General features: G+C 41.2%; 1 protein-coding gene across 1 annotated transcript; it reads left to right on the top strand.

The window, feature by feature from the left end:
• Nucleotides 1-1,550: 1,550 nt before the first annotated feature.
• On the top strand, nt 1,551-46,535 carry LOC113409524 (T-box transcription factor TBX20). The gene is made up of 8 exons (XM_026663546.1): nt 1,551-1,677; nt 5,153-5,387; nt 8,074-8,238; nt 15,091-15,199; nt 21,862-22,020; nt 26,428-26,504; nt 40,649-40,761; nt 45,932-46,535. Exons 1-8 carry the CDS (start codon nt 1,551-1,553, stop codon nt 46,270-46,272), a joined length of 1,326 nt encoding a protein of 441 aa, XP_026519331.1. The 3' UTR covers nt 46,273-46,535.
• The last annotated feature ends 14,441 nt before the right edge of the window (nt 46,536-60,976 follow it).

The raw sequence follows: 60,976 nt of genomic DNA, 5'->3' as shown, positions 1-60,976 counted from the left end.
AAAAAATAAAGCAAAAGAATGTACTAATTTGTGAAACATGTAGTATTTATGGAAACCACTATTCCAGTCTTTAAATACCCATTTAAAACGCATTACAAACCAAGACATCTAGGGAACCATTTTTCATGGTATTTAGGAAATGTTTAAAAGTATTATACATGCACACTAAATCAAAAAGGCTCTTTTGAAACTTTTCAATAGGGTAAATATGTGCATACACACTACAGTGTATTTGCAGTAGCCTAGCACTCATTTTTGTTCTCTTATGATCTGCCGTGTAAAACATATATTTAATCTTTGTATCACAACACTATATAGAAAATATCTTATAAATAAGAATATTATGAAAAGTAAATGTTGAGTGAGAAGAGCAACCTTTATTTTTATCACCTTTATTTCCAAAATGAAAAAAAAAAGGTATGGATTAGATCCTCTCCAAATTAATGAATTAATTTTCAGGTAGGTGGATTTGTCAGCTGTTGGAAATGGTTGTGTATTGTATCTATCATTTTGAAACAACCAAGCTCCTTGTCTATTTGTATCTGGTACAGAAAAGTGTGTATTGCATTGAAATTGGGCATGACAAATTTCAGGTTGGAATCTGTTTCCCCAGTAATTAATAAATCCCATCCGGGTATTAGAACGCCTCTTACGTTTTCGGCTGGAGAGTGCAATGTAGCGAAAGTAAAACTAGGCCAGTAAGGCCACTACAACATATGCAGGGGCAGATTCGTGCTTCTGTAACATACAGTCTTCCACACACTAGTGAGCGACCATCCCAGCTGTGGAAAATGCATGTCTGCCCATGGGCAAAGGCTGGGTTGGAACGCGCAGCGGTCCCCTAAAATCCAACCTCTCTGACAGACAGTCCTTCCAAGCAGCGATTGCTCTGAATAGCTCGTGTGTGACCCGCTGCAGTCTATCGGCTCTTCCTGCTCCGCTCCTTCCTTTCCTCTTGGCTAGAGACATAGGAAGGCAGGGAGGGGAGTTTAAAGAGCTCAGGGCTCCCTCCTCCCACGTCCTATCAAGAGGATCAGAAAGCCCTTGACGTGGCCCGGAGCCGATTGGCCAGCAGCCGATAGGATCTCTGCAGCCAGCAAATTAAGGCGGAGGAAAGTGTGCGACTGAACGCAGTGTCCACCCTTCTGCCCTCTGAGCCACTCCGGGCTCCGGCTCCCACCCGCAGAGAGCAGCCGCCGCAGCCTGAGCCAACTCGCTTCTCTCACACGCAGCGAGCCATCTAACGCAGCGCCCGGGAGATGATGGTGACAGTTTAACCTAATCCTGTCCGGGGCCTTAGATCCGACCCCGCGGGCATTGTGAAATCCTAGGTATTCTCCATACACACAAAGTGTTGGGCCCCCGCAGTGTCTCCTTGCCTCCCCCGGTTCCCCAAGCTCTCCTAACTTTGGTTCCCGGGCCGAGTAGCTGGCCCTGTGTTCTCTTGGTTGGCTCCGCTGCTTAGTTTTGTAGGATTTTTTTTTTGGCTGGAAGCTGGGGATCAATTTAGGACCTTCTTGCTTGGTTTGTGTAGGATTTACTCTGTGATCATGGAGTACACAGCATCCCCCAAACCTCAGCTCTCCTCTAGAGCCAACGCGTTCTCCATTGCTGCGCTCATGTCAAGTGGAAGCTCGAAAGAAAAGGAAAGTGCAGAGAGCACCATCAAACCTCTGGGTAAGTTGTATTCTTGGGCTGTTCCTTTCTCAGCCGCAGGACTGGATCCTGTGTCGTTCCTGCCCAAATGGATCTCTGATCCATTGCAGGAAGCAGGTAGTTAGAGGGGAATGAAGTCAAATGTCTATTGGGAGGGAGGGGCGTTGCGTGTCACTTAATTCTTTGAAAGTCAGAATACAGTGTCGCGAAGCAAACAGATACGGAGCAAAGAAAGTAAAGGAAATTGTTTAAATTGTACGCTGCAGATGTGTGAAGAATCCAGGCTGAGTTTGGTCCATGTTCTGGTTTTCCTTGTGTGTTCTTTTTAGTCTGGTCAAAGAAATACTAACGCATTTCAATATTGTCTGTCCATTTTCCTATATTTTAAGTTGGTTCCTTGTGGCATGGATTACTTTTTTAAGGTGAGGCTTTCTCGCAGAATAACACCAAAACCCAATGCAGCCAATACGGATATCACTGAAAACTGAGGTTTGGAGGGAGTAATAATTGCAAAGCTTGTACATAAAAGGGCAAGTTAACCAATCTGGGATCCAATTTTAGCAAATTATAAAGCTAGATTGCATGATATACACATTCATATTTTCATTTGCATACTTGCATTTAATGTGAGAACATGAGTAATTTTAATAAATAACTAGCACCAGTAAGAGAAATGTATATTTCTGTTTAATTGCGAAATTCTTTAGACTGCTGCACAAATCAAAGAATAACGTTTGTTTCTTCTGTTTTAAGTTCTAATATTTATTTTCCTTACAGAAGCTAAAACCTTATCACAAAGCCATCTTTTTTTTTATTACTGCCGTCATTTTCACTCGAGGTAGTTTAGAACATTAACCAGTAACCATTTTCTAAATTCCTCCACTTTTAGTTACACTGTTTATTTAACAACCGTTACCATTTATAGAAAACATCAGACTATAAGGCAGAAGGCAGTTACGTTTCTCTCCACTCACGTGAATGATGCAAGAGACATTACTTTAAATTGTTATGTAAATTACCTGTACTTTAAAAAGTACAACAAATAAAACCCGAAAACAATTATTACACTATAATAATAAAAATTATGTACACAGTTCTGAAAGTTTTTGTTTGTTATCCTTCGATTACTTAGCCTATGCACCTTGTGAGAAACAAAAATCAGATTATATATTTTTAGTACATAATCATTTTGAATAGTAAGTCATTGTGAGTTTCAGTAAATGAGTTCACTTAAAATGATATAAACCCTTTAGTGAATCTGATTCAAGACGACTGAGTTGAACGTCCAGACTATTTATGGCTATACCCAGAAACTCGCAGGAAAATTTACAAAAAAAAAAAAGACTTTCTCCAGAATTGTAGGGTCTACATGAATAGTATTAAACCAAAAATTGGACGGATTCAGCATTGCCAGATCGCTTGATATCTGCTACATCTAATAAAATTATACGCTGGCTGATCTACAAATCTTTCGTGTGTTTTAAGTATTCTTTTTGTTTTCTAATTTTTGGTTTATGATGTGATGTAGGCCGGATACGTTATAAAATGTGTGCTTGACACAGAATCCCATATTTAACTTCGTCTTGGATTATTCACAGCTTTTGTCTATGTCTACTGGAAATACTTCTTCAAGTCATATTCGATTTCTATTCATGTTCCAAAAGAGATTTAAAAAATCACCTAGTACACCAAATATCCTCATTCAATATTTTTATTTTGAGGATTTGGGGGAGAAATCGCTGCTTTGTGATTTTAATGGCGTATTTGTTCAAGTAAAGTTCGTTTGAGTCTGGAGATTCAAATAGTATGACAAGCACATTGCTGTATTTTTGATCCAAGATCATATAAAATGAAACCAGGACAGTGAAGTTCGTTAAAGTCCTAACATAACATGGAAGAGATTATTATTAGAATTGGTTTCGTTCCAGATGACAATTAAGTTAAACTATTAAATGTACTTTACAAAACGTGTACGTTTTTAGTAAGAAAATAATAGTTTGAATTGTTTGTACATACCTTTATCCTAGACAAAACATTATCCATAATTTACTGATGGGCAAAATATCCCAACGCCAGATATAGATTATTTTTAAAACCTCTTTTGAGGACGCCTGTTTCCAAACAACACATGTGCATCGTTTGTTTAATAATCATGTATTCTGGCAAATTTACTGACTGGTTTCAGAATGTGTTAGCTGTATTTTTCTTCTCTTTCCTTTACTGTAAGCGCAGTCGTTTAAATTATTTAAGGCGAAGTGTTTGGTCAACCTTGTTAGGATACCCGCAAAGCTGTAATTATAACAAAGGGGAAGGGGGGAAAGAACACGAATGAATCTCTGTAAGGACTTCAAAATCCCCTCTATGTTGGCTTCTGTTTTATATTTATATCCATGCCGCCCACAAAACATTTTCTACCCACAAAATATCTCCCGCATCACACTCAAGTAGTTTCTTTTTTAAGGGTTATGATAATGGGAACAATTAGAAAACTCTCCTGCATTCAATCACACTGACTTGCGCAGTCTGCCCTTATCAAAACTGGAGCCGAATGCTCCTGTTTTAATGAGAATTAGTCATCTTGTGGTCAGTGGCAAAGTGACCTTTCCACTGAAATCCCCTATTAGCAGGAGATATTGGACAATCAGCTTTCCTGTGTATTTGAGGTGCCCTCCGCGCAAAGATCTCTGGTCACACGAGGGTAGAAAGCCAGTGCAAATATACAGTCAAGTCGCTTCGCCTGTTGATTATTTTCTTTTGAAACTTTTAACTTAATCTGGTTCTGCTGATTCCCTCGGAAGCACCAGGCACCAAGACAGGATACTGGGCTAAATGGACCATTGGTCTGAGCCTGTGTGGCCGCTCTTGTGTTCTTCTCTGAACACTCAGTTCTGGAAATGCTTTCTGGGCTCGGGAAGGTTCTGGGCTCACTGTATAGAAATGATCGACATTCTTGAGATTCAGATGTAGGGAAAGCCGGGGGTTCTCTCCTCCGGTCCTTTGTCCGTTTGAGGGAGAAATTTCTCCCCCTCTTGGGAGCTGTGACTTACTCAGCTTCCTATTTTTGCGAACTCTGTCATTTGGGATGTGGGAATGTCCATGATACTGAACGGGCTGCATTTGTTTCGTCCATTGGAAATACTACTACACCAGAAACAAGTTCATGTTCAGTGTCTCCAGTAGGTAATATTCCCAGGGACCAAGATCCCCTCCCCCCCAGCTAGTTTAAGGGATTCAGCGTCCGGGTGACACCTGAAGAGCAGTCCCTTTAAGAGGGACTCTGAGAATCAGGCCCATTTTAAGGCGTCTCAAGTTACACACCCAAAAATCTTTAGTCACTTTGAAAAGACCTGGCCCCATTCCGTCGTTTAGATTTAGACAGGAGCCCATTGCATTACTGGCTCCTGATGAAGTCCTTGTCTACACGGCTCAGAATCTAAATGCCTTATATTTCAAAGCACTGATCGTTTCTCCTCGTTATCATCTCTCTCTCTCTCAGAACAATTTGTTGAAAAATCCTCCTGCGCTCAGCCCCTGAGTGACTTGTCCAGCCTGGATCCCCACGGGGAGTTCAGCGCCAGCCCTTCCGCCCTCTGCACCGAGCCCCTCATCCCCACCACCCCCATCATCCCCAGCGAGGAAATGGCCAAGATCTCCTGCAGCCTGGAGACCAAAGAACTGTGGGACAAGTTCCACGAGCTGGGCACCGAGATGATCATCACCAAGTCTGGCAGGTAAGGCGGGAGAACAGCATGCGGGGTGAGTGGGGGGCTGGTTTCCTCGCCCCTGCTGCCGGTCTGTTACACGGGATTTGTAAAGAAACCCCCAGGGAATTATGGGAGGGACTCGCCCTACACCCGGCAAGGTGGAGCGGAGGCAGAGTACCCGCGAGCGCTGGCTCATCAGTGAGCGGCAGGTTGGCCGGGCTCCCCGGGCCAGGCGGATGGGAGCAGCCCGCAGGCGCTGAAGGGCCCTGGGACTCGCCGGGGCTACCAGGCAGCGTCCGGTGTTAAGCGGAGGGGACTGTGTTTGCAAAGCACAAGCTTATTCTTGTCCCGGTGTGCGTCTGAGCTGGGAAGAGAGGCCCCCAGTCCGCGGGATGGGGCGCTCCCCCGGGCCTCTGAGCAATGCCCACATCCGGGGTCATCCTCCCAATTTGCACCGTCTGCACCCAGTGCTAAACTATTGCATGCATTTCCCCCTCCCAACCCGCTACATTGTCTAAAATACTATTTTACATTTGTTTTTAGAATGACAAGTTTGACCCCGAACTCCCAAACGAAACAAGTATTTTTTTAAAATCCCAGTTATTTTAAAATTGTTTGCCCTGGGTTTACTATAGAGTCCCTTAGCGCCCCCTGCAGGTTCTATGCCAACACTATCCCTCTCATACTCCGAGAGAGAGAGAGGGGGCCCGCTGGTTCTTTGTCACGCAGACACCATGGAGCTTCCTGGAGGGGAAAGTGCCTGGTGCAATCCGCTGACCGATCAACAGCCCATTAGGTGCTGGTGTCACCAGTTTGTGCTGGGGAATGGGTGCTGCAAGTATCCTACCCAGAGCTCCTGGGAAGCGGGTTAGCTGTTGGGAAGGGTGCATCATTCAGTTTCCTCCCACCCACGGATCCCCTTAGTTCTTGTGCAGGAGATTCCCGCCTTTCACTTTGGAGAGGCATGCTCCCCAAGCCATTAGCATTGAGCACTTGTTGGTTCTGATCCTTTGAGTAGAGGTTGCTCCCAAACATTGGCCCAGATAGACAGGCTCAAAAGCACTGAGAGAGGTACAATGAATTAGATCTTAGTAGGCTATTTGTAAATGCAGGAAGGAACTTAAGATGTATTTGGGTTATTGTGGAGACCTTAAAAGCCTGAGCTTCCAATGTCCCGTTTGCAGATTTAAGGAAGATGCTTTCCACTTTGCTTTGTCTCCTTTCCTTTATAGTTTAAGAAGCAACTCCCTCCAGCCCCATCAAAGGCTTCTAGTGATTTCAGTGGGTTTTGGATTTGGGGCCCTACTGATTTAGGGGACATGTCCCTGCTTGGGAAAGTGCCTGTAGACTATGCACATGATAGAGTCTGTTCTGTGGTCGTGCTGATCCTGATCCCATTGAAATTAATTGCATGACTTCCCAATGATTCAGTGGGTTAGTTCAAGCCCTTTGTTGACAGTTGGGCAGGATCTGGTGCAAAAGATGCAGAAATAACAAGAGATAAGCCATAATGGCCATAGACTTCAGTCGAAGCAGAATTGGGCCCTTAATTAGTTGTAAACCAGAGCAACATTAGACAGGTAATCTTTGCGAATGTAGTGTTGTGATGTTATATAGTTTTTAAAAATTGATACTTAGTGTTATAATTTTGTAGATGCATATTTGTGCACACACAGAGAGAGTCCCGGAGAAATAAATCATAATATAAATTTGACAAAGGTGTCCTTTTTAGGTTCACAAATCATGTGCAACTCCCCCATATTTATTTTAAGTTACTCATAAATTTCTCCAGATAAGATAGGTTGGTTTTTAGGTCAGTCAAAAACAGTTTTGAAAATTCACAATTTGTGTAATGTTTGGTAACTATGTAAGTCACTTAGTCGTGGTTTAATTATCTGATTATATGATTTTTGTAAGTATCAAATAGCAATGCATGTTTTGTGTTGCATCATCAGGTGTAACATTTGCAATTTGAAGTGTGCGTTTTTATTACTTAAGCAATTTACTATGCCATTTTTGGTAAATATTGGAGCATTTAGTCTTAAAATTCATTTTTCACCAGAGTTCTTGTAAATAAAGCTCATTTGCTAGAATACTTCTGGAAAACATTAACAGAGTAAAAGAAAATAAGTTCAACATTTGCAGAAATACTAATGAAAATAGTTTTTGCAGTATTTTCCCAGCTCCAATATATATATGTATATTTATGAAAAAAATCACTGTGTCTATAGGAATGATACTCTGAAATTAGAATAATTATACTTTAACTCCCAGGCAGAAAATATATATCATATAGAAATTTATATTTCCTCCTATTTCAAAAAATTACTCTAATTTCAGGGTATCAGTTCTATGTGTATTTTATAGGGGTACAGATGATTTAAATGCCCGTCAAACTGAAATATAAATACACCTATACCCTGATATAACGTGACCTGATATAACACGAATTTGGATATAACGCGGTAAAGCAGCGCTCCGGGGGGGTGGGGCTGTGCACTCCAGCGGATCAAAGCAAGTTCGATATAACGCGGTAAGATTTTTTGGCTCCCGAGGACAGCGTTATATCGGAGTAGAGATGTATTTTGAAATTTTTCTTTCTTCCTGGTGATTTGAATGTAATTTTTTTTTTTTTAAATTTGCAGCAACATTTCAAAAGCTCCTTTTTTCTGCTGCCTCTTCACGTTTATTTTCTAATTTCCCTCTATTTCAGGAGAATGTTTCCTACTATTAGGGTTTCCTTTTCGGGAGTGGATCCTGAGGCCAGGTACATCGTGCTAATGGATATAGTCCCAGTGGACAATAAGAGATATAGATACGCTTACCACAGATCTTCCTGGTTGGTAGCTGGAAAAGCTGACCCTCCGCTTCCTGCAAGGTTTGTTCATTTCATAGCTGATCTCTTTAAAAAAAAATGCTGAAAAAGTACCTTTGAATGATCTTGCAAAGCTGTTTGCAAACAGTGCTCTAAGAGTCTGAGTCTGTGCCCACTAGAGCTGATGGCAACACTCTCATTAATTTCAGTGGTGCACTGTCCGGTCCTGTATCCATACATGAGCCAAATATTTGACTTATGCTAGAGGTTCCAAAGGCAAGCAGGATTTGGCCTGAGGATCAGTTACAGAAAATGGTTCTGACGATCGAAAGAGAAGGAAGCTTTTAAAAAGACATTTATTTTCCTCTTGTTATGACTTTTTTCCTTTGGGCCTCCTTTTTAAAGCAATCCAGGTGCCTTCAGCTCAATGCCAGTAGAAATATTAAATTACAGCTTTGATACCACTTAAAGTAGACATGCCAGATTATTTTCTAATCACTGACCAATGTTTTCTAATTAATGAGTTTACTACTATACTATACTCATCTCTGATGTCGCCTAGTGTGCATGTATCCAATATAAACGCGCACACACACACGGGTCATTTTTTCAGGAAATTTAGGATTTCTGAAACTTTGGAATAATAAATAAAGTTAAACAAGTTAACCCCTTTTCCACAATGAACAAAACAGACAATTCACTTCTAAAACGATTGCCTCACCGCAAGTGATACAACATGGTTATGAACTCATTGTGGAACATGTATGCAGGCAGGTTGCCACAGCTTCGGTACAGAACTAGCTAGGCTTCAACACTTAGGTCTCAATTTATCAAAACATTTAAGCATGTCCTTAAGTCTGTGCTGAATACGGTTGGAGTTAAGGACATACTTAAGCCCCATCGACTTAAATAAGATTTAAGCAGATGCCTTGGTGATTTTCTGAATTGGAGCGTTTTGGGCTGCAACTCAGGCCAGTGAGAGGTTGTGTTATTGCTTGTCCTGTAACCCTGCGTGTCTTAAAATGAGCTGCTGCTGTAGCTTCCTGTCTGGATGTTCTCCCCCAGCATACAAGCATGCACTGAGTATCTGTGTGATAAGCCCTAGTTCAACAACTCTGACTCCAGCAGCCTGCTTGTTACACCACAGCCACACTCTGGTCTCCACCAGTTTTGGTTACCTCTAAGCCAAGTGATCCCAACATATCCCCAGTCCCGAATTTCCCCCAAACCATCTGCCCTGAAATGCCCTGCCCTCTCCTGGACCACTCAGAGACATAATAAGGTTTGTTTGCGCCCTTAAAGAGTCAATACCCAGCAGCTTGCCACATTAACTGGATTAAGCAACTACTTCACTTCAAACACAGTACTTGGTTAGTTTAGATTAAAATAAAACAAGTTTATTAACAACTTGACATAGGTTAAGTGATCCCAAGTAAAAGAAATAAAGGTAGAGATGGCACAAGCAAATAAAAGTGAAAATGCATCTAAACATCTAAAAGTTAATGTAGCAAGGTACAGTCTTTGTTTAAGATGGTTTCTCTCACCAATTATTTGTTGTCATGCATGGTTGACTGTCTCTCTCTGTCAGGACCTTTCTCAGAAATATGAGGTGCTGATTTCTCTTGTCTTTTTAGGTGAAAGATAAAGATGGAGTCTCTCTCTTTCCCTTACATTCCCAAAGAATTGTCTTTGTTCTCAAAGTCAGGAAGGCCTTCTGGGGATTCAGTCTCCTGTGTCTGCCTTGGGGGTAGGAGTCATGTCAGTTCTCTGTCTCTTGAGTTCAGGCTCAAGACAACTCCACTGGTTTAGCTTGATAGCTTTGTTTATGGTTAATATGTAAATTGAGGTAAACCAATGTTCCTTCTAGGACAAACCTGTTTATCACCTTTAATTAGGCTAGATTGTCTTTCTTTTAAACATTCTCTAGTAACATTATACAGAGGGAATGCATAACTTCACATGTAAGGTTAACACATGCATTTTACAATGATATTAATGACCAGTGTGTTATTAGTTTTGAAATGATACCTTACAAGGTATATTTTGTACAAACATCATTGCAGCCATGTGTAGAGTCTGAATACAGGGGTGCTTAGGGTCACAGTCCCAAGCCTGCACTGAGAACCATGCGGTCAGACTCCTGTGTCCACAAGGAACCTCTTTGAAGTCAACGGGGCTCTGCCTGGGCACTGGGACCCACCTGCAGAGTTCTAAATGCAGAGCCAGAGCCTTGGACGCTATAAAGACAGGCACATTAGAAATACCTAAGATAAGTAGGAAAAAATGGAAGCATTTTCTTGTGTGCAAATATGGGGCCAAATGCAAGCAGTCCTACAGAACGCATGACGTCTCACAGACTGCTGATCTCTGGTAGGTAGTTCAGGTTTTGTATCAGTGAAAAAACATCTATGCTCGGATGACAAAGGTACATCAGATTCAGCAAATTAGCAGTTATGTTTGCTTTCAGGGAAAACAATAATTTACTTCTTCCTTTTCTTTTTCTTCTTTATTAATTAATTTGTATGTGGTAGCATGTAAGGGCTCCAATTTTGCTAGGTGCTGTACAAACACAGACCAAAAAAGATGGTTCCTGCCCCAAAGAGTTTACCGTCAAAATAACATCAATAATAATAATTCAGGAAAGTACACAAATGGCCTTAGGGTGGGGTTCTTAGTTTCTTATTTGTCTGTAAAGCATCCAGTGCATTTTGGATCTCTTTGGATATGCTAATAATCCATATGTAGGTTTTGTAGCTAGGTAATATAGATCATCTCATTAAAAAAATTCAGATTAATATATTATGTGGACATGAAGAGGCTAATCTCGCGCCCATTGAACTTGTACTGACTTTGATGGGACCACGGTCAAGCCCTTTATGATTTTATTATCAATATTGTTTAAAGTTTGTATTGTGGTAGTACTTAGAGGTCCCAATCAGGTACAGGATCTGTATAAACATATAGTAAATGACAGTCCCTGCTTCATTTTCACCATGTTTAACCAAAACAATATTGATCATAAACCATGGCTATAGATTGTTCTTTTATCTCTTCTGTTAACATTATAATTTGCTGCTTATTCACAGTTTTATTTCATATTGAAAAATATCATCTTTCCTTGTGGGAGAAGCAACATAATATCTGTAAAGGATGGCATGATTTGGGAAGCTCTGGTGTATTTGTGTTACACTGATCTGTTGCTGGTTTTGGAGTGTCAATGCTAACATTTTATCAAATAAGGTCTGTTTAAATTTATTGCTGCAAGTAAGTAATTGACAATTGTTGTTTTTTAAAGTGGTGTTTACCCATCTATATCTTTTTTTGATTTCTTGCAGCCTTCTCTTTGCTCTCTTAAATCTCAATAATCTGACTGCAGTGTTGTGAGCTAAAAACTGCTGAATCCCTCGGGTACTTTCTGAGATGCTATGGGGTCTTGTGGGATTTTATGGGGTTTCTAGATAACTGTATACAAACTTTACACAATACTTTGTAGATATGTAGTGGGAATTCCCACAACTTATGTAGGTTTGTCATAAATCTCGGCTGCTGACCACAGAGATAAACAAATGACCCTTTCTTTTTTATATTTTTGTGCCGGGTGCACATGATATAAAATTATTTTTAAAATCAAGATTTTAATACTGTATTTACACCTAATAAAGTTTTAGGGCCTGATCCTGCTCAAATTGAAATTAAAGGTTAAATTACTATTGACTTAAATTGGAGTTCAGTTCTGCTCCCAATATCAGGAGTCAGTGGTTATATTTTCACCTAAATGATTTCTAAGATCCTAAACCAGCAAACACACCTGGGCTTTAACTTTGGTAACATGAGACATATAATTGGGGCTATTCTATGTGCTTAAGTGTTTGCAGGATCAGACAGAACCTATGGCATTAAGATGCTGATCCCTGAAAGATATACATACACACATAACTCTACCAACATGAATAGTCTCAGTGACGTCAATGAGATTATTCACGGGAGTACAGTTATGCACATGTGTAAATTGCTTCAGGATTAGGGCCTTAAGGCTTTTCTTTATTTTACTATAAAAATAACTTTCAACACTAGAACAACAACTGTACTTGAAATTAATAAGTACTATATGATGCCACTGGGAAGATTATCCCTTCATGGATCTTCACTACAAATAACAATTATATCCTTTTCTTCCTGCTGTCAACATTTAAATCAAGTTATGTGACTTGAATAAAAACACTTTTCAGAAAATCCTTGTAAAGCTTTTAAAGTGCTTCCAGGGATAGATTTTTTTTTTCTTTCTGTTTTACAAGCTACAGAGAACATTTGAAAGAAATACCAGTCCTAAAAATTCCTGCATGTACCTTTACACTGTACCCTCCCTCTTTCCTCTCCCTTTTTTGCATTGAGAAATGTTTTTGCTTCGGTGACGTGGCTAGCCTAACAAACCCATAATGGTCTGGGGATTGAATATGTAATATTTATGCATTTGTAGCAGACAGTAGCAAAGAAACTTTTTTTATTACATTTTCAAACTAGCAATTTGAGCCCGATTCTGCCAACTTTCTGTCTGTACAAAGTACAAATTAAGTCAGTTAAAAGTCACATGCCTGGAGGGCTTCCAGGATTAGGCCCAATATTAACAAACTGAACAAAAGGAAAATGTAATGAAAGCTAAATACACTATAAGGAACCTAAAGTAGTCAGCTTAAACCTTGACTACTGTTGCAGGCAATATAAAATAACTTACAATAAATCATAAATTTATATCAAAATGTGGCTCCTAAAATCTTTGTAAATGGAACTGAACAACTTCTCATAACAAAGTGCTCACTAACTTCCGTGGGAGTACTGTGTATTCCAATGGAATGTCTGTGTTTATTTCTCTAATCTATTTGTTCATGTGTATGCATGTTATCATCAGTTCTCTGTGCACCAGCAGGCCACTATATCTAATTTTGAATCATCCTGTGTCTGGTGTACCAGATCTGGTTATGGGAGAAGTCTATAGATCGGTACAGTTCAAACATGTAGGGCCATAAATTTCTGTACAATGTAAGGCACATGCAAATGTGTAAAGAGAAAATTACCAGTGAGTTAAAATACAAAAAAGCGGCTGAGATCTATGGTGCCACAGGCAAAATCTCTGAAGAAAAATCCCCATGGCCAACAGTGCACATTGATATGTGCAAGCAACCATGGGTAGGATGTGGGGAATGATTTCACTCCGTGACTTTCCCATCAGGGTGACTGTTAGTATTCAACCAATGTATAGCCCCCATAGCTGCGGCAAGAGTTAACTGCGTGCATTTGGTTTAAGGTAACTGTGCCCAGCAGATAAACACAGAATGGTCTCTACTCACTCTCCAAACATACATCTGAAATAGTTTAGCTCTTTGGTCCTAGTTAGTCATATCTTGGTAAGACTGATTCTCTGTGATAATGGTGTGCAGTTTTGCCAAACCCAACCATTCAGAATCATGAGTCAGGCTCCCAAAAATCACGAGACCGGCTTACAAATCATGAGATTAAAAACAATACATTTTGGGTTCTTTTTTATTTACCTTCTGGCTTTTGAGCCAGTAGGGTTCACATTTTTTATCTCTTCTCTACAGCTATGAGGACTAAAGACCTTTTTTTAAAATGAAAGCTGAGATTTTCATGAAATAACATGACTCCAAGAGCTGGGGCTTTAAGATAAACACCATTTATCACAAGTCTCATAATAAAACCATGAGAGTCAACAACACTGAGTATGGTGCACAGTTTTTGCCATCCCACAACCTCTTTCAGATACCAGGGACCTACCACTCAATGGTGTACAGCCAGCACTCTTTTTGGGGCAAAGAAGCATCTAGAGAAGCAATCGTGCATTGAAAGAGATTAACTGTAATTTCTATCATGGGTCTCAGACCTGGCCCACAGATGTAATGGGAGCATTCCAAGATTGGGCCAAATAAGTCAACTGAAGAGAATGGGCCAGATCCTCAGAAGGTGTTAATCGACATTGACTTAAATGGAATCACTCCAATTTACACCAGCTGAGGATCTGGGACAACTTCCTTTAATTAAAAGTCACAAACAAATAATAGCGTTAAATCATTTTCAGTTATATACAAGTTATATATGCTAGCTGCGTTTAAAGAGCCCAGCACTTGTAATTGTTCTGGTCACAACATAAGCCTCTCACACATCCTCTGTGCTTCCTTTCATCCTGCCAGCTTTCCCAAGTAGCAGCTTGTTAACTACATAGATGCAATGATTTCTTTTTTCCATGTCAAACCACTGTATCTGACTGCAGCCTTTATCTTCTTATTAATGTCATCACAACTAATGTGATCCAGTGCAGGTGAAAATAATTACCAAGCTTAATGTTAATGCTAAGAAAAAATACAACTTATCTGGGTTCCCTGACTAGTTCTCTAATTGCAGTATGTCTTTTTCTTTGAGCTGGAGTCATCGTTATTTTAAGCGCTTACTAGTACAGCTGCTGGAAGACATGATCAATTTTTCATTTGGAAAAAAGACATAACAGTGAAATAATGTCTCCATTTTAGATTATTTTTATCCGCTGCTTAGATACAATTAGTTATGCTTATAAAAGAATAATATGCTTAGCGAATGATAAAGTCTTAAAAAAGATGGATTCTTCATTATATTCCAGTGGGTGAAGAACTCAGTTATGTCTTCTATAATTTTTCATTAGTAGTTATGGTATTTCATGGATGCAGCTTAAGGGAATCCTATAACTCTTGCTTTGCAGGTAGATCGGTATGGTCCTAAGATTTGAGAAAATACCTCTTGGTGAGGCCATTGGATATTGTGAAGGCATAAGACTTATTTTAATTTTGTGTGGATACATGTTTATAAAGTCAGTACCATTTACACAAATCTGACTGTAATACTTCTGTGTTTATTTGTTTGTTTGTTTAGGTTGTATGTGCACCCTGATTCTCCATTTACAGGGGAACAATTATTAAAGCAGATGGTGTCCTTTGAAAAAGTGAAACTGACGAATAATGAACTGGATCAACATGGGCATGTGAGTAGCCTACTCTGTGGTAAGGAGTAAAAAGACAACACAAATTAGCTATGAGTCTGTTATGGTATGACATTAATTGGCACACTTCTTGGCACTCTGATCCCAATGGCAAAAGTGCAAATGGGCTTTGAGACTGACCCACCCTTCCACCTTTACAGGTGGTCCCTTCATGTCAGTGGCAGTGCAACGGCAGAGGCTTGTGGGAAAGTTTGTACTCATTGGTTTGCCCTCTTCTGTAGATAATCAGATGACTTCAGACTCCCTGGCTTGTGAATTCAACACCTTTCATCAGTGTCACATTTACCTTGTGTGGGAAATGTGTGGCATTACCCATTGCAGTCTAAGGCCATAGACAGCTTGTAAAAAAAGAACTATCTTTAGCTTCCATGCTTTATCATTTGTATATTAATTTATCAACGTGATGGATGGGGTAATGCCCAGATCATCATAGTGTTCTGATCCCGCTTCCACTGCTATCAAAGGGGCAGAATCCAGACTTAAATGAGGGGCAAATGTCCAGTGTCAAAGAGAAGAGAAAAGGGACACACATGGTTTTGCCTAATATGCTTCCATCTGTCTTTTGCTTTGACTTGCCCCACTGGATAGTGCTCTGATCTCTTAGACACTACCCAGTGCCTTGTCATGTATACTTGCAAATCCCGCTCTGCTGAATTTGGTGTCAGTGCCCTAAGCAATCTACATGGGAGGGGTTCAACAGGGGCATGTCTTTTACTTGCTGACCCAAAGTGGACTGGTCTTGGTGTCAGTACTGTAGTCCTGACACACCAGGAAGGGTTAATCAACACTGAAACAAAGGATGTAACATTAAAAAGACAAAATTGCTCCAAAGTCAATTGTGTTGGATATAGAAACACTCAACCTTTACATAAATTAAACACAGAGCGTCACAGGATGAATTTGGGACTTTAAGGGGATTAAGTCCCAACTCTGACCTGTGCCAGGTTTTCTTCCTAAATTAAGAGGCTTGGAAAAGTGAAAGCATGTGGCTGAGAGCAGGTGGTTGGGAGCCTGACCTGGTTGGGGGAGGATCAGCAGTGACTCTCTGCTGAGGAGCCTTTTCATGGGAAGGCTTAAGACCTTGTGAGTTGTCTAACTTGGTGGGAAGAAGTCCTGAGGGAACCCAAGCCTGAAGAGTAGGCTCAGGATGGGAGGGTTTCCTGTACAAGAATTAGACTATGTAAATTAGTGTTAATAAGTGAGGTCCCAGGAAGGGAGAGCTGGTTTTGAACATTAAAACATGGAGGGAGGGGACATGTGAGATATGGACTAAGGAAACTGAGGCATGGTGATACCAGACATTGGAGACCCCCCTGCTCCTACAGTGGGTTATTTACTGCTTTTGTAGAGTATTTGATAAAGCAGGTCGTTGTCTGAATTGTCCAGTAGGAATATTTCCAATATGAATGAGAGTTTTAAGGACAGCAGGGTTGAGCCAAAGCATTTTCATGGGCAATACCTCCTGAAAGCAAAAAAAAAAAAAAAAGAAAAAAGAAAAGAACGGATGCCAACACACAATTCTTTTCTAAAGAGCTGTAGGTATATTTTTCTTTAAACCGCCCCCCCCTTTTTTCTGGCTAACATGTTTTTGTTTTTTGCTCATGTTCCATAAGAGATCTCTAGAAGCAAAGCCGATTTTTTGTTTTGTTTTGCCATTGACTTCAATGAGCATAGGATCATGCCCTAAGGTCTTGATCCTGCAATGAGATCTGTGTGGCTGAACGTTGTGCATGCATAGAGCACTGACATCAGTGAGGCTCCAGGAGGGTAAAGGGATGCCCTTGTGTGGAATTCACCATAAGAGTGAGGCATTTATTTTCTTAAATGATCTAAGACATTTATATATATATATATAATCTGACAATCTATGTGCTGTAACAAATATATTTTTTGTAAATGCAAGGCAGTTCATTTAAAAAAAAAATCACTTTCCTGAGCTAATGCTGCAAATGATCACGTTATAGTGAAACCCACTTCTGTGAATACCAGACAAGGGGACAATCCTGCACAAAGAGTACACACTGATGTAGCAAATAGTCCGATAGAATAGCTATGAGAGCTGTTAATGTCATCACCTTGTGAAATTATTAAGGGCCAGATTGTGACTTTCAAAGGAACAGCAACATGTTTGGGAGGGGCGTGGATGTGCCCTCAATTTGGCTTTGTCTCCACTAGCACTTTTGTTGTTAAAACTTTTGTCGGTCAGGTGTGTGAGAAAAACCCCACACAACTGACTGACATAAGTTTCACTACTGCTGCTTGTTGAGGGTGGTTTAATTATGCCACCAGGAGAGCTCTCTCCCATTGGCATAGAGCAGCTACACGGAAGACTTTACAGCAGTACAGCTGTGCTGCTGTAAGGTCTGTAGTGTAGACCCAGCCTTAGTGGAAGTGGCTGCAGCCACTCTACCTGACGAGAGTGAGGCAACGAGAATGCCTCTGGTGGTGCTGGAGACAGCACCTCTGCCTCCTTTTTGGAGGTACAGTCTGTGCTCTCCCCTTCATTTGGTTAACTAGAGCATGTAACAGGATAGTCCTGTCCACACCCTCACCCATGCATACCCTTTTTGCAGTGTGTAGTAACATGGCCAGTACTATAACTCCCTCAAATCTTGCATCAAGGAATACAACCACTGGGATCATGACTACCCCCTGCACAGGTGGGTAATCAGAGAAACAAGGCAGAGAACTTTCCTCTTTTCTTGCTCATCTGTGCAGGGAGCCACTAGAGTCTGATCCTAAATCTGCTAGGCACCAATATACCACAAGATGATGGCATTCTCATAAAGGAAGATCTGACCAAAGTCAAAGGACCTGATAATACATCCCTGTTGCATGCAGTACTCCTGTTTACATCCAGTGCCAAACAAGGACTGTAGTACCAGCTCCAAATGTTGTGGGAAGAACATATTGGTCTATGTATTTATTTTAGAACACTCTCCATTTAATTTTTGTGTCCTTTCGTATTAGAGTAATTGTCAATATGTAAATACCATCACCAGATACTGTATAGACCAGGGGCGGGCAGCAAACTTTTTGGCCTCAGGGCCGCATCAGGTTTCGTAAATTGTATGGAGGGCTGGTCAGGGGAGGGGGTCGTAATCTGGCCCCCACCTCCTATCTGCCCCCCCCAGGACCCCTGCCCCATCCACACACCCCGCTCCCTGTCCGCTGACTGCCCCCGAATCTCCGCCATCCCATCCAACCCCTCCTCTCATTCCTGACGGCCCCCCTGGGACCCCTGCCCCATCCAACCTCCCCTTCTCCCTGTCCCCTGACTGCACCCGGAACCTCTGCCCCTGACTGCCCCCTGCTGCCCCATCCAACCCCCCCTCCTTCCTGACTGCCCCCGGGACCCCTGCCCCCATTCAACCCCCTGTTTCCTCCCTGCCCTCTGACCACCACCCCAAACTCCCCTGCCCTCTATCCAACCCCCCCCTGTTCCCTGCCCCCTTACCGTGCTGCCTGGAGCACCGGTGGCTGGCGGTGCTACAGCCACACCGCTCGGCTGGAGCCGGGCCATGCTGCCGCCACCGCCACCACTGCGCAGCACAGAGACCGGGTCAGGCTGGGCTCTGCAGCTGCGTTGCCCCAGGAGCTCACAGCCCTGCCGCCCAGAGCATTGTGCTGGTGGCGGAGTGAGCGAGCTGAGGCTGTGGGGGAGGAGAGGCAGCAGGGGAGGGGCTGGGGGCTAGCCTCCCGGGGCAGGACGGTCCCACGGGCCGTAGTTTGCCCATCCCTGGTATAGACCTATGAAACAAATTCATTCTATGAAGCCTTTGAAACAGATGGTTCTTTGAATTATGGCAATGATATTTTGGAGTTGAGCAGGTTTGATTTTTAGGCCTTCTGAAATGGTACCTTTTGAATTTAAAAAGCTCCTTTTCTCTGACTGGTTCTCTTATTTGGCCTATTAAAATGTTCATTGCATTTGACAAGCCATGTTGGCTCATGAGGGAGTCTTAATGGCCTTAAAATGCCTTAATATATTAGGTTTTTAGATACAAAAGTTGGAATTACGCTAACTCCCGTTTGTTATGGTCACTTGTTCTCTCCATTCTCTGAAAGACACTTTTTGTTGTTAAAGGATGGAGAGTGGTGGGGTGTTCTATTTCTAGAAGGGTTCTTTTTCTGAAACAGAATCCACCTGAAGTGAAGAAATGGACTTTTTTTATTTTAAGCTTAGCATTTGTTTTTCTTCTCTTATTCTGAGACTTCTGGACTTGTATTCTTAGTATGCATAACACAACAGTGATGGCACTATTTATATTCAGTCTATGCACTGGGCAGTAGTCTTATCATTGCATGCATGACATAAAGTTTGTTGCAAGGAAACACACAGTGAAACTCTGTATTTGTATGTATGTCTCTGGATTACATCTTAGAGCTAAGTGAGTAATTTACAGAAATAATATGTTGAACACTCTTGCCTTTCTTTCTATTTTTGGAACGTTAGTGAACAATTTTTCTCAAAGTTATTTAAAAAAGTTAGTAAAATGTTGTGTACTTTATGGCTTGGTACTTATGCTTCACTGTGATTGGTTACATATTTCACATGGTATTGTTTCTGTACCCTGATTAGACCAGCTCTGAGTATAACTCTTGCATGGCATTTGTGCTAGAGAAAGTTGATTGCATGCGTGTTCACAGAAAATGCACACACAGGGTGTCAACGTGGCTTAACAGTGAAAATCCCAGCTGTAATGATTAAAGTAGCCTATGGGAGTTAGACACTAACTCTCTTCAATGGACAATGGGGGCCTAACTCACTGAAGCTATTTTGAAAATCTCAACCTATAATTGTGAATAAATAGTAGTGGACACTTATTTGCAGTATTCACCCAGATCTAATATCTATGAGCCTTGCCACATTCACTGTTCAACTAGTACATACATGCGTTGACTTGTCTCTGTCTGGCATACACAGAGTAGTATACATGTGCACCTAAGGTATATGCACTTGTGTGGCGGCAGTGGGGAGGGGGGGCATATACAACTACAGACCCAAAGAAGGGGGGGTTTCAATTAAATACATTTGAGAAACACTGACTTACACTATCATTTACATCACTTTTGAACTGGGCGCAGAGTACAGTGTTTCTTTATGGCTGATACACTTCATGAACCAGGTTGATTATGAAAGTTTTGTATGCAAGAAGAGAGAGGGGCACTGAAGTGCACTAACTGGAGGGCTAAGAGTGACACGCAGTTGGGAGTGGAAAAAGAAGACTAAAGAGCAGTGAGGTGAGAAACTTTGGAGCAGCATAGGGGATGGAAAGGGAAGTGGGAGAAGGGCAGAGAAGTAGATGAGGTGATGTATTGTGCAGTGTCTTGAAGGTGAGAGCAAGGAGCTTGAAATCAATGCAGAAATAGAGTGCAAGCCAATGAGGTGAGTCAGGAAGAATACTGAAATGGTAAACGTTTGCATACTACACCGAGCACTAAAACGATGTCTCATTCTCATGATGATTGTAACGCACTAAATTCTGCTCTCCATTGTACATGTGCAACCCCACTGAAATCAGAGTACAAGTCAGAGCAGTACTTGGCCCAATGGGAGAAGAAAAAGGTACAATAGGAATCTACTAATGTAACAAAGCTGATGCAAGAGCACAGCTGTAATGCAATATGCAACCTGCATTATTTACTGAGTTATCAAGAAAGACTGCATTTCTCCTGTTGACTTTCAGTTTAATACTTGTCTTTGAATGTAGATTAGCTATTCCAGATGATGTACAGAATATCCTGTGACCTCCTTGCAGCCCTGTGAAATGGAACTACCCAATCCCACTGCCAGTTTAGTCTCAAAACTGTGATTTTTATTTAAAACGAAAAATGGTGCAAATCTAACTCTACATTTCATTTTTATATTCTAGTATTGTGATTAGAGCTGGGCAAATAGAACTTAGTCCAATGCCAACTGAAGTGAATGGGTGTCTTTCCTATGGTTTCAGTGGGCACTGAAGTCAGTTAGTTGGAGGATTAGACAAGAATGGCTTTTTTTCCCACAAGCAAATATTAATGAAGAAAAATGGCAAAATTTGCAACAAATATTGCTTTTGATGTATTACTCCTGGTCCTCCTCTGCTTTTTCATTTCTGTTAGTTTAGCGGTCAGATTTGAGTATATAGGATAAGCTGCTGTAAAAGCCAGGTTTGCACCATAAGGACCTGATTTATTTTCCCAAAGGGGCCACAGGCTGGCATCATTTTGTGTACGCACAACTTTGCAGTTGCCCACTCCTGTGCGCACACTTTTGAAGCACTCAAACCTGCATAGGCAGTTAATAACTTCAAACACCCTTGCACATAAGTGATAGAATGTGCACGTGTCAAACCTAGCTCCTGAATGAATGAGAGTTACTTCTTGGAGAGAGTGTGCTCAGGAGTTTTGCGCACGCATAAAAGGAGGCCGTTTTCTGAAATTTACGCTCTAATGGCCTGGTTATCAGAAGTGAGCACCCATTGAAGTCAAAAGAAGCGGGAGTGCTCAGCACCTCTGCCAATCAGCCCCTACATATCTACATTTCCGCTGCCATGGTGTAGCCCTGTAACTTTAATGTGCACTGGCTTTTTACAGTCATGTTCTGTTCAATTTGTCTTAATCTTAAACTCAGGACAACCTTTTGTAACTCTTTGCTTCAGATCATTTTGAACTCCATGCACAAGTACCAGCCCAGGGTGCACATCATTAAGAAGAAAGACCACACCGCCTCCTTGCTAAATCTGAAATCTGAAGAGTTCAGGACGTTTATCTTTCCAGAGACAGTTTTTACAGCAGTCACTGCCTACCAGAATCAGTTGGTGAGTGTGATGCTAGATCATTTTTAGAACTCTCATTAACTTGTCTAAAGTTCTCTGTGCTAATAAATTCCTCCTTTTAATTTAGCATAGACGACTCTCTGACGTAAGAGAGCTCTCAAGGACTTTTTTCCCTCTCTTTGGGCCTGATCCTGCTCGCTTTCCATTCAAGAGTAAGCCGTATATACATGTGTAGTTCTAATAACCATAGGTACTGGAACTCGGGGTGTGGGAGGTGCTGCCGCACCCCCTGGCTTGAAGTAGTTTCCATTATATCCAGGGTTTTCAGTTTGGTTCAATGGCTCTCAGCACCTCCACTGTACAAACTGTTCCAGCACCCCTGCTAATAACATCAATGGATTCATAGAACAACAGCTACTCATAGAACAATAAGGATTATTCATGTGTAAAGGAAACCTTTTAGTTATCTTTATTTCTATGTGTATAAAGCTGTGGCCCATTATTCTTTAGCACTTTTCAAATTAACCATTTCAGTTCACCTTGGGGCTGTTCCAACTTCCAATGATCCAATGAACTCAGGTTTATAACTGAATGCAAAAGAAAATTAGTCATGCAGAATCTTGATAATACACCAGTAAGAAATTTGTTTAGAAAAGGGCGTTCAGTTGACTTTCTGTAGAAATCAGCCAAATTTTAAAAATCCAATTTAAAACTGGAATTTACTTCTGTACAATAGATTGGTGCTTATCATTGACATTTAGATTATGGCCATTTCTAAACAAAACTTCCCTAAGTACATACAATGAATACTGCAAAATTTCTCAATGGAACATCTCTGGAACCCCTAGAGATTGATGCTGTCATTCTATTTATGACTAATGAAAATGGAACATTTTTTCATTTCTGCCATTTCTTTCCTTGCTGTTTTAGGGGGGGTTGATTACATTTCTGCAGGTTATTAGATAAAAGCTAAATACATTACACTTTCAACAAACTATCTCATATTTTAAGATTTAAAGGGCATACATTTGTTTAACAGTCAAACCACTACTACAGAGTTGAATTGTAGGTCAAATTTCATTTTTAAATGCTTTCTAGCAGATGTTCTTCTGATTGTTTGTGAGACAGTCTCTGAGGATAAATGTTATTTTTATATGAGACCAGAAATGGTTGTGAGTCTCATGCGGAATGGGTAGATAGGACAAGTTTCACTCGGGGGATGTCATGCCAAGTCATTAGTACTAGAGAAATGACAATTTGATTGCCACAAAAATAGGTTTAAGTAGGTTTCCCTCAAGATTCCTGGATTCATAGGTTCCAAAGCCAGAAGGGACCACTGTGATTATCAATCTGCCCTTCTGTAGAACACAGGCCATAGAACTTCCCCCATATACTTCCTTGAGCAAATCTTTTAGAAAAACATCCAATCCTGATTTACAAATTGTCAGTGATGGAGAATCCACCGTGATCCTGAGGAAGATGTTCCTCTGGTTGACTTGATTTGCCCAAACCTACACCATGTGTCAGTGTCAGAAGTAGTGTTTGGGGAAGGGTCCTGTCTCAAATCGGGATAAAAAATCTAAATCTAAAATTTTTTCATGAGCCTGGCTTGGGTTAATTAAAACATTTTGTTTTGATTTTGACTTTTAAAAAAAATATGACCTCCAAAGAGTCAAAATGGGGAATTTTGACAAATTTGAACTTTATTGCAAACCTGTTTTGAATTGGGAAATTTGTTGAGATCAACCCTTTTCTATGCACTGTTTTGTTTTGAAAAATCAGCATTTTCCAAAGGAAAAAAAAAAGTTTAATCAGAACATTCCTAATCAACGCTAGTTATTATCATTTATTTGCATTATGGGAATGCCTAATGGCCCCAACTGAGATTGGGGCCCCATTGTGCTTGAATAACCCATACTAACACACTGTAACTCTTTGTCCTCATAAACACGCATAGTCAGTCCCTGCCCCCAAAAGCTTGAACTCTAAATAGACAAGACAAGGAGTAAGAGAGGAAACAACAGCACAGAGAGGTGAAGTGACTTGCTTAAGGTCACACAGCAGGTCAGTGACAGAAGGTGAAATCCAGACCACACTGACGTCAATGGGAGTTTTGCCATTGCCATCAATGGAGCCAGGATTTCACCCCAGGTCTCCTGACTGCAGTCTGGTGCACTATCTACTAGACTAGGCTGCCTATATATTTGTAGTTCCTAGTTCCCAGACTTGTTGTAGTCAGACCACTAGACCACACCTTGAATTTGTATAATGTAGATAGCAACCTGAAAAAAAAAATCAGTCCTCCTTTGCTTCCCCTAGTTTTCATAAGCCTTCCCTCCCACTCTTCTGACTTCCTGCCCAGAAGAGCAGTCTCTCAGAATGGAGAGTCAGATTTGACTGTAATCCTCTCTGGTTTCAGATGAGTCACCCAGCACTAAAATATCCTTGCTCTGTGAAAGCATGTGACCATTCAGGGAGTTGGAATTGCTTGTTTTAATTTCTGAACTTTCAAGGCCCATTTTTATAAGCAAAGCGGTGACCAATATACCACAGGCCTTTTACGATGGAGGCCAGGATGAAATTGGTGATGATTCTTCAGTGGTGCTAATCTCTGTTTACATAGGAAATTCTGTGTGCCCTGGACTGTCATTGGCTTCAACTCGAGCTGATGGCACTCACAGCTTTGTGAGAGATGCTCAACATTTCCTAGGATCAGGCTTCAAATCCTTACTTCCAGTAGCTTTTAATTCCACCAGGGCAAAGTATGTTTGGCAAATCTGAATTTTGTTGCATCCTTCCAAATTTTAAGCACTGAATCTGCCTATTGAAAGCAAAAATACAGATTTGATCAGTTTTATCACAAAACCAATTGAAACCGTTGATGACAATTTTGGGTAGATGGATACACAAAGAATTCTTTACAATGACTCAGCAGGCAGTACGACAGCGGGGGACAAAATTTACTGGACAGTATAACTCAAATAGTTATACTTGAAGGCAAATCCATCCCTGGTGTAAGCCAAAGCAACTTTATTGGTTTCTCAGGATGACTGCAGTTTTTCCTTTAAAGTCTTGAAGAGCTGGGGATACCTTGGCCAAAAGAGCATCTCTCCTTATTCTGTTCCTACCCCTTATGACACTCTTACACCCATATTTTACATGACTATATAAATATACATGGATTTTCATGTAGCATTGTTGACAGAAAATGGCATCTGCATCTGCCTGCATAACATCATTGTTCTATAAGAGCAATACATATTTAAAGAGCTCCTAGACAAGTTTTAATCACATTAAATGGCAACAAACACAAATTCTACCTTTTTTCCCCACAGTTGCTTCTGGAACAAAGCCCCTGCCTATTATGTTCTGTTCTTTGCATTTTCTGGTTTCTCTGTCTTCTCTAATAATGCCTATAAGGCCCCTAGGGGTGTTTATGTTCTATATATATATACAGGGTCCGATCCTGAGAGGTGTGGAAGACATTCAGCAGCTCTGAGGATTAAGCCAGGAAGGCTGGGGTTCTCAAAGGAAGCTTTCTTGCACATTCCTTTTGAAAATGAGAGGCTGTCACTGTTTAAGCCAGTAGCTGAATTTGAAGAAGGGGAGAAAGTTTTTGGTTGTAAGACGTCTGATCTCTTAAGACAGTAATTGTTTTAGTAGGGTCACTCTTTTAACTCAACCTTTCCAAATCTGATTTTAACTGTGACGTTTTCCCCCTTCTCTGTACAAAACAGTGCCAGTGTCTCTGTGTGTGGTTTATTAGGGTTGACTTGGACCAGTTGAATTAAAGTCAAAATTGTCGGGGCTGCTTGAGACAATGCTTTAAAAGGTTGTGGGCCCCGCCCCACCAAAGTAGGTTCCAATGCCATTATGGTGTTTACTGCTCATGTATGACCTGCTTTGTCCTGATGGAGATTGTTTTGGAGACAATAGCTTGAGACTCCTTTAGAATCAAAATATTTCCCTCTTTACCATAGCCACATATGGGACACCTCACAGGCTCCCCCTGCTCCTGTTTAAATCTACTATTCCCCTAACTCCCTCCATTAACACACACAACCCTTTTGGACCCATGACCTGGCCCTGCCTTGTCAGCTATCATGACACAGGACTTTAGGACAGATGAAGGAAGCCTGATTTATCCTCACTTCCATCAGTTTTACACCAGTGTAATTCCATTGACTTCAGTTGAGCGACTCCTTTTTTATCCTGGTATGAGAGGAGAATCAAACTGTGAATCTTGAGCTTTGACGCTGGTGGTGCCAATTCAGTGGCTTCACAGAAGCCCCCATATTTGCTCGATCCAGCCCAGAGAGTAGTCATAAAAGAAATGGGAATGTGGATACACATAGCTGTGAGGTCATGAGGATGGATTGGTTAACACTTTGTACACTGCAATACCTTCGTGTCACAGTCATGTTGTGTTGCTCTTTTCTGTGTTTCCAGATAACCAAGCTGAAAATTGACAGCAACCCTTTTGCTAAAGGATTTCGGGACTCTTCCAGACTCACTGATATCGAGAGGTAATGGGGACTTTCTGTTTACTTTCCATGCAGATAAGATAAAGGGAAGAGAGAGTTTGTAGGAAAAAGCATCCTTTCAACTCCTGAGAAGCTGTGCATTTTAATGTTATCTTGTTGCATATAGTAAGTCTCCTCCACCTCCTTTAAAAATACTTATAAACCTTATGAAGACAGAGCTGTTTTGAGCCTTGACAGCTGCTCCAGTTGAGCCTGATCTATTCCTCTCTCTGATGCTGCTTCTTGAAGGGGTCACTTTTATGGCTTCCATTTTTCTTAAGCTGCAGAATGCAAAGTGTCCTTCTTATCGTGCCATTCAGTCCTATTGAAGGTGATGAGCTGGGCCCCCGGGAAATGTGATCTATGGTACTGTTAAAAAAAAAAAAAAGAAAAGCCCTTGTATTATCCATTGTTCCCCATAAGGAAAAAGAAAATGAGTGCTTCCCAAAATATACTGTTAAAACTGCATTAACATTTCTGCCCCTTTGGCTCCTAGCACTTTGTGTACCTTTCATGTGGCCTGTTTTAGAAGTCCCAGATACGGAAGTCAGCAAGTGCTGCTGTCAATACAAATCCATAACCCTCCTTTGATGGCAGAGATACCACTTTTGTTTAATTGAGATTGTACTGCAAGCTTCATTCGGGGGGAGAATGCGTCTGGAGACTGCTATGACATTTGTGTCTATGATTGCCTCTGTAGTCAGTGGATACTTAGCCCTGTCATGTGACGAGGGCATTAACCCAGACCCATGTTGGGTACGAAGGACTAGGAAATAAAGATCAGTTTCTTATCAGTGCTCCTTTAGGTCATGCCTTTGTTAGATAGAGCCATATGTAAACTAAAATTTTGGCAGAAATGGATCAAATTAAGCCACCAGACTCCTTCAGTCTGGAAGAGGATCTTACTGAGAACGGAAGGAGGTGGTTACAGCACTTTCAAAATTTCCTAGAAGCAAGTGATACTGGAAAAAGACTGAGAGAATAAAATCCTCTAGTGTCTACACTCCTATGTGTGGCTGTCCCAGAAGCACTGATGATCTACAGCAGTGTTTCTCAATGACCGGTCCATGGACCGGCGTCGGTCCCTAAGATCTCCCTGACACAGTTTAGGAAGGCAGCAAGCTGGTCCCTGGTATAAAAAGGTAGAGAAACATTGATCTATAGTTCATCCCTGTGTGACCATGAAGGGGATTGCAAACTGCTATATGAAATCATTACAAAATGTCAGGAGTGCTTTGATCCCAGCAAGAATATTACTTGGGGAAAGGCACATTTTTTGTGTAAGAATCTGGCTGTCAGGCAAGACCATTGACTATTAGTTTTATTACATAGGTATGTAACGTAAGTCATGTGACTTTAAACAGTTAGACGGATGAATTAGAGGCTGAATTACGAGTGGTATAATGGATAATTAAAGCAAAGAACAGTTATTGTGATAAATGGTGTTTGCATAACACAGGAAATATTTGCAGGGCTAGTGAAAACTGCTTCCCAAATGAAAGTCTTAGTGAGCAGTGAAAAAACTGAAGTGCATCTAATTAAAAAAGCATACCATGTCATAAAAACAGCACACTAGGGTAAACAAATTGCAGTGACCGGATTTGTTTGAAAAGTGAAAGTAGGAAGAGAAGAGGACTACCACATGATCCCTTTCCAACACTAAATGCAATCATCTCAAATAGGGAACACAAAAGGACCCAACAAGCGCACGAGAGAGTAATTCTGAATAGGCTGCCAATAGAAAATGCTTAGGCACCTCCAAGCATATAAAGTGATTGGGACTATAGAGATGAAACTGCTGGCTGTGAAGGGAGTTTTTACAAAGGACATCCTAAAATAACAGCACATGGCATGAAGTCAGAGAAGTGAAGCATAATCCACAGTGCCATTTTGATTATTGAGAAGTGTGAGAACAGAGCCTGAGACAGCCTATCCTGGTCAGGCATGAATGCTGCCATCAAAGATAAGGTATCCAAGTGTAATACCTTGAATACAAGAAATGGAATGTGAAAACCATGAAGCCACAGCAGCTTCCTGATTTTCCTTTAGTCCATGGCTGGCTCACATCTATTTTCAATTAAATGGGAAAGATTCCCTCTTATTAGTGGCCTACTGCATTTTAAAAATTACACTGTTGCACAACACTTCAAGTAGCAAGGCAGTAAAAGTGTGACACACGAGTGTTGATAAGAGGCTGGTTGAGGATTTTTATTTATTCCCTATCCTTATTCTAATGGATCAGAACTGTAAAAGGTTTTTTCTGTTCATAGACATTAAAATACACAAGCATGTTAAAATAGGAAATGTAATGTCTATAAGTGTTACTTCTGTAAGCTGCACATCTGCAATCATAGTATAGTATGTTTTTATAATAGCCAATGATAGCACCACCCAAGGCATGGGTAGTCTATTTTTTGTCAAGCTCCAACTTTCTTGGTCAAGGTATAGTCAATGTCCAGACTCCAGGGAAAATAATAATAAAAAAATACTAAGTAAATAAAAAGATTTTGGGGTCTGTTCAAAAGCGCCTGGCGGTCCGGATTTGGCCTGCCTATTGTCTACCCCAGACCTAAGGTGACAGCTAAATAAGACAGACAGAAAGAAAAAGAAATAGGAAAAATAAGATCTAGTGATCCCATGCAATGGATAATAAGGCAGTATAAAATTTTTCATATTTGACACCCATTAAAAGTCATGCACTACAATATTTTAGGTAATAGATTGAATGATGCAATTTGAGTTTTGTCTGGCTATAATAATAAATAGCTTCAACACGACCACCACTTGAAATAAACAATATTGTTATTCTATATCTATGTCCTGGAGAAGAATATGCAAGGCAAATACACATTCACACATCTCTTTCTAGTTGAAAATTTGACTAGATGTTGCAAGTAGTTTTTCTGTTCAATGCATGGGCTTCCCAAAGCAGATATGCATGCATGAATAATTTGAAATGTTGCACAGTGATCTTAATGATCTCCAATCTGTGAAGCATCCCATGATGTAAGGGCCAAGAGAGCACTCATTCATCATCAGCTGCAAGTTTTCAGGATGACCTAAGTAGTGTGAAAGTGGACAAAGCTTTGGATTTCATTTCCAGGTATTTAAGTCTGCTTTTTCCTAAACAGCCTGTGGGGAGGGAAACAAATCAGATCAATTGATCTTTAGAGACCTAAAGAAATTAAATTAGTCTGGAGTCAGTTACTGCACTAAACCATCTTGTAATTGGATTGCTCCTTGTTACTGATTGAAAACAGCCCCTATCTGTAACAATATAGAGGGCTTTTCTTTATAGTAGATCTGAGAGAAAAACACATCTTTTTATGACATGATGACAGAAATTGCACTTTTCTAACCTAATTGAATATGATTTTATAAATATGTGACTTTAACGATTTGAAGTTTCCTGTTCCAGATTTACGATCACTATGTAGGAAATCCAAACTGAAAATGCCTTTAGGATTGAATCTGTTTGCATTGTACATATTGAAGTTACAACAATATAAATAAGGACAATGGAGTGTGCAAAATGAAATAGACTTTGGGCACCTCTAACTATTGGAGTTAGTATACTTGCTCTCATTTCTATTCAAATACCTGAGCATAGTCTTCTTCTCCAGATAGCTTTCCATTCATAACGTTTATCTATTAAAAATGTTAGGTGGCTGGGGTATATTTCAAATTTACATTAGGATGTGAGATCCCTTTGTAATCATTAGAAGTGAAAAAAGAGACTCTATTCTCTTTCTACAAATTACTTTTTGTGGTAATCTATCTATGCTTAGAATTTATCCAGAGGCACTGTGTCTTAGAAAAGTCACTGACTCACCCACTGATACTGGCCCTTTTTATTTATTTATTTGTCTTCTATACATTTGCTCTGTTGTAGGTTGATTCCTACAGCAGGTGCCTTTAAAAAGTTAAATTTAACAACAATTATCACACTGTGGCATATGACGTACATGGTGTCACACATAATATATCAGACACTGTGGTGTGGTCACTGTTGCTGCATGCCAGGGGTGAAAGTAACTTAACGGACTTACCTGTACGCAGGGTGGCAAGGGTCCTGGGCAAGGTGTGTGGGGGGAGGCTCTGGGTGCCCAGAAGGGGCAGGGCCTCGGGGGGAAGAGGCGGGGCTGGGGCCAGACTCCCCCAGACAGCCCTTCAGCACTGCCTAGCTCACGGTTTCTCAACCAGGGGTCGCCGCTTGTGTAGGGAAAGCCCCTGGGGGGCCGGGCCAGTTTGTTTACCTGCCCCGTCCGCAGGTCCGGCCGATCGCTGCTCCCACTGGCCGCGGATTGTTGCTCCGGGCCAATGGGAGCTGCTGGAAGCGGTGCGGGCCGAGGGACTTACTGGCCGCCACTTCCAGCAGCTCCCATTAGCCCGGAGCAGCGATCCGTGGCCAGTGGGAGCCACGATCGGCCGGACCTGCGGATGGGGCAGGTAAACAAACCGGCCCGGCCTGCCAGGGGGTTTCCCTACACAAGCGGCGACCCCTGGTTGAGAAACCCTGGCCTAGCTCGTGCTGCCTGGGGCTCTGGCGGCAATTTAAAGGGCCCTGGACTCTGTCCACTGGTGCGGTAGCGGTAGCAGTGGCTGGGAGCCTCAGGCCCTTTAAATCACTGTCGGAGCCCCGTGCCCTTTAAATCGCCACTGGAGCCCCGGGGTAGCAGTGGCAGCCAGGAGCCCCGGGGCTCTGGCGGCGATTTAAAGGTCCCAGGGCTCTGGCCTCCGGCGCGGTAGCGGCGTCGGCGTGCGGGAGCCCTGGGGCTCTGGCGGCAATTTAAAGGGCCAGGGGCTTTGGCTGCTGCTGGGAGCTCCAGGCCCTTTTAAATCGCCGGGCCCTAGGGCATCTGCCCCTTTTGCTCCCCCCCCATCAGTGGCCCTCCCGGTACGGTTGGCTGTGTACTGGCTTTCTTACTGGTATGCCGGACCGGACCAGCTTACTTTCACCTCTGGTGAATGCTGATTTTTTTTTTTAAATAACTATTGTTAAGGAGGCTATAAAATAGCTTGAGAATAAGCAAACATCACTGGCAACATGTATGAAGTGAACCTCTTTATACTTCTGCTGAACAAGAGCCCAAAGTCTATAAGAACTGTCAAATCGCAAGGTCAGTAGGTTCACTTTTTGCTATGCGTCTGAAGGCTTCCTTTGGGCTTGGTGGTGAAGAATTAGCCTTGGGAATAATATCATGCACACCAGCCAGCAAGAAATTCAATCAGTTTAAAGTATGGGAGTCAACAGAACCACTGAACCATAAACTAATGTTCAGAGTGCGATCGATGGATCATACTCTTATTCTGAACATTTTTTTGTTTTAGTGCATGTGAGGAAAGCTCAGGAATGGACTGTTGACTGTATTAAAGATAATTGAGGGGGTGTCCTCACTTGCATACCTCCAATAAACACTCTTAATGCAGAAGTGTGGCCTGAACACCAAAAGAATACTTAGCATCAGAGAGAGAGAGAGAGGAAAGTAGATGTGTGGGGAAGCCCCAACTCAGAATTTCATATTGGTTTTCTTGGTAATCAGGGTCAACATTTTCCTACATCAGGCGGTTCATGCCTAAAATACAGAATAAAGGCATAAACCGAATGTGAAATGTGCTTGAACACTCAAATATGGGCATAGCCCCATCTACATTGCAGTCAAACCTTGTGCTTAGTTAGGTGATATCAGTGGTAAACTTGACTGGGATCGGGACCTCTCTTGCGCTTCAACCCAATGCAGGACCCCTTCCTCTTACCTAACATCTATCAAAAGAGACCGCTTTCTGTCCCCTTTTAGCCCCCTCCAGAGGCCAGAAAGCATGCATGCCCTCTAAACTGGCAGAGGCATATGCTGCTTGATAGTGCCACTGGCCCCCATAGGTACCAACTCTGTGGGTGCTCTGGGGCTGGAGGACCCATGGGGGAAAAATGGTGGGTGCTGAGCACCCACTGGCAGCCCCCTTATTAGCTCCCCCCCAGTGCCTCCCACCAACCCGCAGGCCCCGCAGATCAGCACCTCCCCCTCCCTCCCCACGTCTCCCGTCCGCTGCGATCAGCTGTTTTGCGGCATGCAGGAGGCTCAGGGGGAAGGTGGGAGGAGCGAGGACGCGGCGCGCTCGGAGGAGGGGGCGGAACTGGGCAGGAAGAGGCGGGGTGGGGGTGCTGCAGGGGCGGGAAGAGGCGGGTGGGGGTGGGGTCTTGGGGGAAGGGGTGGAGTGGGAGTAGGGCCTGGGGCAGAGCAGCACCCCCGGCACTTTGGAAGATCGGCACCTGTGCTGGCCCCACCCCCATTTCCAAAGCAATTTACAACTCTGTGCTAATTCTTCTCCAATATGGATCAAAGACCCACCTCCCCTGCTTGTTCCTCCTCTGGAGGAGTTGTCAGGAACCAGCATTGGGAAGAGACAGGTCCTATCAGAAGCACAGGTTGGGGGCTGAACAAGGGTGCTGGGCATAGGGGAGCCCCCAGTCTAGTTTCTTCCAAGCTTTCCTACCCAACCCTGCCTCCTGGTGGCCAGGAGCCAAGCTTTCCTTCTTTCCAGCCCCGCATGGTCAATAGCCCAGCTGAAACCTTGGAATCTGTCCACTTCTCAATATTGTAAACACCTGGAACCCAGATTAGTCTCCTGTTGGGCCTGATTTGCTGTTGCCTACCCCATGTGTAGTCATTTACACCAGTGCAAAGTGGGTGCAAAACACTAACATTCTGATTTGGTAGCATCTTGCTCACTTTTCCACTCACTGTGCACTGGTGTGAATGACTACACAAGGGGCAGAGTAATATAGAATCAAGCACGTCATTTCCACTGCCAAGGAGAGTCTCCATGTGGATTTCTCTTATCCTGCATGAGAGGGAGCATCAGTCACCTCCAGGACTGACACTGCTCTCATCCCACTTCCCTGTCCTTCAAAAAAAGAGCTGTCTGCATCCCTGGGGTTAAATCTGACCCAGTGGAGTAATACCATGGATGAGCGTGACTTCGTATGTCATTAGTTTAAGAGACAAATCATGTAAATACCTCTAGTGAACTTTCATATGAGTTTGCAGTTTGGCAAATCAGGGAACAGGAATATAAAGGAAACATTTTACTTTTCTGATTTGCTGCATATCGCTCTTTTCCCTCTTTTGGGGGTGGTGGTGGTGGTGGTGTATACGAGGTGGAAGGGGGAAGGGATATTTAATATCCTCATGCTTTAATTCCATACTTTCTACTATTTTTTCCATATAGTAGTCTAAATCTTGCTACTTTACCTTATGCAAAGTACAAGGCTTTTCACAGCTCTTCCAGAGTTAAAATTAATGGCTGGTATGTGCGTTGTGATGATGCCATCATCTCAGGAAGTGTCATTTCTGAGATAAACCTGCCTGTACCCCACTGTTTTTCAAACCCAGGTTTTTCCAAATACCAGCATATATTTTATTTTGATTTGTCTTCTTTTAAAAGCTGTGACTCTTTGCTTTTTGTGTGTTGTATTTATCCAGTCCTAGCATGTTAGTTTTGATTTTCTGTGCCTAATTTTGGCTCCCTAGCACACCTTGGGCCAGATTCTATTTTCACTTTAACCCATTCAACACCGTTTAATTTGATGGGCCAAAACCTCAGCTTGTGTCGACTGGCCTAGCTCTGCCGAACTATGTCAATTTACACCAGATGAGGATTTGGCTTCATGGGTGTAACTAAGAGCTGGATTATGTTCATAAAGCCAGCATGCAATATCAGGATATCAGCGTAATTTGTTTGAAGTGCTATATATGTTGTTGGTCCTGTGTTGTGTGTATACAGTAAGCATCGTGGCTGGACGATTCCTGAACAGGGTTTCAGATAAGTATTTGTTATTCACTTCACTCTGTTCCCCCTTCAGTAAAAGGGCACTTGTTCCTCCCCCCACACACACACTTTTTTTTAAAGGACTCCCTTTCACCACTTGAGTCTTGGACAAATTAGTCATCTTTTCCTTTAAAAAAAAAAGTTCTACTACAGTGAGACTTCCAGCAAGTTTATTTTTTTTGCCTTCTGAGCTCATTTATTCTGTCTGTCTTCACATCATCTCACTTCTGATGTCTTCTGTTATCTGGGCTCTCTTCCAAATGTACTAACCGGCAGCTACAAAAAAGGGAAACCTTTGAAATCCAGAGCTAAAGAAGTTATTCAAGCTGTAAACTGATAATTCATACACTCTGTATCCTGTTCGGTATTTTTCTTTGTGTTGCACCGAATGGCCAAGCAAAACACAGTTGTCAGCTTTATTATTTTCCTCCTATTAATCTATTGTACATTGTATTTTCTTAAAAAAGGAAAGCATCAAAAGACAGTGGGGCATGGGGAGTGGATTAGGATGGGATCCTTATTGTTTTGCTTATCGCCCAGATTGACAGTGAGGGAGTGCCTGTAAAATGGAGAAAACATGAACAGGTTGGTCAGCGTGGCTCATAATGTCTATAGCTATTTTAGGTATTCCTGACTGACAGCATCTCCTCAAGGAACTACAGGTGCAGAGGGCTCTTCTCTGCCACCACCTGAAGCAAAAGGTGGAGACATAGTGGAATTTCTCTCTGCACTTTGACTTCGATAGACATCGGACCAGGCCCATAGTGGAATGGCTGGATGAGCAGTATGTAGGAATCCCTGATTTTTGTATGTGTCTAAGATGGGTGTTAACCTGCATCTAGCACTGCCAGGGTGGTCCAGTAATGTATTAGCTTTGTCTATTGCCTTGGGCTAAGACAAAAAATGTTGTCTAAAGCCTGCTCCATCCAAAGGGAGAAGGTAGAAATCTTGTCCCCATCCCATGTACACTCGCTCTCTAGCACTGATACCAACTGCAGAAAAAGACACAACTTCAAGTATATGCAAGAATAGGGTGGACTTAACGTCCATGGTCCTGATCGTATACTGTATTGTGCACAGATAGGCCCCATTGACTTGATGGTGACTCCATGGGAATGGGATGTGCCCATGCATAATGCATTGCAGAATCAAAGTCCAGGTGATCAGAACACACTATACTGTAAGCTGTAGTGAGAGCACCACAAACAGCAAATGAGAGATTTGATGAAAAGTCATCAAAGGAATGCCTTCTTTTGCCTACAAGGAAGCATAGCCCCTTTCATCTTGATTGAGGATCTGGCCATAGTGATCCTTGCCTTTATCATCTCCAGAGTGAATTTCTATAATTCACTTGGGTTTGATGATGGAAGGAAACAGATGTTCCAGCTTATGCAAGATATTGCCCCGCTCCTCAGTTGCAAAGAACACTTAAGAGTGCTCTGTATTTTTTACTGGCTCCCAGGTCACTGGCAGTGGCAATTTAAGGCCTTGGTCTGAATCTGCTAGTGGATCAGGTCCCAGCTACATCAGAGGCTGTCTGTCAATTCATGGTCCTGTGAGACAGCTCTGCTGTTCCAGGACAGTGCCGCTAACAAGGCTTAAGATTGTGCTTGTGAAAATTGGAGGTAAAGCATTGTCAGTCAAGAGACCTCAGCTTTGGAATGAGTTACCATAAGAGATAAGACTGAGCCATCCAACCTACAGGTTAATACAACACAAGAATTGGTGGCTTAATGTTGCAACCAAGGTGTGGAAGCTCTGATGATCCTCTGAGAGAAAAAATATTCTCCATGAGCCATAGTGTTACTATCCTTGATATGCAGCATGCAATGGGTGCTGCAGTCACCCATGCATCATTGAAATGCTACGACCTGTCCACATTATTGGATTCATGGTTCAAAACCACTATGGCTTCTTTCTGATGTGGAGAAGAGAGGGACTTTTTATTCAATATAAATGAAGATTGATTGACCAGTCTTGTCTCACCACGTGCTTCTGTCACTCTACAGTTCTTTGAGATCCTCGTAATTTCCTTCTCACATTACCATTTATCCTGTTCATCCTACCTCCTCCACCACCGTCATCAGCATGTCCTCCTGTTCCATGCTGGCCAGCAGCAATTCAGTTTCCTTCTTGCCATCAGTTTCCTTCTGCTACACAGTTACTCCCCTGTTCAGACAGCTTCAGCTCCTATCTTCTATGACCTCTTCCTAGTCTCCAACCCATTCCATACTATTATTGTACGGTTGTATACTTAGCACAATTTGATCATAATATTTTATAGTACTAATGTGTGTACTTCATTCATATTTACAATAGAACTAAGTTTAAAAGGGGAGCTTGAAGGGTGAAAAAATGTTGGGAGAGCATGCAAAAGAAATTGGCAGTAAGATAGCATCTTCACCTCCACTTCTCTTACAGCTCTAAACCTCCCAATATTCAGTTACCTAAATTTACTGGTAAATAGAATCAACTGTTCTTTTTGCGGATACAGACTAACACGGCTGCTACTCTGAAACCTGGTAAATAGAAGGCGTTGTAGAAATCTAAGTAATTGCATAAAGTAAAAATCAGTTGAGTTCAGCATTAGGCAATAACTATCTGCAAACTGAAGACCAAAAGCTTTTCTTGGATTAAACTGAAATTACTTCATTTTTCACAAGATGGTCACCTGATTATAGATCAACTCTGAACATTTTCAAGGAATGCATCTAAAAACACCAACAATCTGATTTTCAGTCTACAGTTTTCATTGATTAAGTATTTTTATTGAACAGAATCACAATATGGCAAATATTGATTTCTCTTTCAGTGATTTATAAAATTATCTGCATATATCTTTTGAGCAATGTTGTGACATGATCAGCCTAGTTATTAATCCCTTTCATTTGCTTAAGACCTTTTGCACATATAAATATAAAACTATACGTTTTAAATAAATGAGTATTGTTCCCATTATGTTCATTTCTATGTTTGGGGTGGGGTTTTTTTTTGAGTATTTCTCTCCCCCACCCCCAATCTCCATATACAGATTGTCATGCTATAGGTATCCTAGATAGTGCACTTTTGTCTAATCCAAAATTCCAGGTAATCTGTGTAGGGGGTACTTGGTTGGAGGGCTTACTCTTTTACTCCACCACACAGACACGTTGTGTGACTCAAAATCTAGACCTTTAAAATTAAAAATCATTAGTTGTTTTGTAATAAAACCATAAACCAGCAATGCAGTCAGACTAGATTAGCTTATGTAAAATTTTGAATGTTAGACCTCAGCTGCAGAGAACAGGGCCTTGTCTGCACTAGAAAGGGTTTGCCGTTAAAACTCTAACCCAAATCGTCCTAGTGCAGATGCAGCTTACACCAGCAAAAGAGTTCTTTTGTCCGTACAACTCATTCCATTTCCCCAATGAAATAAACAATACCAGCAAAAGAACTTTTTTGCTAGTATAACAGTATCTACATTAGGGTTTTTGCTGGTATAAAAAGTCATAAAAAAAAAAAATCACAGCCCTAAGCGACATTACAGTACAGGCAAAAAATTTTGTGTAGACCTGGCCCAAGGTTGTAGCTCAGAACTAACACTTTTGTGTCATGAGCTGCTTTTTCTAATCTCAGGTTCCTCATTCTGATTTTTTTCCTGTTTTTAAAATACTTTTCTTTTCACAATGAATCTGATGATTTGTGGCACAATATCTGCGAAATAATAGTAATAATAATTTTTTTAAAAAATCCTAACATACTGTGCCCCACTTTCAAACTTTTCACATTCAGGGTTCACTTAAAAGTCAGACCTCTTTTCCCTTTGAAAAAAGACAACCACATAAGATAATACAGTTCTCTGTCTAGCAAAGTGACCCATCTGGAAAGAATTTAGCCTGCAATAATTGTGGGTATTTGATTTAGTTTTAAATTCCCATAGGGAAATTCAAAGGTAAATTTATTGGGCCAAATTCATCTGTAATGTACCTCCATTGAACCTCATAAGGTTACAGATGAATTTGGCCCATTGAACTAGAACTGGAGCCTGCATTGTTTCTGCCGTTTCACAACATTATTACATACCGTACATCAGAGTATATCATTACAAGCAGACATTTACTACTAATAAAGTCAATACAGACATATCACCTGAAAGTGATTTATTTTTTTCAGAGCTTTTAAGGTTAGTTGCTGTATATCTGGCCTTCAAATGTGAAAGTGCTTACCGCCTGGCATCTACTCCACTTTGCCAAGGCAATCCCAATTCATTATTCTATGCTGGTCTCCTATTCTCCATGTTTATTTATTTATTTCTTGGTAAGTAACATTTCCCAGTCTGTTTGAAAAAGAAAAGACTAAGAGGCATTAAATACATAACATAAACAATGCCGTCTGTCTTTTTCTTTGTAAAATCTTCTTGGAGATAGGCCTGATATGCCCACTGTTTTCAATCACTTAAAAGGCAATAATTCAATTATATCATCCTCTATGTAGGAACTGCCATTGCTTTCAGTCCACTTCCAATCCTGACACAAGTAAATCACTTAGATAAGATCCCCTTTTTATTTTTTTTCCAGGGGACTAGCATAAGTAATGATACCAGCGATAGACCAAGGACAAAATGACTATAATAGCCTTTTTGTAGGAAAGGAAAACATGTGGCACGGTGATTTATTGTGCTATTTGGAAAATGTTTTTCCTTGGAATTTTTGCAACAGCTGAATTGCCATAATAAAATACATGTAGCAAAATTATCAAATGGTAAGGCTGAAAGAAACCTGCGCCAAACAGATGTATTACCTTTGTGAAGGTATAAGGGATACCATGCCTCTGGGGTCAGAGGCCTGCAGTTGGCTGGCTAGCTAATTAGCCCTGCCCTCTGCACCTGAGAAAAGAGCTGGACCTTAATGGCTGATCCGTATAAAAGAGGGCAACAGGAAATAGAGAGGGGAGACTGCAACACCCATCAGAAAGTTGAGGGGGGGTTGGTCAGGGGCTATGCTCCCAATGAACTACTATTGGAGCTACTGCAGAGAGGAATTGCTCCAGAAATCAAAATGGACAGAAAGGAGATTGTGTGAAGTCCTTTATTTCTGAGGTAAGAGCCAGGAAATTTTGCATTGCTGGTGTGAGGGGCAGAATTGGGGAAGGGACTACTTGGCCTGCACAGGCTTTGAGGGAGGAGTCTGTGAAGTTTGGATTTGTTTTTGTTAAGAAGCCTTAAACTAAAAACATCTACCTCAGCTGGAAAGTGCTTGCCTGGATTCTGTGAGAGAGCTCAGCCAGAATTACCCCAGGGAGTGAGCTGGCTCAGCAAGAGCAAAACCTGGTTTGGTAGGAGGAAAGTGCTGTAAGATAGGCCCCAATCCTTTATAGACTGGATTTCCTGGATGAGAACAGGAATATAAAGTCACACTGGAAATGTATTTGATTCATTCTTGGTGTAATGCCACTGATTTAAATGGAAATATACCAGGGATTAATTTGGTCCTCTCAATAAATTGGCTTACTCATCATGTAGCTATGACTTTCTTCTATTTGTGTGAATTCAGTGCTTGTTCAAGGTGTCAGGCTGAGAGGTCTAGGCCTACCAGACCTCTGCTAGTCACAGAATATGTACCACATGAGATTTCCCACAGCAGATTTCCTGTACTGTATTGTAAAATGCCTACACCCTGACTGTGAGGACTGTCCTTGCGGGTGAGCTGTGTCCATGCCTATGCCCTGATCTTGCTGATAATCTGTGCAAGAATGGGGGAGTGCCAGCTGTGATGGTAGTATTTGTGAAGTGGACACTTGTTCATTGTGAATTGGATTGTGACCATCACTCCTGACCCAGACCTAGTTTTACTAGCACAAATGTTCACAGAATGTGAATTGTAAGCTTGCATCTTCAAATACTTGCTGAGGCTGGTTTTATATTGACTGTCTGTGAAAACATACACGAGAAACTTGGTGGTAAATTTGCTCTCATTCATTCCAGGACCAGACACAATACAATGTAAGATGTGGCCAACAATGAGTAAACAATATTGATTGCATTTGGGATTTTTAACACAAGCCACAGAGTAACTGAAATGCATGAAACATCTTGTTTTAATGATTTTGAGAAAAATATGATCTGTTGGTGCGCACTTCATGAGCGGAGACAATCTGTTCATCATTTCCCCCCCTAATTTAATTATTCATTCAGCTATAGTGTCTGAACTGATGTCATCCATACGCGTCAGACACATCTGGCTTAGTTACAGCATAGAATGGGTTACGGGGTTTATACACTAAACAGAGGAGGTAATGCTTAGGATGCTACTGATGTACAATATTGCTTTCTTCCATAGAGAGAGTGTGGAGAGCCTTATTCAAAAGCATTCCTATGCACGCTCCCCCATCAGAACCTATGGAGGAGAAGATGATGTTCTGGGAGATGAGAGCCAGGCAACACAAAGCAGAGGTAGGAAAGTACATTGAAGAGAACACACTACGGGCTAAATTCTCCACTGCATCTCAACTCTTCGCAGTGCCGGGGAGAAGGGGGCCACAACCAGTGCTGCCCAGCTCTGCAGAGTTGCTTTAACTTATGCCACTGAGATAAGGCCCCAAACTGATCCTACACCAGTGGAGGTTAGCCCCCAGCCCATCTTTGGCATGCTTTGTTCACTGGTGGTGAGTTAGGAGGTGGTTGGTGCAGGAGAGAGCTATGCTGCTCTCACCAGCTTGATGCCAGGGAACATTCCTTTACCCAAGAACAACTCTGCTGGCCATCTCCAGCCAGAATATGTCTATGCTGCATTGCCTGAGCAGTGCCAAGGAACATGCAGGCTGGAGAATTGGCCTTGAACTTGTAATAACCTGGCTGACTAAAGCCCCAGTCCTTCCTGTCATTTCACTCCCAAATGACTTAGTTTTGCTTGTTTTACCAATTGCAAAACCAATTGCTACCCCGAGTTGCCTTCCAAATGGATGCTTGCTGGACAAGTTACATCTGCAGTCACTATGCTAGTTAAAATAGACCTGTAGGGCTATGGGTATCCCTTACTGTCCTTAATGTGTTATTCCCTGCCTGGTGACTTCATGACCTGCTTCATCTGCAAACTATTTCAGGATCTCCAAAAGTTTATTTTGGGTTTAATTCTTGCAACAGGCAATGGTTTGCAAGGGTCCTCTCCTCACCCCAAATTGGTTTGATCATTTTGTTTAGGCAGTCTTGGGGGGGAGAGGAATAGCTCAGTGGTTTAAGCATTGGCCTGCTAAACCCAGGGTTGTGAATTCAATCCTTGAGGGTGCCATTTGGGGATCTGGGGCAAAAATAAATCTGTCTGGGACAGTACTTGGTCCTGCTGCAAAGGCAGGGGGCTGGACTGGACTCAATGACCTTTCAAGGTTCCTTTCAGTTCTATGAGATAGGTATATCCCATATAATACAATAATCAAATCTGAAAATGTGATCACAAAGGCCAGTAGTTTCTGAGAATCCCAGAGAAGCTGTCACTGTCTCCAGAACACAAAATGTCAAGTTCATGGTAACATGAAGTCTGGTTACCAAAGCTATTAACAAATAGGAGGTATACATATTGGTACACAAAACATAACCCTCTACAGTTAAAAATATACTGTATGTGTACCTATGTGTGCACATATACATATATGCATGTGTACACAAACTCATACATGACAGAGCTCAGGGTTACTAGTAGAGATAGAGCCAAGTGTAAAATTCAGATACTAATCCAGATTTGGATACAAACTTCCACACAACTCAGAGATATTCAGATTCAGGGTTTATACAAGATTTTGTTTTGGTCTATTGTAGAGAGAAGCTGTCTTTGCAGTTTGGGTCTAGATCCAAACTTCTCCCATGTTCAGGGATGTTCGGATTTGGTTCGGAATTTGGTTCAAGTCCACCTCTGTTATGGATTTGACATACCTTTCATTCTAGAGCAATTCACTTTTACTGGACTGCTTTTCCTATCTAGTTATGCAGGGGAAGCATTTATCATGAATAATTTATCCAATGAATTTTGCTTTTCTTCTGCTTTTGAGGATTTGTCTGTGATCAGACTGATTTTATTTTATTTTTTCAAATGTGAGTGGTTGTGACCCCTAACAACAGTCTGGGAGCTGTTGGAACTGCTGTGCCCCCTAACAATTCAGCTGGGCTGGCCTCTCTCATACTGCTTTGCTGGTGACTCAGCCACTCTCTCCAGGCCCTGTTATCACCCAACATGACAGCAAGTGGCACTACACCCAGCTGAGTTACCTGAATGCTTTACCTAAGCCACTCATGGACAAACAGGAGGCTCCCAGCTCCCCAGCCTTGCATCCCTACTGGAGTATAAACCCAGAATTATACCGTCTTGCACTGCACAGGGATCTGTATGATGCAAGCTTATTAATTAATTCACTCCCCCTCCTCGATGTGGGGAAGATATGCAACAGCCTTTGTTTACAGAGCTAGGATTCCCAAACACTTCACTCAAAAATTCACTGGTTAAGATAAAACATAAAACAAGTTTATTAACTACAGAAAGATAGATTAAGTGATTAGAAGTAATAGTAAACAGATCAAAGCAGATTACCTAGCAAATAAACAAAAACACAAACTGAGCCTAATATACTAGATAGATCGGATTTGAATTAGCAATATCTCACCCTGGCTGATGATACAAGCAGTCCACCAAGTTTCCATATACAGGCTAGAAATCTCTTTAGCCTGGGACCAGCACTTCTCCCCTGTTCCGTCTTTTTTCCTCAGGTGTTTCCAGGTATTCTTTTGTGTGGAGTGAGGTCCAGTCATGTCACTCCCCCCTTATATCTTCTTCCAACTTGCTGGGAAGCTCTTTTACTGTTACCTGCGTCAAACGCTTCCCATTGTGTAGTGCTGTCTCGGAGAGGTTTCGGTTGTACATAGTTCCTGGGGTAAACCTTGTGTTTGTGTGTATTTCCTCAATAAGCCATTAACGTTGTTTGGCCTTTTTACTGTTGTACCTGAAAGGCTGCTTGTGGGCATTCTCAACCTCACAACATGTTTCAGTAGCACATACATAGCCAAACTTCATAACTCCACATACAATGATAGCACTTACCATCCAACAGGGTATTAAATGTTTAACAGAACAAGACTTTTAGAATGATACCTCAAAAGGCATACTTTGTACAAAACATATCATAATTATATGACAGTGGTGAGTATGGGGTGCAGTGTGTCACAAAATGTATTTGTTGTTTGAAATTCTTCTGCAAAAAATTGTTTGCCTACATGTTGCTCGTGAGCTGTTTGTTCTGAATAGTCAGTATATCATTCAAACTGTTTTTCTTTGTCATATGTGTTTTCATATTCTCTTTCATGACTGGCTAAGCATATCTCTTCCAGTCAGATTTCTGAAGCAAATGCCACCTATTGTAAACTTAAAATTCTTTCCCCAAGAATATTCTGCAATATTGGCTTAAGATTGTGCATTGCCAAACATTTTTGTAAGTGAACTTATTTCCCAGAATGCTGAGTTAGGGTGAAATTCTGGCCTCATTAAAGCCAATGTAAGTCTCACCATTGATTTCAAAAGGACAGGATTTGGACAGAAAAGCAAACACAAAAAGGACATGAACAAAGAAATAATAATAATAAAAATTAATATTTTTGTAGTGTTTGTCACCTCTCTGGGTTTTAGAGCTGCATAATCAGATGTGTATGAATAACCGTGACCGAGTGCACAGTTTGCATCAGACTTTGAGAGTGATTGACTTTCAAAAGTGGAAAAACCTCTTCTGTAGTTGTAGTCCTCGTCTACATGACATTGTTATAGAGGCATATCTATGGCTTTGTAGCTATGCTGCTATAGTGTCTGTAGTGTAGACATGGCCTTAGGGTACGTCTACACTTACTTCCTGGTTCGGCGGCAGGCAATCGATCTTCTGGGATCGATTTATCGCGTCTTGTCTAGACGCGATAAATTGATCCCGGATCGATCTCGGAAGTGCTCGCCGTCGACGCCGGTACTCCAGCTCGGCGAGAGGAGTACGTGGCATCGACGGGGGAGCCTGCCTGCCGCGTCTGGACCTGCGGTAAGTTCGGACTAAGGTACTTCGAATTCAGCTACGTTATTAACGTAGCTGAATTTGCGTACCTTAGTCCGAAGTGGGGGGTTAGTGTGGACCAGGCCTTAGTGTAGTTATCAAAGCAAATTATCCACAGGCATGCCAAAAAGATTGCTGTCAAGTGGGCTAATTAAAACATTTTTTTTCATATGTAATTTAACCGTCTTACTTTTTTCTAATTCTGAAATCCTCAAAGGAGAGGAATAGCAAAGAAATGCTATAGGGTGTGAGGTTTCAGAAAACAGCAATTTTTGGAAGTTAACAAATAATAAACCCTTATTAGGTTAGAAAATTCTTCCTTAGAGCACATGTTTAATAGAACTGCATCCAATATTCCAATATATTTTGAGAGATTTCAGTAGCCAGGCAAGTCTGTCGATCCTACCACTTATGGTTACTATCTGATCACTAGAGCTTGCTGAAAACTGATTGAAAAAATAGGATCTTTTTGCAAATGTTTTATTTTCCTCCCTGACCCCCCCCCCCCCCAAATTTTGACAAAATTTCACTGGGAAAAAATCCTTTTTAAAATCAATTTTTGATAAAATTTTTATCAAACTCAAATTTTGGAAAATTTTAACCAGCCCTGGTGACCAGCTGATATAAAATGTCAGGAGTGTGTTTCTTAACACATTGCTGCACTGAAATGAGACTTTACCTCTGCTAGCCAGATGTTTCAGTTTTTGGCAGCAGTATTAACAGTGGATGGCATTTTTATATCCTTCTACAGACTGACAAACTGCAGAATAAAATTCTATTTTAAAGTGGTGTATTCCTTGAGATGCTATGTAAAATAAATGAGCAATGCTGATTTTGCTCTCCAAACAACTTCAACCAATTTCTTAAAATGAAACTTCATCTAAGGTGTAGGTATAAAAGGGAGCAATCCTGGAATAATAACCTAAAAAGTTAGGGAATTCTTTTAGAGTATTTAATTTCCAATGACAACCCCTCTTAACATAAGAATGGCCATACTGAGTTAGATCAGTGGTCCATCCAGTCTAATATCCTGTCTTCGGACAGCAGCCAATTCCAGGTGCTTCAGAGTGAATGAACAGAACAGGGCAATTATCAAGTGATCCATCCCCTGTTGTCCAGTCTTAACATCTGGTAGTCAGAGTCTGAGGGACACCCAGAGCATTGGGCTGCATCCCTGACCATTTTGGCTTATAGCCATTGATGGACCTATCCTCCATAAGTGCCGGAACTAGAGATGCTGGGGGTGCTACCGCACCCTCTGGGTTGAAGTGGTCTCCATCATATGCAGGGTTTACAGTTTGGTTCAATGGCTCTCAGCATCCCCACTATAAAAATTGTTCCAGCATGCCTGCTATCCTCCATGAACTTATCTAATTCTTTTTTTAACCCAATTATAGTTTTGGCCTTCACGACATCCCCTGGCACAATGAAGTGCACAGTCAATCTGTGGAATGTCTTCCATATCAACTTTGCTGTGAAATATTCCCTTTCCTTTTATATCTTTTTGCTATTTTAGCTACCTTAGGCTTCAGCCTTTTATTTTCTTTCAGGATCAGCTTTTACAACATCCGATAACTTATCCCTCAGCTCCTGGGTATCCTCTTCAACCAGTTTTCCTGGATTTCAGCACCCACAGTCCTTGACTGCCCTTGGTACCAGCTCTGCATCCATAGCTACACCCATCCCTCATCCAATCCAAGGATCTCTGCCTCCATACAGCCGCCTGGGAATGCCTCTTACACCTTCTGCCATAGCCAGCTCAATGCAAGGTAGTGGCCCAACATTCCCATCATTCCACATGCCCAGATACCACCATTACTTTCAGCAGGGGCCTTATGCAGCTATTCAAGGACTGCGTCATTCCTCTGCAGTGATGACACCATTTGTATGACTGACATAAGACAAGGGAAATCAAGATTTTTAAATGTGCAAATTTGGTATGAAAATACAGGGGACCTTCCCAAAAGACCTATGGAGAAAGAGCTGAACTCATAACAGACCAGCTAACATAATGCATTGTGGATACAGATTCCTCCATCAAGGGGTCACAGCAAGAGAGAGTGAAGCTTGGAGTTGCAAAAGGATCTGTGTGCTACAGCCAAAAGTTCACAGGACTTTTAGCCAAGTGCAGGTTGATCCGAAGGTGCATTATGCCTAGCGGAGTAAGAAGGTGCGTTTACGCAGCAATGTACAAATTAATTGTGTATAGTTTTTTCCACATGCTAAAAGAATCCTGAAAGAGGCAATACTCTTACTTGACTCCATCCTTCCTTCTGAATAATGAGAGCCAATATGGGAAGATTTATTGCTATAGCTTTGAGCATGTTTAGGCTATCTCAGCATTAGTTTGCTGGGAGAAAAGGAGGGGGAAAGATTGTCCTTCTGGCTTATCTTCAATAAGAACCGTTTCTTAGTTCCAAAGGGGAAATACCAAGAAAATATGATCACAAAACAAGTCTTGAATTCTTTATTTTCTTTGAGTTCACAAAGTTATCAGTTCAGAAAAAAGACTGTTTGAGAACTATATAAAAATGTTATATTCTGTGCTTTGTCTAAAAATGAGCTCCTCACATATCCCAGAAGGGCGCAATTTAAGCATCTGTCAGGAGTGATGGAAGGAAAAATTTATTCTGAAGGATCTGTTACTTTTAATCTGAAAATGAAAGATCTCAAATCTTCACCCTGAATCATTTATCGGCCACGGATACTAAAGGACCCCTCTCTCCAGATGTGCACTTGTATGAGATAAAGGAACAGAGCCAAATTCTTTTACTATAAAGGTCTGCCCATCCAACTTGCAAATGTCAGTGGATCCTGGTGCATGACCAGCACATAAGAATTTACTAGCTTCTCCTCTGATTTTCATGGTGATGAGTAATGTTGCCAGCTATGCTGTCCTGCCAGGCAGACCAGAGCCAAATTCTGTGCTTATATATGTTCCAGTTTGATCAGTGGAATGGCCTGGGGTATGACTCAGCATGTAATTTGGCCCACAATATTTTGCTCATATCTATCTTTTAATGGGTTTCTAATTAAACATGGTTGTGTAAACAATAGGTCTGATTCTGGCTGCAATCCAGACTTTCTAGTTATTTTTTTTGTCTGTAATATAATAATGTAATTAGAATAATGGGTCAGATTTGCTCCTGTGCAGAGACCCAACTTGAGGCCTGTGCACCACTGAAGTCTTAAGAGGTGTTGATGCCTTGTGCTGGCTCTCTGTACGGGGTGAATTTCAACATCTGTGAAGAATAAACAACATTCAGATGAAAGAGCAGGGTCCAATCAGCTCAGCCAATGTATAGTTTCTGTATATAGGTAAGAAATACCATATGCTTATTGACCCCAGTTCTTACACCCTAGTCATGAGTTCTATAAAGAGAACTTACAAGGGGCTGTAGGGGCTGATCAGAAGTAAGGCTTAGAGTGGAAGGCCAGTCTTCATCGCATTATTCTGTTCTATACCTGACCAATGTGTGTTACAACATTATATGCAATAGAGATCGCAGCATTTTATGCTATATGCCATACATCTGGGTGAATGGAAAGGCATGTCACATAACAGTCTTTTGGCTGTCGCCCACTGACTTGCCTTTTGCTGTCCTGCCACAAAATGCTGTAACACCATCTCACACTTTGCCTAATTCTTACGCTATGTTCCGTTGCAGCTGAGTAAAACAAAGGATGATATTTGTCTCACAGATGAGACCTGTACTGATAAATCAAGAACAGCTGGTTGCCTTTAAAATCTTGCCAATTTTTCCCTTGAACAAATAGGTACCATTACCTCAGTAATTGAAGTTTTATTTTGCCTTCACCCAACTTTGCATAGGGAATGCTGCAAAGACTGGTGTAAAATTATCTGAGGCAACTGAGTTTGTTTTGTGTTTTTTTGTTTGTTTGTTTTTTATTTTTATTTTTTTTGGAATGGGTGAACATGATAATCCATTCATGATTTCTGGACTCAGAGGTCCTCTGGGAAATATCACAAATCAATATACTGGGCCAAGCCTTCTGTCTGCTTGCATGGGCTGTAAATAGATGTTGAATTTGGCCAGCTGTACCTACATACTGGAGTTTGCACTTGGCTGTCAGACTTAGCTGCAAGGTATTTGTACTGAAGACCCACTTTTGGCTAATCATGCCCTGTTTTGATATGAAGAACCCTACTTTTGGGGAAATCTGAGAATATTGGTGGAACAGATACATATGCTGCAAAAGTTTGTTAACTCCTCAAATATATAGATAATGCCACATTTTAAAAATTTTCAGTGCAGATTTGGTGGGACAATTGACAGTTTTCCCTCCCCTTTCAATTGTTTGGCTTACATAGCATAAATGTCATTCCTTTTTAACTAGGTGCTAATCCTATGCTAGCTAATGGCAAAATCTGAGGAAAATTTGACCTCGTATACATCCTGTGCAACTTCAGTAACTTATTTGGTGTTGCATGTAGTGTTACTGTGTGAAGAATTCAGCCCAGTTGCTTTAAAACTCTTTTGTGTGTGCACGTACCAGAAAATGCTCAAGCAAGTACAGTGGCTCTCTGTTTCAGTTGACTCAAGAAGTAAATTTGAAACAGGTAGGCTGATGGAGCCTTTATAATTTGAGACCAATCTTCTCACGTTGACCTGCTGTTCCTCTATAAAGCGAAGTCTAAGCAATAAATTCTTTGACCTCTTTAGCCATTTTTATGAGTCCGTCCTAATAGCGCCAATATTCACCATGTGAAATTTCTGCTATGATGCTAACGGAGTATGAAAAAGTTTCAAAGAAAGTTCTATTTTTTCCTAGGGTACAAGTATAGTAACAGACAAATGCTAAAATATCCAATGAAAGGCAAATGCTTCTTCACTAGGAATAAAATGTGAAAGGTCTATAGAAAAATATGGCACTAGCCCTCTCCTCATGTAGAGAACATGCATGGGAGTGGGACTTCTCTCCAAAACTCATGGACTATTCCCCACGGCAGGGAGGGGTTTGCCATCCTATCAGTCAGGAAGGGGATAAGGCTTTTGAACCTCAGTGACTGAGGAGCCACAGATTGATTCCAAAGCCCTTAGGGTCTCTGAGTAGTCAACCCCTCTTTTGTGCTGTCTGACTAGTTCCTCCCCACAGCAACATAATCCCTTTTAAACCACTGCACCCATTGGATTCCCCATCAATGCAGGCGAAGAAAACACATGATTCAAATGCAGTGTGGCCATGGAGCTCCCAGCAGCATTAATCCAGGGGTCTCCAGTCTCCTGGATCTTGTAGAAGGGTTTCAGTTGGTGGTAGAGGAGAGCAATGTTACTGAATGGGAGCACCCATGCCAGTATTGACATAGGTATGGGGAATTTCTGCCCTATATTATTGTGATTTGCTCTCCTTCTTGCCTTCCAGCAGAAGGCAGCATCTGAGTGTAAATTTTGACTGTTCTTAGAGGGTGAAATCCTTGCCCCACTAAAGTCGGTAGCAAAGCTGTAACTGACTTTAATGGGAACAAGATTTCACCAAGCTTTTCCAATCTCGCTAATGGCATCTCGCTAGCTGGACAGTGACATTAGTGACAATGCCAGTGTAGGCACTCGTCAGAGGAGACTAGTAACCAGTTTTCAGACTGCTTTACATTGATTTGAATAAGTAGATAAAAAATTTAGAAATGTAATCCAGATTTTAACTGCTTAAACATTGAATTTTTTTTATGATTGCTTAAAAAAAAGAATCCCTGTTCTGCTTTGATGCTGGCTCAGTAATCTCTTCCAGTAATCTCTTCCTGAATTGCCAATATCCCAATGATAGCACTTTGAGGAAAAATGTCTGCCACTGGTAGATGGCTTAGCAATGCCAAATATAATTTAAACTGTTCTATTTCTATGTATTTCACATTTTATGCCTGATATAGAACATTCCTCATTTTTCCGAGCTTTCTTGGCTAAGCAAAATGGGTGATCTTCTCTTTTAAGGAGGGCTGGATGAACATGCCCGGATTTGCTTTTCAAACAGAATGGTAAGATTATCTTCAGTCCATTCTTTTATTGCCTGGCTCTGTGTTATGAATAGATTTGGATGTTTTTTTTTTTAATTACTCTGTTACCCAGAAATATTCACATCTTGTATCAATCAAAGGAATCCCAGACTAAGGCAAACGACTTAGATGCCTTTATCCAATTTCCTTTTTATTTCTGGAACACTGAAAGAAGTAAGACATAAAACACATCTTAAATTTAGCTGTTCAGTTTTCAGAAGTGCCCTAGTAGGTCTGTTGCCTACTCTGCAGGACAGTCCTGGGTACAAATTCAGAGCCATTGATTGTAGTGAGATACAGAACACATGAATTGACTTAAGCAGTATAGACGAAATGGGTTAAATTCCAAAACTAAGGAGCAATTTCTTTCATTTCAGATAAAAATGGGCCCTTGCTAGGTCCAAGGAAAACGTTAAGTCTTCTCTACTCTGGGAAATGTTGTAGCCATTTTTCAGCTCAGGTGCAGTCCCACCTATGGGTAAGGTCTAGTGGAGAGAGACTGCAGGTTGTCACTGGCATCATGGCCTGTGCATAGTTTGCACTAGCTCGTACATCTTTGGTGGCACCAGTGGAACAGCACCAGTGCTGAAAAACCGACAAAATTTCCTAGCAAACACACCCCCTTAAGGCCTTGAGAGCAACGGTAGGTGCCAAGTGCTTCTAAAAGTCTTGCCATTGGGCACTAACTTTTCCTGTACTGCAATGGACCATGGGGGGACAACATCTCAAGATTCAGCAAATATTTGACTTTTAAAAACCAACTTGTTTTTAAAAACAAAAAGGTGATTTGATGACTTGTTTAGATCCCACAAGATCTTTGTGTGTATTGTGGGAGATCAGAAGTATTAATGAAAAATGTTTTTAAAATCTTTTGGGAAGTGTCCTAAACTGAAAGCTTATACCAATTGGGTGAAATTCACCCCTGTGTAGAGAGTCAGCATTCAGGCCTAAGCACCACATGTCTCATTATTTGAAGAGGCTCTGTGGCAAGAGCCATTCTGTTGGTTCTCTGCACAGGGTGACTTTTACTCATTGAAATGAATGTTCATTTGGTGAGGCCTAATTCTTACCACTCCTTACTGTCCCTTTCTGCAGCAGAAAATGTGGTTTCGCTACTTACAACTTCTGTCCTGCAGTGAGGTGGCATTTTGGACTCTCTGGTAAACTGTCATTGAATGTGGTTTCTGGTCTGTAAAATGAGAGAGACAATCTTTCGAGCTTACACAGAGCTCTTCTTCAAGTCTGGGAAACATATTCAGAGTGTCACAGCTAAATACAAGGTGAAACAGATGATTTAGTATAAATAGTTAACACATTTCAAGGGACCATTCAAGGTGAAGTGGCCTATTAACTACTTTTGCTAAACAATCTGTTCTGCCTTGTATTTAGCTTTGTTTGTTTATTTGTGACACTCTGAATATATTTCCCAGACCTGAAGAAGAGCTCTGTGTAAAGCTTGTCTCTCTCACCAACAGAAGTTGATCCAGTCAAAGATATTACCTCACCCACCTTGTCAGTCCCAGGATATTAGAGTCATGGCTACAACAACACTGCATACAAGTTTTTATTGCGTTATTTTCCCTTTTGAAATAAATTGAGCAGTGATCTAAATAAACACTCTGTGAAGTAACTTATCATAGTATATGGACAAGAAATACAGTTTGCTGTATTTTACCTCTGGCACATTTTAAATAGTCTCTTATTTTCTTATTGTACCTTCAGAAATGGGTAAAGATTTCTTTTTAAAAACAGGGAAGGTAAAAACTGGATGTGTAGCCTCTTTAACAGAATGTACCACAGTCCTGCTGTTTGCTGTGTTTAATTTGTTGTTTATAATGCCTTGAGTGAGCACATTCACCATGTAATGAAAGTGTGTGTTTGGGGAGAGGGGTGGGGAGGGGGTGATGGAGGGGAAATCTTTTTATGGAAAAAAGTTATGAACATAACAAACTATGAAGCAACATCTAATGAAAAGTTTCTTTTTAAGTGCAATATATTTATTTCTGCTAGAAATATAATATCAACATTATGTAATATTTGAAGCATTAAATGTTATTTGTAAACAGCTTAAAATTATATATATATCACAAAATTGTACATAAGTGCAAATGTGTGGATATCCATTTTCTTTCATTAAAATATTGGGTGTTTTGATATAATCCTTATTATACAAAGCTTCCTCCTTCTGGTGTTCTCCAGTTAATCACTGATGCACTTCTGTGATGGCATGCAAAATTCAGGCATGACTGCTGATGTGTGAAAGGTAGCCTAACTTCTTCATATTGAAGCCACAGTCGTCATAGGAGAGTGGTAACTCTGCTATAGTTAAGTGTAGTTGAGACTTGACTACTGTTTAATAGAAAAGTCGTTATAGTGTCTGAAATCTACCTGTTTGCCTAGACTGTCTTGAAAATTGCTGTGCCTCATAAGGGCCCAGGATAGGGCTGGTTAGCTGATATTTGGGATTGTTTGAGCAAGGGGTTCCCTAGCTTAAAAACCCCTTTGAAAGCCTTGTGACAATTCTCTAATCCTTCTAATGTCTTTGTGCACACACCTGTGGCTCAGACGCTGGTTCTGATCCTTCCCAAACTGATATCAACCCCTTGGGATTTCTCAGCTAGTGCACAGCACCCACTGGCCCTTGGGGGAAGCAACACTGGAAAAGTTATTGAGGATCAAGCTGACTATTCCAGGTTGGCAAAGAACTGCCATGTTGGGTCAGAGCAGTACTCTATCTAGCCTAGTATCCTGTCTCTGACAGTGGCTAATACCAGAGCTTCAGGAGGAGTGTACAGAACAGGGCAGTTAGTGATCCACTCCTGTCTTCCCCATCTGGCAGTCAGAGGTTTAAGGTTGCCCCAAACATTGGGTTGCAACCCTGACCATCTTTGCTAATAGCCATTGCTGGACCTATCTGCCATGAACTTACCTAGTTCATTTTTGAACCTGGTTGCACTTTTGGCCATCATAACATCACATGGCAATGAGTGCCACAGTTTAATTGTGTGTTGTATGAAAAAATATTTCCTCTTGTATTAAATCTGCTGCCTACTAACTTAATTGGGTGACCCCTTGTATTTGTATTGTGGGAAAGTGTAAATAACACTTTCCCCCACACCATTCATGATTTTATAGACCTTTGTCATATCCCCCTTAGTCATCTGTTTTAAATGGAACAATCCTAATCTTTTTAGTCTCTCCTCATATGGAAGCTATTCTATATCCTTGATCATCTTTGATGCCGTTCTCTAAAACTTTTCCAGTTCCACTTTATCCTTTTTGAGATAGGGCAACAAGAACTGCATGCAGTATTCAAGGTGTCGACACACCATGGATTTATATTATAATATGATATTTTCTATCCTTTTCCTAATAGTTCCTAACCTTCTGTTTGCCTTTTTGACTGCTGCTATGCATTGAACTGAAGTTTTCAGAGAACTATCCACAGTGACTAAAATCTTTCTTGAGTGGTGACCGCTAATTAAGAATCCATCATTATATGTCTAGCTGGGATTATTTTTTCCAATATGCATCACTTTGCACTATCAAAGTTGATTTTCATCTGCCATTTTGTTGCCCAGTCTCCCAGTTTGGTGAGATGCCCCTGTAACTCTCTGCAGTAAGCTTTAGATTTACAAAAACATTCAAGATAATTATTGTAGACCATTCCTGGTGTGGGTCACAGTTGAGAATGCCAAATTCAGGACAAGCTGATAAAAAAAAACAGTGTCGGTATACCCCAGAATTGGTGAATTCACCAAGCCAGTAACAAAAGTGAGCTCCTATATCACTACACTGATTAAAAAGAAGCTAAAAATACAGTCTCCTTAAGCAATCCATCCCCTATCACCACCCAGACATCTGGTCTTTATGATGAGAAGTTACTGAAAACCAGATTAATCATACATAAGGTTCTTCTAATCCCAAAGGATCAGCCACTCCCCCAGGTCAATATGTATACTTTAGATCTTACCAAATATCTCACTGTTGCCAATTCCTTTAGTAACTAAAAACAAAAGGTTTATTAATATAAAAAAGTTATTAAATGGTTGAGTCATCTACATTACACTTGATTTCAGAGTTTGCAGGTCAGGATAATAGCAGTGATGTTAAATCTCCTAGCTTGTAATAAATCACCCAAGCAGATTGGGGGTCATTCAGTCCTTTGTTCAAAGCTTCCTTAGAAAATCACAGTCCAGAGATGAAAAAGCAGGAATGAAGACAAAGCAGTGATGTCATAGCTTGCAATTTATAGCTCAGCCTAAGTGCGATGGAAAGTTACTGGCCAATATGGGATCCACGGTCACATGAGAATGGAAAGTCACTGGTAAAAGATGGAGTCTTAGATCATTTCCTTATGAACATGTCTCGTTGAGCCATGAGGCATTCATTGAGTACATGCTTCTTGAGGAGTTTTCAGGAGGCTCCCTAGAATACTTGATTGTCCTTAATGGGCCATCATGCAGGCTGGCTAGGGTTGATGCAGATCTGTCTGGGGGTGTGTGTGTGTGTGTGTGTGTCACGGAGGAACACAATACATGTTTTAGATACAAATACATAGCAAATATTCATAACTTGAGATACAAAAATGGTACATGCATATAAACAGGATGATGATACTTAACAGTCTAACTTTTCCACTGATACCTGTCATGACATACTTTGTAAAAGATTTTTTGCAACTTTGTGACAGTGGTGACGTATCAGTGCAACTAGTTAACTGTGATACTGTACAAAAAGGAAGATATCTGCAAACTTTGCCACTTTACTGTTCACTCCCCTTATCCAGATCATTTATGAATATGTTGAACAGCACAGGTCCCAGTACAGATCCTTGGAGGGAGCCCGCTGTTTACCACTCTCCACTGTGAAAGACCACTTATTCCTACCCTTTGTTTCCTATTTTTTAACCAGTTCCTAATCCACAAAAGAACCTTCCCTCTTATCCCATGATTTAAAAGCCTTTGAGGGATCTTGTCAAAGGATTTCTGAAAATCCAAGTACACTATCTCAAGTGGATCACCCTTATCCACATGCTTGTTCACTTCCTCAAAGATTTCTAATAGATTGGTGAGGCATGACTTCCCTTGGCAAAAGCTGTGTTGACTCTTCTGCAACAAATCATGTTCATCTATGTGTCGGATAATTCTATTCTTTACTATAGTTTCAACTAATGCTCCCAGTGCTGAAGTTAGGCTCACTTGCCTGTAATTGCCAGGATCGCCTCTGGAGCTGTTTTTAAAAATCAACATTACAGGTTGGTGCAGAGGCTTGTTTCAGCAATAGGTTACATATTACTGTTAGTAGTTCTGCAATTTCATATTGAAGTTCCTTCAGAACGCTTGGATGAATACCATCTGGTCCTGGTGACTTATTACTGTTTAGTTTTCACTTTGTTCTAAAACCTCTTCTATTGACACATCAGTGTGGGACAGTATTTCAGATTTGTCACCCAAAAAGAATAGCTCTGATGTGGGTATCTCCCCCACATCTTCTGCACTGAAGACCAATGCAAAGAATTCATTTAGCTTCTTTGCAATGGCCTTCTCTGGCTTGAGTGCTCCTTTAACACTTTGGTTGTCTATTGGCCCAGTTTCCTGTTTGGCAGGTTTCCTGCTTCTGGTATACTTACAAACGCTAACAGTAAGTTTTTTGTTTTTGTTTTTTTTAGCAAGTTGCTTCTAAAATTATTTCTTGGCCTGCCTTATACTTAACCTTCCTGAGTTTGTGCACCTTTCTATTATCCTCACTAGGATTTAACTTCCAAATTTTAAAACATACCTTTTTTTTGCTTCTAATGGTCTCTGTTACTCTACTGTTTAGTCATGGTGGCATTCTTTTGGTCCTCTTACTGTCTCTTCTGATTTGAGATATACATTTAGTCTGAGCCTTTATTATGGTATTTTGAAATAGACCCCATGCTCATAACAAGCACATTCATTCTCATGTAGTTCCCCTTTTTAAAGTTAAATGTTACCATGGTGGGGTTTGGGCATTATCCCCTCTACAAGGATGTTATGGTTGCTATTACTGAGCAGTTCAGCTATATTCACCTCTTGGACCAGATCCTGTGCTCCACTTAGAGCTAGATCAAGAATTGCCTTTCCCCTTTTGGGTTCCAGGACAAGGTGCTCTAAGAAGCAGTCATTTATGGTGTTTAGAAATTTCCTCTCTGCATCACACCCTGAGGTGACATTTACCCAATCAATATGAGGATAGTTGAAATCACCCATTATAATTGTGCTTTCTGCTTTTGTAGCCTCTCTAATCTTCCTGACCCGTCACCATCCTGGTCAGGAGGTTGATAGTATATTCCTACTGCTATACTCTTTTTATTCAAGCATGGAATTTCATAAAGATTCAACGGTAGCTTGTTTCATGTAAGATTTTTACCGTATTTGACTCTGTGCTTTCTTCAACATATAATGCCACTTCTCCACCAGCACAACCTATGTTTGTTTTAAACCCTGGTATTACCATGCCCCATTGATTATCTTCATTCTACCAAGTTTCCATGATGCATATTATACCAATATCCTCATTTAATGCCAGGCACTCTAGTTTGCCCATCTTCGTAGTGAAACGTTTGGCATTTGTAACATAAGCACTTGTTACTTATATATTTTGACAATATTCAGTTGCTTACCTTTATGGGTTATATTTAAATAGGACTCCGTTTTAACTGTTTCTCACTAGCTCCTACCTGTATTTTACCAACTTTTTCCCTATCCTCTTTATTAGGGTGTAGCATTCCCCCTTTAATAAATAAATTCATCCCTAAGGGGGCATCTCCATCTGAACCGTGTGCTCCTCTGCATCTGTTGTCTTTCCCCCAGGCGTTAGATTAAAAATGAGCTAAACTGATGCACCAAAGAGTCAATTATGGTTGGTTGGGATGGGGAAAAGCATGTAGAAGCATATTTAATGTCAGTCATAGAGTAGGTAAGGGCAACATGCTGTAGTCACTGAATCACAGCCCCCTTCATTGTCTGTGAATTCAATTCCTTCCATGAGCAAATAGCTCAGAGTCACTACCAGCCATGATACTCATCACCTACAGGAAAGGGGTTTTAAATTTTTTTAGGGGAAGAACTTTGGCTCAAGTAGCACAGATCCTTAGGAAGGGTCTCTAGTTACTTTATTATTGCACAGATCTTTTCTCAAGGTTCCAATATGTATCACTGTTCATAAGTCCATATTTATGGACAAAAAATCCATAGAGTTCAGATTACCAAATCATGCCTCATGTCTTTCTAGAACATTGAGTTCAGCTACACTCCTCTCTAAAAACCAGGAAATGAAGAGTTATAGTAACACAAACGTAAACTTCTGAAAACCAGGCAATATAAAGTTAAGGGACACCCCTACAACACAACCTTACCTCTGCCCCCTGGAGCTGACAATAGTCCTGGGAATGGTTCACTAAGAGGGATGGCATAAGTACACAAACAGCAGCTAAGAGAACATGCCATTGTTTGTGTTGTACTCCACAGATTTGGATCCCAGCACTTACCTGCGTGTACTCCAGCTGCGTTCTCTGTTCGGTTTAACTGTATTGAATGGTGGCAGGATTAGTTGGAGCAGCCTGGCAGAACTATTACTGTGATAGGAGGAGGGGTGTGTGCATGTGCCATGAGGGATCCAGTCTGACTCATTTTAGCATTAAGTTATATAGGTTTTGACCATAGCTGTGCACAGGGGTCTTCTTACCATGGGGATTGTCAGGACTCTCATGTTATACATGGCAGTAATCTCCAGGGCTTAGTAAGGGATCAGTGAAGACAATGGCTCAGCAGGAATTCTCAGGGCAAAGGTGAAGGTAAAATTTAGCAAGTCTGGGGTGGTTTGTGTAGAGTCAGTGTTTGAGTGTAGGCCAGGTGTAGGTAGGTAGCTGCTGTTTGCTACACCTCACTTACACCAGTTTTGCCTTACGAAAGAGAAGGTGTTAGTTGTACAGTTCCCCAAGTGTTCTGGAGCAGCTGTAAAGACAGTGCTGATATGTGTCATGTTGGAATGGTGGGGCATCATGTAAGAGGGCAGTGTTAAGGTTGCAGCGAGGGACGGTGTGTACCTAAACTCTTCAATTTCTAGTTTTCAGAGGCTTAAGTGTAGCCGAACTCAGCATTCTGGAAGGATGTGAGGAACTACCAGGCAACCTGAACTCTACATTAACAAAGGTTTTTGTCCATGAATTTAAATGAGAAGAACAGCGTGAAATCCACTGCACCATTTGCATGAAGTAATTCAAATACACTTTTGGTTGCTTTTCAGAAGACAAGATGGCTTAGAGAGCTGGAAATGGCATGCAGCATCTTTCACATCTGTTGCATTTTTTTAAGCCTGCATGTATCATTAGTAATAAAACATCTAATTAACAGCTATCAGATATTCAGTGGCATCCAATTCTTAGGCCCCACTTTCAATAAAGCCTGTGAGCACATTCTTAACTTTAATCACGTGCTTAAGGGTTTTCCTGAATATAGATAGACTTAAGCATGTGCTTCAGTGATTTGCTAAATCAGGGTCAGTGCCATTGCTAAGCACACTGTCCCTGAGCCAATGAAAAACATGGTCAACTTTAAGCATGAGTAGCTATACTGAAGTCAGTGGTGCTGTTTACCTGTTTAAAATTAAGCACATGCTTAAGTGCTCAGTATCTTGTAGCATCAGGTCCTTAGTAAGCAGATGTCCATACAATACACTATTGCAGTTGGTACCTTTTGTTTTCAGTCTCAGTAGAGAAGCCAAGAATTAAATAAAATATCGATCCTGAACTACCATCTTCAATGAGAGTGGGCATACTTCTGAACAGAGATGAGTCAGAAACAATGAGAATAGGATCACTCTAATTTATATCGGGTACGTAGATCAGCGTGTAAATATTCCACTGGAAGCATACAGTTATGGAGGAGATAAATGCTCTGGGTAGTGGCATACTGAGTTTCTAAACAAATGTGTATACAGTGAACACTTTTTAATACTATATGTTAAGCATGCTGAGCAATACAAAAATGGAATGCTGAAATATCAATAAAAGACCGTATCTCATATGTATTGAAATATTAGATTCTACAATATTAGTTCAATAATTTTATTAGAATGTTGTCATTGTTTATTATCTAAAAATAAGAAATTAATTTATCAATGGCTTTTACTGTCTAATGTCCTGATCCTACCCCTACTGAAGTCAATCATTAAGTGATAGTCAGTGTTGCTCAAAGAGGCTCTAGAGGTCCTTGGGGAACTGTAGGCTATAATATGCAAGCTGGTCTATGTCAATGCAGTGAGGGTACACTGAGTCTGTAACAGGATGGAGGAGTTTGCGAGTGCTGCTTTTCAGGAGAGTCGGATAATATCTCTCAATGAAGCAGTTGTTAGATACTGGCTCGCTAAGCTATCTCTTGACATTGGTAATATTATTACCTAGTCTCTCTCATTGCTTCTAGAGGAAGGTTATAGAGAAGCTTGTTTCAATGCAACTCTGGCAATACCTGAGGCCCCTAGGCTTCTTTATGTTGGAAAATCCATTTGTAGAATGGAGACTGTGCTGGATTTGTTAGTTAATCTCCTCCTTCTAGTTAAGAAATAAAACAGAGAAGGGCTACTAGGATGATCCAAGGAATGGAAAACCTGTCTTATGAAAGGAGACTGAAAGAGTTTGGCTTGTTCAGCCTAACCAAAAGAAGGCTGAGGGGAGATATGATTGCTTGCTCTTTATAAATATATCAGAGGGATAAATATCAGGGAGGGAGAGGAATTATTTAAGCTTAGTACCAATGTGGACACAAGAACAAATGGATATAAACTGGACACTAGGAAGTTTAGACTTGAAATTAGACGAAGGTTTCTAACCATCAGAGGAGTGAAGTTCTGGAACAGCCTTCCAAGTGGAGTAGTGGGGGCAAAAGACATATCTGGCTTCAAGACTAAGCTTGATAAGTTTATGGAGGGGATGGTATGATGGGATAACCTAATTTTGGCAATTAATTGATCTTTGATTATTAGCAGGTAAATAGGCCCAATGGTCTGTGATGGGATGTTAGATGGGGTGGGATCTGAGTTGTTACAGAGAATTCTTTCCTGGGTGCTGGCTGGTGAGTTTTGCCTACATTCTCAGGGTTTAACTGATCGCCATATTTGGGGTCAGGAAGGAATTTTCCTCCAGGGAAGATTGGCAGAGGCCCTGGAGGTTTTTCGCCTTCCTCTGCAGCATGGGGCACGGGTCACTTGCTGGAGGATTCTCTGCACCTTGAGGTCTTTAAACCACGATTTGAGGACTTCAATAACTCAGACATAGGTTAGGGGTTTGTTACAGGAGTGGGTGGGTGAGATTCTATGGCCTGCGTTGTGCAGGAGGTCTGACTAGATGACCATAAATAGTCCCTTCTGACCTTAAGTCTAAGTCTATGAAAAAACCAAGTATCCATGCTGATTCTTTTAGCTCTATTAGTTGGTTTTGAGATGATGAGCTGTTTCTTTTCTGAAAATCTCGCAACAGCTCGATGATGCCTTTCTAGAGACCTTTAAGAACTTACACATCAGAAGCCCGGGGGGGGGGGGGGGGGTAAATCTATCATGAATCAGC

The sequence above is a fragment of the Terrapene carolina genome, unplaced genomic scaffold (assembly GCF_002925995.2).
Source record: "Terrapene carolina triunguis isolate 2854851 unplaced genomic scaffold, T_m_triunguis-2.0 Scaffold33723, whole genome shotgun sequence".
In the NCBI taxonomy this organism is placed as follows: Eukaryota; Metazoa; Chordata; order Testudines; family Emydidae; genus Terrapene; species Terrapene triunguis.
The sequence above is the reverse complement of the archived record's forward strand: the minus strand, read 5'-3'. Positions and strand labels throughout refer to the sequence as shown.

Excerpts from the sequence above, each read along its gene's own strand:
- LOC113409524 (XM_026663546.1), top strand. The coding sequence starts at position 1,551 with ATGGAGTACACAGCATCCCCCAAACCTCAGCTCTCCTCTAGAGCCAAC. Across the intron at positions 1,678-5,152 it reads GAGCACCATCAAACCTCTGG|AACAATTTGTTGAAAAATCC; the intron begins GTAAGTTGTATT and ends TCTCTCTCTCAG. Across the intron at positions 8,239-15,090 it reads GACCCTCCGCTTCCTGCAAG|GTTGTATGTGCACCCTGATT; the intron begins GTTTGTTCATTT and ends TTGTTTGTTTAG.